The 72089-nt window shown below is 46.2% G+C and overlaps 1 protein-coding gene across 1 annotated transcript; it reads left to right on the top strand.

Moving 5' to 3' along the window:
• The first annotated feature begins 25645 nt into the window (after positions 1 to 25645).
• On the top strand, positions 25646 to 57928 carry LOC135033049 (protein kinase C delta type-like). The gene is made up of 9 exons (XM_063954146.1): positions 25646 to 26225; positions 29845 to 29945; positions 32602 to 32772; positions 34043 to 34134; positions 35018 to 35080; positions 37300 to 37438; positions 53211 to 53366; positions 55625 to 55753; positions 56726 to 57928. The coding sequence occupies exons 1-9, from the start codon at positions 25706 to 25708 to the stop codon at positions 56855 to 56857; spliced, it is 1503 nt and encodes a 500-aa protein (XP_063810216.1). The 5' UTR covers positions 25646 to 25705; the 3' UTR covers positions 56858 to 57928.
• The last annotated feature ends 14161 nt before the right edge of the window (positions 57929 to 72089 follow it).

Below are 72089 nucleotides of genomic sequence, written 5' to 3'. Positions count from 1 at the left end.
TAATGACTCATGTGTAAGAATGAAAAATATTAATAATTGGGTAGGCCATATTTCTCCCTGAGAGCATTAAAAGAAAGAATTTTGTCCCCTGGATCAAAGACTTGAGCAATGGCTTTTATACCTTTTAGTCGAAGGCGCTGAAAAACAGGATTTTCAATGGATGGAATGAACGTGGGGTTTCCCCAGAAAGTTAAGCAGTCAGATCTCCGGGGGTTCCAGTTTAGTTTACCATTTACTGACCACCATGCCTCATATGTATCCCTAAGGAATATATTGTTATAAATATGTTTAGGAATATGGGATTTTGGGGTATGCAATAATGTGTCTGGGGAGAAGGGAGCTAATAAAGCACAATCTATTGAAAGTCTGAGTAAGTGTCTTGTTCCATAAGCCAGTCAAGAGAATACCGGAATAGTAAAGCCTGGGAATAGTATGTGAGATTAGGAAGACCTATTCCACCGTTCTGTTTCGGCAGTTGTAATTTCAGTTGTGAAATTCTTGTTTTTTTGGACCTCCAAATAAAGCGGGTACACAATTTCATAATGCGGGCAATATCTTTTACTATTAGCCTAATGGGCAACATTTGCATTATGTACATCAATCTTGGAAAGAGCACTGTTTTTATAACTTCCACTCTACCAAGTAGTGACAAAGGTAAATTATACCATTTACCCAGTGATTTTTCCATAGAAGAAATTGCTGGAAGATAATTATATCTATATAAATTCTCCAATTTGTTGGGAATTTGGATGCCTAGGTATTTAATCTTAGATTCCATTATTTTAATTGTACAGAGATTATCTGTCACAGGTAAACCAGGAGAGGCCCCTTTTAAAATAAGAAGTTCTGATTTATTAATACTGATTTTGTAGCCTGAGAAACAGCCAAATTGAGCAATAATATTAAGGGCAGTCGGAATAGAATGTTCAGGATAGGAAAGGAATAGAGGCGTACCATCGGCGAACAGGGATACGCGTAGGTCTGAGTCCCCTAAAGGAATCCCCTGTTAGAGGGGTGACTGCCATAGAGCTATTGCCAAGGGTTCTAACGATATAGCAAATAAAAGTGGTGATAAGGGGCAACCCTGTCTGGTCCCTCTTAATATTGGGAAACTATCTGACATGAGCCCATTACATATTATCCGTGAGGTTGGGTTGGTATATAAAACTTGAAGGAACAGAATAAATTTATCCAGGAAAGAAAATCGTCGTAATGAATCATACAAGTGTTTCCAGTGCACCATGTCGAAGGCTTTTTCGGCATCTAAAGAAAGTATAGCTCTGGGAACCCTCGACATAGTGCACTGGGAATCGCATACTGCAGCTAGAACACGCTGAATATTTGTTACAGAGTTCCTCCCCATGATGAAACCCATCTAATCCCGGTATACTATTGAAGGTAAAACAAGCTTCAAGCGCTCCGCCAGGATTTTCGTTAAAATTTTATAATTGAGATTCAAAAGTGAAATCGGGTGATAGGACCCGAGATCAGACAGGTCCCTGTGACAGTGGGCATCTTGCACAGAAATAGGAGCTGTGTCTGGTTCACCCAGTAAACTGAGTTTCCGCTCCAGCAGTCTGCAGCAGCAAGACAGCAGCAGCGACGTGGGCCTCGAGTACGGAGGCAGAATTTCGGTACAGAACGGCAGTGCAGGCGCCAACCAGCCGCTGTTTTCACACCTCTCTCCTGTGTCCATTATTGGCTTTGCAGTGATTCCACTGCATATGGTTAGAGCCTGGTGGTGAGGGGCAAGGCCGTTTCTAGCCAATTTGGCTCCCAGTGCGAGATTTAAAAATGCGCCCCCCCATTCACATAGGAAAAAAATGCGCCCCCTCCCCATAGATATAAAGAGGAAAAGCATGCGCGCGCCCGGCAAGGGGGCGTGACCTCGTTAAAATGGGCGTGGCTTTTTAAGATGGGCGTGGCCTCATCTGATCTCATCATCACGGCCACCACAGGATTAAAAAAAAAAAGTCCTCATTTTACACATTACAGCAGGCACGCGACCCCATTTTACACAGCACGGTAGGCAAGTGTCCCCATTTTACACATTGCGGCAGGAAAGTGTCCCCATTTTACACAGTACAGCAGGCAAGTGTCCCCATTTTATACATTGCGGCAGGCACGTGTCCCAATTTTACACAGTACAAAAGGCAAGTGTCCCCATTTTACACATTGCGGCAGGAAAAAGTGTCCCCATTTTACACATTGCGGCAGGCACGTGCCCCCATTTTACACAGTACGGCAGGCAAGTATCCCTATTTGACATATTGCGGCAGGCACGTGCCCCAATTTTACACAGTACAACAGGCAAGTGTCTCCATTTTACACATTGCGGCAGGAAAGTGTCCCCATTTTACACATTGTGGCAGGAAAGTGTCCCCATTTTACACATTGTGGCAGGAAAGTGTCCCCATTTTACACATTGCGGCAGACACGTGCCCCCATTTTACACAGTACAACAGGCAAGTGTCCCCATTTTACAAATTGCGGTAGGCAAGAATCCCCATTTTACACATTGCGGCAGGAAAGTGTCCCCATTTTACACATTGCGGCAGGCATGTGCCCCCATTTTACACAGTACGGCAGGCAAGTGTCCCCATTTTACACATTGCGGCAGGCACGTGCCCCCATTTTACACAGTACGGCAGGCAAGTGTCCCCATTTTACACATTGCGGCAGGCAAGAGTCCCCATTTTACACATTCCGGCAGGCAAGTGTCCCCATTTTACACATTCCGGCAGACAGGTGTCCCAATTTTACACAGTACGGCAGGTGGTGGTGGGGGGGAGGGAGGGAGAGGGGCTGACTTACATTTGAAGCGGTTCTTCCCGCTCTTCAGCCGCCTCTCCCTCGTCTGCGCGGCTCCCCCTTCGGCATCTCCCTCCTCCCAAGTGCCCAGCTTGGGGGGCGGGGTTTCGCGGAATGACGCGATTGCGTCGTGACGTCACGACGCAAACGCGTCATTCCGCGAAACCCCGCCCCCCGAGCTGGGCACTCGGGAGGAGAGGGGAGGGGGGATTCATAATGCTGAAGAAGTGCCGCGGCGGGCGCCCCGTGCGGTTGCACGGCTCGCCCGCCGCAAGAAACGGCACTGGTGAGGGGAGCAGCACCAAAATCAGAGAAGCCAAACTAAAACTAGGTCACGTCAATGTAGTCTATTGGGACACAGCCTCTGGCAGCAGCAATCAGTAACTGCTACACCAAACAATTTTTATTGACATGAATAAACATTTTCTGTTACATCTCAAACAGTGGGCCAGATGTACTAAGCCTTGAAAAGTGATAAATTACCATCCAACCAGCTCCTAACTTTCATTTTTCAAACCCAGCCTGTAACATGGCAGTTCTTAGCTGATTGGCTGATACTTTATCACTGTGAAATGTATCACTTTTCAAGGCTTAGCTCATCTCCGTCACTGTATCCAGCATGTTGTATGTTTTATTTGGGAGATAAGCCTTACTGGAGTAAAAAATACTATGTGACCATCAACACAGTGAGGAATTTCCTTAAAACTGCCCTCAACTATATCTCAGTTTGTTTGGTCATGCAAAAACAGGCAGACCATGGTGACCACTACACCTATACTGATAGCCCTCACTCTCTGTAACTCATACCATCAGTCTGTGATCCACATATACTGTAATATTACTCCGCAAGTTTCTACACATTGGAGGAAAGCGAGATGCGTCATCAGCTTCTAGAGATAGTCACAAACAAATGAACCTTCTTTTTGTGTTTGTATTTATCCAAGTATCCCATTAATTGTGTATTCCAAGTACACCCTACAGTATATAAATGTAGATCAAGCAATACCTTATATTTGTAAAGATAAAAGAAAACCTTCATATTTTAAATTCAAGATTTATTCTTTAACAGTACATTAATTTGTTATGTAGCATTAGTAAAGAATACCCTTACATCTGTATAATGTATCCCTGCTATGTATGTATCATAGGACAATATTTTATAGAATTCATAAAATTAAAAAACAAAAACATTTTGTTGTCAGCCAACTTAAAAAAGATCACAATAGTACAGATAAGCATATTGGGCCTAATTCAGACTTGATCTTAAATGTGCGGAAAAAAATGCACATCTACGGTCATATTCTTTGACATTCTTTTGACATGCATAATGATCTCCTTTAAAGCTGAGAAATAACCCAAAATATACTTTTATAAATCTGATTTGTGTCCTTCGATTTCATTTTATTTTGAATGCCAATTATTTGGCATTCGCGCTGCGCTCTCCTCCCCTCATACACGACAGCTGCAAGCAAGGTGGTCAGGCTGTCAATTTCTTACCAGTACGCAGTACCATCCTGTATCACCATACTTGCAGCACTGGCTGTCACATAAAAATAAGACAACTGTGGCTGAGCATCAGGGGGGCGCTGGAGACAGGACCCTAGGGCAGGAGAGGCGCAGGCTGCGCTCTCCTCCCCTCACACAGAAGCAGCTGCGGCGGCAGCAGGAGAGGCCGGCGGCGCTGAGCAGCACTACAGGGGGCATGTGTATCTGGCACTGTGGGGGTACGTGTATCTGGCACTATGGAGGCATGTGTACCTTGCGCTGTGGGGGAATATTATGTGTATCTGACAATGTGGGGACATATAATGTGTATCTGGCACTGTGGGGCATATCATGTATATATGGCATTGCTGGGGGCATATAATGTGTACCTGACAATGTGGGGACATATGTGTATCTCACAATGTGGGGTCATATAATGTGTATCTGGGACTGTAGGGGCACATATAATGTGTATTTGGCACTGTGGGGGCATGTAATGTGTATCTTACACTGTGGGGGCATATCATGTGTATCTGGCAATGCTGGGGGCATATAATGTGAATCTGGCACTACACTACTGGGGCATATGTGTATCTGGCACTGCTGGGGCATATTATGTGTAACTGGGAGGAAAAAAGAGGAGGAACCTGTATCATTGACACACTAGGAAAAAAGTTGATTGTCATAAAATATAACCTTTATTGCTATATATTAAAAAAGGATATATATTGGTATATTATCCCAGACTACAGTAAAACATAGAGTTTAAAATCACAACACTAACAAATATGTGAATCCAAAAGGAATGAAAAAATGTGAATAAAGAGTTAAAAACGTGTCCACGTGTGCTTACTAGTGTATAGCACTCTCTGGTTGCTATACTTGTCTGAGTGTTACCGGCATTTGGTCACTCATATTATTATTATTATTATTATCAAAACACTATCTCCGTTTATAGTGAATTGGTCCCACTATCCGGATTATCTGTCTTGGAAGTATATCATATCACGTGTACACCTACCACTCAACAGTTGTTACCTCATGGGAAAGCATCCATAATATAGAGGCTGTGAGTATAGGTGTTACGTTCTTGGTGCTCTGAACAAAGAGGTGTAGTGTAGCAACTCCAAAGCACCAGAACGTGACGCTGAAATAATGGCCAGGTGTGATGGTAACCCCTAGCAACCTACCTCCGTTTCACCCGCGTGGTCAGTTCACGCCTGCGAGACTGTGGTTTCTTGGGCCTACGGCAGCCGCGTTTGAAGGGCGGATTAGGTCTGCCCAACTCCGATGCCCCCAGGTCTTAATGTGAGACAAGGCGTGAACCGAGACGGGATGATAACAAGGGGACCTCAAACTAAACAAAACAGAGAGCTAGGGGCTACTAAGAAACCTAAAACTATATATATGTGCGGCACGCCGCCAAAGAAGAACAACAAAGGTTCCACTGTCCACACCCTACACGGCACCGTCGTGTACCGGGGAGGACAGTGAGAGCGGAAACCTCCGCAAAAACACCAGTAACAAATAAACACAAGGACTCAGCAACCTAGGCCGCAAGACGCGGCAGAAGCCGCTACTCACAAAACCGGGAGAGAACCCCAACGAGCGAGAACCCCGAGATGACTGTTACAGGTACACTCGACTAGAGAACTGGAAAGATTCCCACGACCGGCTTCTGAACTCCTGGACTCAGGACCACAGGGAGCAGGATCGACCAGATAACAGCACGCTGGACAATGAACTCTGCAGGGCAGGAACAGCATACAGGAAGCTATCACCGGCGAGGCTGCAATGTGCTGGTTCCAATAAAAAAAGGCCCTGATGGCCAATAACAGGAGAGCCAGCAAGACCAGCCCCCAGACCCTAATTGATAGTTGTCGTGCAGCTGCCCTGCTGCATGAACAACTAATCAGGTGCAATCAGTATCCGGCAACAGGGAACGCGGTCCGCCAGTGGCGTTCCCGTTGCCATGGGCCCGGCGGCTGTGGACGCCCGGCGTCCTAGCGTTGCCAGGGACCCGGCGGCTACAGCACGCACGGCGTCCTGGCGTTGCTAGGCGCCGGGCGGGCAAAGAGGGAGCTGCGGCGGCTGTGACCATCGCTCGGCAACAGTTGGAGCGGCGCCACGGACTGCAGCGCCTAACAGTACCCCCCCCTTGAGGAGGGGTTAAAGAACCCCTAAAGCCGGGTTTCTGAGGAAATTCCTGAAAGAATAATCTCTTAAGTTTAGGGACATGTAAATCCTTATCCAGGACCCAAGACCTTTCTTCCAGGCCATAGCCTTTCCAGTCAATCAAAAAATAAAGCAGGCCCCGAGAAACCTTGGAATCTAAAACCTTCTCCACCAGGAACTCTTGTTGCCCCTGAACATCCACCGGAGGTCTACCCTGGGAAGTCTTCCGAGGGAATCTCCTGGAAAAAATATATTGCATTTGGTCCCAATCTAGCCGAGGGTTGTTGGAGCTTGATGTTACGGGTTGACAACCACACCTTATCTCCCACCTTAAAAGTGCACGGGCGTTGGAACCTATTCGAAAAAAAATTCTCTCGGAAGGCAGCCTTCTTCAGGGCAAGGTGCACCTTTTTCCAAATCATTCTGAGACGGGAAGTTAAGGTCAACGAAGAGACTGGAAAATGAGGATAAAAGGAATTGGCTCTAGGATGAAAGCCCAGGACCGAAAAGAAAGGAGACTCCTTGGTGGAAGAATGGCAAGAGTTATTATAGGCAAACTCGGCCAAAGGAAGAAATTCAGACCAATCATTCTGAAGTTTGGCCGAATACAGCCGTAAATACTGTTTTAATGACTGATTAAACCGTTCAGTTTAACCGTTAGACTGTGGATGGTATCCAGATGTTAAAGAGAGTTTCATATTTAATGAGGCACAAAAACATTTCCAGAAACGGGCAATGAATTGTGGTCCCCAGTCAGAGACAATATCCACGGGTAAACCATGGAGCCTGAAGACATGGCGGAGAAACAAAACTGCCAAAACTTGAGTGGAGGGTAATCGGGGAAGAGCAATGAAGTGGGCCATCTTACTAAAATGGTCTACTACCACCCAAATGACCCGGAATTCAGCTGAAAGAGGAAGGTCGACCACAAAATCCATGGAAATATGTGACCATGGCCTGAGAGGGATGGCTAGAGGCATGAGTTGCCCGACCGACAACGATATCTTGGGATATCTTGTGCTGAGCACAAACCTGACAAGAAAGAACAAATTCCCTTACGTCCTTAGAAAGATTAAACCACCACACTGAGCGAGAGATTAACTCCAAGGTTTTAGTAATACCCGGATGACCAGAAACCTTATTATCATGAAATTCAGCTAGAACAGTGCCTCTCAGAAATTCAGGGACGAAGAGACGATCCGCAGGAGTGACACTGGGAGCCTGCTGCTGAAGCTGGACTAGCTGTGTAAATAAATCCTGTGTGAAGCCAGCCCGGATGACGAACGATGAGACAATGGGGGTTGTAGCCGGGTGGTTGTTGTGAACCGGAAGAAAACAACGTGACAGGGCATCAGCCTTCGTATTCTTGGAACCGGGCCTGAAGGTGATGATAAACCTGAATCGAGTAAAAAACAGCGCCCAACGTGCCTGTCGAGCATTTAGCCGTTTAGCTGACTCAATATACTGCAGGTTCTTGTGGTCAGTGAACACAGTAATGGTATGCCTTGCTCCTTCCAGCCAGTGCCTCCACTCCTCGAAGGCCCATTTAACTGCCAGCAATTCTCGATTACCAACATCATAGTTGGATTCTGCGGAGGAGAATTTTCTGGACATGAAGGCACATGGGTGTAATTCCAGAGACTCCGGGTCTTCCTGAGAAAGGATGGCTCCCACTCCCAACTTCTGAGGCATCTACCTCGACAATAAAGGGGAGATCTGGGTTAGGGTGTCTGAGTACTGGAGCTGAGACAAAGGCCTGTTTTATGGCCAGAAAGGCAGACTTGGCTTGAGGCGACCAATTGGAAGGGTCCGCTCCTTTTTTAGTCAATGCCACAATAGGAGCAACTAAATCCGAGAAGGTATGAATAAAACGCCTATAATAATTTGCAAACCCTAAGAAGCGCTGGATTGCCTTTAAGTTTGTGGGTTGTGTCCAATTTAGGATTGCCTGGAGTTTCTTTGGTTCCATGAAAAACCCCTTTGGAGAAATAATATACCCCAAGAAGGACACTTCTGTGATGTGGAAATCACATTTCTCCAGTTTGGCGTACAAATGATTCTCCCGTAACCTCTGAAGGACCAGTCGCACATGGATAATATGTTGTTCAGAGGACTCTGAGTAAATCAAAATGTTGTCTAAATAAATGACTACGAACTTTCCTAGAAAGTCGCGACGGACATCGTTAATGAGATCCTGAAATACAGCAGGAGCATTAGACAGACCAAATGGCATTACCAGGTATTCATAATGTCCCGACTGTGTGCTTAAAGCCGTCTTCCACTCATCCCCAGATCTTATTTGGATGAGGTTGTAAGCCCCTCTAAGATCGATTTTGGAGAAAATTACAACAGTACGGAGCTGATCAAACAGTACCGAAATCAGTGGCAAGGGGTAGGTGTTTTTTACAGAAATCTTATTCAACGCCCGATAATCAATACATGGTCTGAGCGACCCATCTTTTTTCTCAACAAAAAAGAATCCTGCACTCAATGGAGATTTCGATTGCCTAATAAAGCCCTTCTTCAGGCTCTCCTGTACATAATCATCCATTGCGGTAGTTTCCGGGCCAGACAGGGCATATAGTCTCCCTTTGGGCAGAGAGGCACCGGGAACTAGGTCAATGGCGCAGTCATAGGACCAATGAGGAGGCAGAATATCCGCATTACCCTTGGAAAACACATTGGCAAAGTCCTGATATTCCAAAGGAATAAGTTCTGGGGTGACAGCCGCGACCCGGACTGGACGGGAAATACATTCCTTAACACAAAAGGAATCCCATTGGGAAATCTCCCCAGACCGCCAATCTATGATGGGATTATGAAAGGCAAGCCAGGGGTGACCTAATACGACGGGAATAGCCGGACAATGGGTAAGATAGAACTCAATTTTCTCAGAATGTAGGGCCCCCACTGTCAGTTGTACTGGAGGTGTGCGGTGAGTAGTTACCCCATTTGAAAGTGGACCACCATCCAAGCCGTGCATGGTGATACGTTTATCCAAAGGTATCTGCGGAATGCCCAAAGCCTGAGCCCAAACAAGATCCATAAAATTTCATGCAGCTCCGCTGTCAACGAAGGCCGACACCGACGAACTGAGACTACCAAAGGAAATTTTTGCAGGAATTAAAAAGGAATCGTTAGAGGAGATTAATTGCAGACCCAAGTGAACCCCCTCACAATTCACTTGGTCAGAGCGTTTCCCTGCTTATTTGGGCAATTACGCGCAACATGTCCCTTGCCACTACAATATAAGCAGAGTCCAGAATTTAGCCTTCTGGCTCTTTCCTCTGGGGACAGCCGGGAGAGACCCATTTTCATGGGCTCCTCACCGTCCTCAGGGAAAGCATACACACATGGACTAGGCCTGAAATTAGCTCCTCTTTCAGCCCTCCGCTCTCGGAGACGACGATCAATTTTAATAGCAAGCCCCATGAGTTTATCTAAAGTCTCTGGAGCGGGGTACTGAAGGAGACTGTCTTTGATAACTTCAGACAAACTGAGGCGAAACTGACTGCGCAGGGCCGGGTCGTTCCAGCCACAGTCATTTGACCAACGACGAAATTCGGTACAATATGCCTCTGCGGGATTTTTTCCCTGTTTAAGTGCACGCAGCTGGCTCTCAGCCGATGCTTCTCTATCAGGGTCATCATACAAAAGGCCTAAGGACTTAAAAAAGGCATCTACTGATAGCAAGGCTGCGTCATCGGCTTTTAACCCAAAAGCCCAGGTTTGCGGATCGCCTTGGAGCAAAGACATCACAATCCCGACCCGTTGAGACTCAGTACCAGAGGATCGGGGCCTTAAACGAAAATAAAGTTTACAAGCTTCTTTAAAATTAATAAAATCCTTTCGGTTACCCGAAAAGCGGTCAGGAAGATGCATCTTTGGTTCAGGAATCATACCCGGGGAGGCTCGTAGGATTGGCCAAAAGCTGGCTAGGATTTGGTCCTAATACTGCTGGATTCATGAGGCCGAATTTCAAGGACACCCAGATACAAATAACTCTTTTTTTTTTTTTTGTGTGTGGCCGGTGATAAAGTTACGTTCTTGGTGCTCTGAACAAAGAGGTGTAGTGTAGCAACTCCAAAGCACCAGAACGTGACGCTGAAATAATGGCCAGGTGTGATGGTAACCCCTAGCAACCTTCCTCCGTTGTTTCACCCTCGTGGTCAGTTCACGCCTGCGAGACTGTGGTTTCTTGGGCCTACGGCAGCCACGTTTGAAGGGCGGATTAGGTCTGCCCAACTCCGATGCCCCAGGTCTTAATGTGAGACAAGGCGTGAACCGAGACGGGATGATAACAAGGGGACCTCGAACTAAACAAAACAGAGAGCTAGGGGCTACTAAGAAACCTAAAACTATATATATGTGCGGCACGCCGCCAAAGAAGAAGAACAACAAAGGTTCCACTGTCCACACCCTACATGGCACCGTCGTGTACCGGAAAGGACAGTGAGAGCGGAAACCTCCGCAAAAACACCAGTAACAAATAAACACAAGGACTCAGCAACCTAGGCCGCAAGACGCGGCAGAAGCCGCTACTCACAAAACCGGGAGAGAACCCCAACGAGCGAGAACCCCGAGATGACTGTTACAGGTACACTCGACCAGAGAACTAGAAAGAGTCCCACGACCGGATTCTGAACTCCTGGACTCAGGACCACAGGGAGCAGGATCGACCAGATAACAGCACGCTGGACAATGAACTCTGCAGGGCAGGAACAGCATACAGGAAGCTATCACCGGCGAGGCTGCAATGTGCTGGTTCCAATAAAAAAGGACCTGCTGGCCAATAACAGGAGAGCCAGCAAGACCAGCCCCCAGACCCTAATTGATAGTTGTCGTGCAGCTGCCCTGCTGCACGAACAACTAATCAGGTGCAATCAGTATCCGGCAACGGGGAACGCGGTCCGCCAGTGGCGTCCCTGTTGCCATGGACCCGGTTGCTAGGCACCGGGCAGGCGAAGATGGAGGTGCAGCGGCCGTGACCGTCGCCCGGCAACAGTCGGAGCGGCGCCACGGACCGCCACGACTAACAATAGGTAGGTGTGAATATATTCCCTAATCTCTCGTTGAAGGTCACTTCTGTTGTAAATTTCTTCAATTACTATCACTGTATATTGGATCACGTATGTACCAACCACTCGGCAGATGTTACCTCATAGGAAAGCATCAATAATATAGAGGCTGTGAGTGTAGGTAGGTGTGAATATATTAATTGATCTCCCGTTGCAGGTTACTTCAGTTATAAATGTCTTCAGTTACTATTACCGCATATCCCCTGTATATATAGTCCCAGATCAGATTCAACTGGGATACCTCCAAATGTCAGAACGTCTCGCACTCACTATCTATACCATTGAAGGAGTTAATCTGGGTAATTTGGCCAGACGTGTGGGTAGAGTTGCTTTAAGGGTTATAGCAATCCCAATTTTAGTATAGAGCAACCTACATACCTATTAATCCTTTTTGGTCTTATTTTATCAGACTGGAAGCGTAGGGTGGTGTTGCTTTTTTAGGGGTATAGCAACCCCAGTTCTACTAAAAAGCAATCAACGAATAGAGATACCTTAGTTCTTGTATATCAAAACATCTCAAACTCACTGTCTGTGCCATTAAAGGAATAATCCTTATTAATGTAGCTAGAAGTGTAGATAGAGTAGCTATTTAGGGGTATAGCAATCCCAGTTTTCATGTCAAACGGCCCACATACATAATAATACTTATAAGTCTTAGTTTGTCTGACTGAAAGTATGAGGGAAGTTGCTTATTTTAGGGGTATAGCAACCCCAATTATGATATTAAGCAACCGGCATACAGGGAGACCTTTATTCTTTTGCTCATCCCACCTATATTCTGAGACTAAAGATGAAGTTGGGATACAAATATCCAGATATAATCATCAGTGGGATATACGGAAATAAATTTATATGGCACGATCTACAGTCAGGTGATTAAATAGGTGAAATGTAGATGAAGAAAGATTAGGCAAAAGTGTAAGGCCTGGAAATCCTAACTAACAAAGGCCCCGTTACTGATAATGACATGGATTAGTATACTGTATACAGACACCAGGGCGCAGCGGCAACAGAATCTCTATCCTCAAAGGTGTAATAGAAATTACTTCCTGAAAGGCAACTGTGCGCCGTGATTGGAGAGCGGCGTCATATGATACCTAATGATTGCCGCTCACTGGCCGGTGGTTGCACGTGACTCATTGGGACACGGCTGAATGGTGATAGGCCGGCGGTCCCATGTGACTGAAGAAGGGACGCTGATTGGATCATACAGTTGTAATTTATTTACGATCTCGGGAGGCGCTCTCTTGCTCCCTGACGAAGCTGCCACAAGTGCAGTGAAACACGCGTGTAGAGCACAGCGTGTCCACGTGTGTCTAGTGTTGAATGTTATTAAACAAATGTATTAAAATTGCATGTAGATAGCTGTGCTGCAGAAAGCCAAATGTGCATACCTGATGATAGGATACTCATATCAGCCCTTACCTGCCATTCTCAATTACATGATATAATCTGATGTCTGTTATATAGGCTAACATTAATAGTGATAATTAGAGCCTTGTTATAGCTTCAGACTCTGCTTCTGCTGTCACAGACATGTGTTTAAATACAATTGTAGTAAACTCTGTGAATACTTACATGAGTAGCTAGCTGGGACATAATCCATGCTAGGAAACACAGCATTATAACGTGTATTATTCTTGGAATAGGCACAATTCAAATACACAACCCTGCTCTATAATAATATTATAACGTGTATTACTTTTGGAATAGTCACAATTCTAATACACAACCCTGCTTTATAATTTATGTCGATATTAACTGTGACAATCATGTAACTCCCGCACACTTGGTTAATAAAAAGGATATATTCCTAATAAAGGGTATAAATTAAATCCCTAGGGGAAGTGTATATGATCTACCCTATGACTTGAGAAACTATATTATTTGGTGGGTAATTATGCTGTACAGCACAGTAATTATGCTGGACTACATCCAATATTTTACTGTGAAGCTATCATTACCAGGTAATACAGTGCATAGGTCAAATACTTGACACTGAATGGTTATATAGAAATATCATTAAGAGTAATATCAATGTCATGAATAATTGACTGACGGCTATAGTTGCATCTACTGAATTGGTGCCTACTGTAATCACAGATACTGTATAAACCTATCTCTGTATATCCCACTGCTACTTATATCTGAATATCCGTATCTCAACTCTATCTCCAGCTTTAGAATATAGGTGGGAGGAGCATAAAATAAAGATCTCTCTGTATGTCGGGTGATTCATACTAATTACAGATATAAATTTATTTCCGTATATCCCACTGATGATTATATCTGGATATTTGTATCCCAACTTCATCTTTAGTCTCAGAATATAGGTGGGATGAGCAAAAGAATAAAGGTCTCCCTGTATGCCGGTTGCTTAATATCATAATTGGGGTTGCTATACCCCTAAAATAAGCAACTTCCCTCATACTTTCAGTCAGACAAACTAAGACTTATAAGTATTATTATGTATGTGGGCCGTTTGACATGAAAACTGGGATTGCTATACCCCTAAATAGCTACTCTATCTACACTTCTAGCTACATTAATAAGGATTATTCCTTTAATGGCACAGACAGTGAGTTTGAGATGTTTTGATACACAAGAACTAAGGTATCTCTATTCGTTGATTGCTTAGTAGAACTGGGGTTGCTATACCCCTAAAAAAGCAACACCACCCTACGCTTCCAGTCTGATAAAATAAGACCAATAAGGATTAATGGGTATGTAGGTTGCTCTATACTAAAATTGGGATTGCTATAACCCTTAAAGCAACTCTACCCACACGTCTGGCCAAATTACCCAGAGAGGAGAGGAGAGGAGCAGCGGTACGGGGGAAGGAGGAGGAGGGAGGTGGAGGAGGGAGCCGCAGCAGCGCTTTGTTACTGGTGGAGGCGCTGCTGCTGCTGCCCCTCTGCTTCACTATAGGCTGTCTTCCGAGAACAGCCTATAGTGAAGCAGGGGGGCAGCAGCAGCAGCACCTCCTCCACCTCCCTCCTCCTCCTTCTCTCCTGCCCGGGAATCGTGAGTGACCAGAAGCTGCACCAAGGAGCCTGAGCCAGCGGAGAGGGTAAGTAAGTATAATTCTTCTTTCTTTCTTTCTTTCTTTCTTTCTTTCTTTCTTTCTTTCTTTCTTTCTTTCTTTCTTGGGACTGTCTGCCGCAATGTGTAAAAAGGGGGAATCTGCCTGCCGCAATGTGTAAAAATGGGGAATCTGCTTGCCGCAATGTGTGAAAAGGGGGAATCTGCCTGCCGCAATGTGTAAAAAGGGGGAATCTGCCTGCCGTAATGTGTAAAAAGGGGGACGCTGTCTGCCGTAATGTGTAACAAGGGCACGCTGTCTGCCGTAATGTGTAAAAAGGGCACGCTGTCTGCCGTTATGTGTAAAAAGTGTACGCTGTCTGCCGCTATGTTTAACAAGGGCACGCTATCTGCCGTTATGTGTAAAAAGTGTACGCTGTCTGCCGCTATGTGTAACAAGGGCACGCTGTCTGCCGCTATGTGTAACAAGGGCATGCTGTCTGCCGTTATGTGTAAAAAGGGGACGCTGTCTGCCGTAATGTGTAAAAAGTGCACGCTGTCTGCCGTAATGTGTAAAAAGGGGACGCTGTCTGCCGTAATGTGTAAAAAGAGGAATCTGTCCGCTGTAAGGTGTAAAAGGGTCTCTACCTGGTGTAGTGGTGCTACTGTGTGGCGTAATTTGAATAATGGAGACTACTGTGCACCGTTTTATGAATTGGTATTATTTTGTGGCCACACCCCTTCCCCACGAAGCCATGCCACTATGTATTTTTGCGCGTGCCTACGGCGCGCACTGCCCCTTTTTTGCATGCAGGGGTGGGGCTCCGATGCCGTTTCTTGCACACAGTGCTAAAATGTCTAGTTACGGCACTGTTGCTAGGTATCCATTTCTCTGGCCCTGAGCAGGTCCCCCCTCTCCAGATCCTCTCCAGGGGTGAGGAGGTGGACTTGGATGGGATGGGGGGGGGGGCCCAAAGCATTTTGTCGCACCTGGGCCCACCGCTCGCTAGTTCCGCCACTGCATATATATATATATATATATATATATAAAGGTAGGTTTGGATGGTCGTGCAATCAATGCTCAGTGTCCTTATATGAATATAGTCCGTGATTTCCAAATGATGCGAATGCTGGCACCTCTAGTCAAACAATGTTACCACCATTGTTCATCCATAGACAATTGCACTGAAAGAAACGAGGGCGCACTCAGTGAGATAAAAATGTCAGATCGTTTTACTACACATAACATATGCTCACATACATCTTAGTTTAAAAGCACCAGTGTGAAGAAGAATCGCTGCCGTCTCCGGATCACAGCCTGCGGCTCGTCCTGCACAATTCTGGCTACAATCGTGGCCAATTTAGGACGTGTTTGATCTGCTGTTTGCGAGCACTAAGTCCGAGAGCTGAGACGCTGACTTATTGGAGATTGTAGCCAGAATTGTGCAGGACGAGCCGCAGGCTGTGATCCGGAGACGGCAGCGATTCTTCTTCACACTGGTGCTTTTAAACTAAGATGTATGTGAGCATATGTTATGTGTAGTAAAACGATCTGACATTTTTATCTCACTGAGTGCGCCCTCGTTTCTTTCAGTGCAATATATATATATATATATATATAGATAGATAGATATACTCGCAATGGAATTTGCTGTTAATAACTGTTAATATATGTCCTGTAACTGCCTGCAACAGAGCTGTACCCAGAAGAGCGAGGGCACACTCGTGCTGCACAGTCACTGTGTGACTACAGCTCGCTGCCATATTTGGACAAGATGGCTCACATCCCAGCCGTGCATTAAATTATATATATTTGGGCCTCTCTGATCCTTAGGTCCCCTTTGTCATCCCCCCCATCGCCGGCCCTAAGCACAGTGGGGATATAATGTGTCTCTGGCACTGTGGGGGCACATATAACATGTATCTGGCACTGTGGGGGGCATATAATGTGTATCTTGCACTGCACTATTGGTGCATAAAGGTATCTGGCACTGCTGGGGGCATATTATGTGTATCTGGCACTGTGGGGATATAATGTGTATCTGGCACTGTGGGGGCACATATAATGTGTATCTGGCTTTGGGGGGGGCATATAATGTGTACCTGGCACTGCACTATTTGGGGCATATATGTATCTGGCACTGCTTTGGGAATACAATGTGTATCTGGCACCACACTACTGGGGGCATATGTGTATCTGGCACTGCTGGGACATATTATCTGTATCTGACAATGTGGGGCATATTATGTATATCTGGCACTGTGGGGGCATATAATGTGTATCTGGCACTATGGGGGCACATATAATGTGTATCTGGTGCTGTGGGGGGGTATATAATGTGTATCTGGCACTGTGAGGACATATAAATGTGTATCTGGCATTGTGGGGACATATAATGTGTATCTGGCACTGCTAGAGGCATATAATGTGTATCTGGAACTGCACTACTGGGGGCATATGCATACCTGGCACTGCTGGGGGCATATAATGTGTATATGACAATGTGGGGGCATATTATGTGTACCTTACAATGTGGGGGCATATTATGTGTATCTGGCACTGCTGAGGGCATATTATGTGTATCTGGCACTGTGGGGGCATATAATGTGTATCTGGCACTGTGGGAACATATCATGTGTATCTTGCATTGTGGGGGCATATAATGTGTATCTGGCACTGATGGGGCATATAATGTATATCTGGCACTGCACTGTGGAGGGGGGCATATAATGTGTATATGGCACTGCTGGGGGCATATAATGTGCACTACTGTGTACCTGGCACTGCACTACTGTGTACCTGGCACTGCAATATATGTGTATCTGGCACTGCTGGGGGTATATAATGTGTATCTGACAAATTGGGGAGATATAATGTATCTCGCACTGCACTGTGGGGGGCATATAATTGTATCTGGCACTGCAATGCTGGGAGCATATGTGTATCTGGAACTGCTGGGGGCATATGTGTATCTAGCACTGCACTACTGCGGGCATATGTGTATCTGGCACTACTAGGGTCCTTATGTGTATCTGACACTATACTGGAGACATTATTTGTAAGGAACACTACTGTGGGCGTTATATGTAAGGCTGCTAATTGAGTGTATAGGGGGTGTGAAAATATATTTATAGTTTGATAATGTACAATTGCTAGGCTGTGCCCACTTTTCCATGGGGGGAGGGGCGCTTCAAAATTTTCTCGCTCAGGGCACTGGTAGGCCTGGAGCCAGCCCTGGGCTTAGACGTGATCAGTAAAGCTGCAAAATGACATTAAAAAATGTAAATATATCAAAATAGGAATCCTATTATGATTTTTTATAGATAATAGATGGGATAGCATAATTTACTCTATACAATAGTGCCTTCTTTCTAGAATATTCAATAAAAATTTGGTATAGATTGTATTATGTAGTTTCAGTATTTTAATAGATATTAAGTAATTAGTATTTTATTGTGGATATTTACATCTATGAATGTTTACATAGATATATTATTACACTCTTGGCACTTTATATACATGCATGTATGTGGTGATAACATATTTCACTTTTGTTACAGATGACGGGTTGCTGGGACAACTGGGGGAGTGAGCTTATGGAGCCGGAGTCGGGGAAATCCTGGAAGTCCCGCATGCACTGCCGGAGGACTACACTTGGGGGAGAATGTAATAGGGTGTGAGAATTAGATAGTGAGAGTAGCAATCATTTACATGGCCAAACCAGGTTGATTATGCCATATAAATGATTGGCAATTTAAAGAAACAGGAGAACTCTCACAAAATCTCTCCGTTCCTGATTCTCCCACCCTATTACATTCCCCACCACCCGGTGTTGTTATATAAGGTAGGATTTTATTATTTACTATTTGTGTGTTGTCTGAAGATGGGTAATAAAATCCAAAATGTTGTAAATGGCGTGATGTGAAAATTATCTTTTTATATTGGAGCTTAGACTGTTGAGCCCCGCACTTGGGAGGTGCATTGGTGTTTTGGTAGAGTGAACCCCAGTAGCTGATCACATTATCTATCTATCTATCTATCTATCTATCTATCTATCTATCTATCTATCTATCGATCAAGCAATCCTGTATATTTTATATATAACGTAGCTAGTAATTAACTAATTTAGTTCAAAACAAAACATGGCACTACAGGACTAAATGCTGAAATTTTTAAATCCAATTAATCACATTATATTATCCATAGCCAATAGGCATAAATCAGTCATGCTAGAAAACATGTCAACACATGTCAATGGTACATATCAAGGCAAAACTGCTAGCACATGCAAAACGTCTATGCAGCATTTCGGGACCACAGTGGGACCCTTCCTCGGGACAAGCAGGTGCCCAGTATACACCGTAAGAGAGACATGACTCTCCTATGATGTGTATACTGGCCACCTGCATGACCATTGACATGTGTTGACATGTTTTCTAGCATAACGGATTTATGCTAGCTGCCCATGCCATGCTGCGGGCTCATTCTCACTCTATGCGTGGACACCCACAAGTGGGAATAGCCCTTGGCCCCCTGTCGGCATTCTGGTAGCCGGGATCCTAGCGTCGGTATTCTGACCACCGGGATCATAACTACATCCCATATATAGATATATTACTATTTAGTAAAACATGCGGCAGGAGTTTGAAATATTTCAAAACTATTATTGTGCTATTTATATGAAACGTAAAGGTCTGTCATAGCAAAGTTGTACTACTGGTTATGTGATGTTAGACCCAGCTGGAGAGGTATGAGATTGCTTGGCAGGACCTGCTACATTAAGGCAATTAATGGGTCCTGCTGCTGCATCTCTCCCCTCAAGTCCTAGTGGATAATACAGAAAATGTAAAGGGCCCTATACACTGGCAGATAACACTGCACGATAAGAATGAGAACTCGTTCATATCGTGCAGTGTGTAGGCACCAACGATGAACGATGCGCGTCCCTGCGCTCGTTCATCGTTGGTGCCCCCTCGCTTATGCATGCAGGCCAATATGGATGAGATTGGCCATATTAGCATGCATTGCTATGGCACCAGGTGATGAGGGAGTGAAGAAACTCCACTCCCCCTTCACGTCCCCCCGCTGCCGGGGTCTCCTGCCTGCCGCATCGGCGGTCGGAAGCTTAGTGGTGGGTCACCCAGTCTGTAAGGCCCTTAAGTGTAGGAGAATATGTAAAAGGGCCAAAGGTACAAACCCTGCCAGTGCATTTCTTAGGAATATATATATAGATGTATAGTAACATTTAGCTTTACTCTATCTATCTATATTTATATATATATATATATATATATATATATATACTCCACAAACACTCTCCTCCTGCGCTAATTGGTTTCAAAATAGGCGATTAGGTATAGCTATCTCTAGGATGGGCTGCCTGGTTCCTCTGAGTTCCTTGTTAGGGGGAACTGAGCAAAGAAAATAGAGTATAGAAATAGAGGAAAAATGGCGCCCCAGGGGTTTAAAAATACCCTTATACAAACAGGGCTGGACTGGCCCACAGGGGTACAGGGGAAACCACCGGTGGGCCCCACTGCCAGGAGGTCCACCTCCTCCTCTAGGGATCAGGTTCCAGACTATGCACTTGAATTGTACATTATACATATTATCTACAGTGCATTGCAGTTATTAATCTGGTACATTATCATGCATGCACTAGCAGTATTTACTATATATATTTATCATGGGCCCATACCATGGTTAGACAAGCCTCTGTGGCAGCTGGCCACACCCCTAAGCATGGGCCTCTACCACTGCATTCTCCCGGTGGGCCCTCCATGCCCCAGTCCGACACTGTATACAAAGACTATTGCTTAACAGGATTTGCAATCAATATTTATACAGGTTTTTAAAACACATAACGGACTGTTCTTTTCATAAAAATTCATTAAAACAATTATACAAAAACATGAAGTATATCCATCATTATTACATGTACATTATGATGTAGTTTCTCCTACAGAAATCCATCAATGGGATATAGAGGAAAGAAGGCAACCTTTCTGTTGTATCCTTATTCTTCCTCATTAAATATTCGGAGATAACATCAACAAGAAATACAGTAACCCATACTCTAGTCAACCTATATGCCCCTAATACAAACCCACATGTATATATTCAAGAACTTGGGCACATCCTTCAGGGCAGAACAAACCATTCCCTCATCGTAGGGGGTGATTTTAATATGGTAGAAGACCCCTCCTTAGATAAATTGCCTCCAATGCAAAGACCTTCTAACTTCTATGCCCATCTCTACCAATCCTTTAAATTAGACTTAAGCTTGTCAGACCCATGGCGTCTCTTGAACCCTACAGACAAAACTCATACATATCTATCAATGGTCCATGGCTCCCTTTCCCGTATAGACAGGATCCTTATCTCAGATAGTTTACTCAATAATATAGCCCACACAGATATTCATGATATAATGGTGTCGGATCATGCTCCGGTCTCCATCTCCCTGACTCATCCTCTCCTGCACCCCCGTAGCCGTATATGGAGATTCCCCCATTACTTAGCACAGTCAGACGATTTTAAGGCCTACTTGATTGGTCATTGGACTAACTATGTCGATGACAACCTTGAACACTGGGATGACCCTATCCTTTTCTGGAGTGCTTCTAAGGCGGTTATGAGGGGCCACATAATCAATTACGTCTCACAGAAAAACAGACACTCTAGAAAAGAATATGAAGCACTTAAGGCTGAAATGCAAACCTCCTTTGTTCAATACACAAATGCACCTTCAGACGATACTAAACACTCATACAGACAGGCACGTCAACTACTGGAGACTTATCTCGCCACCAAGGCAAAACAATCAATTGACTTTACACGAAATAAATATTACCGCTGGGGTAACAGAGCAGGGAAACTTTTAGCAACAATGTCCAAGCCATTTAGGAAACGCCAGGTTATTACTACTTTGAAACATCCCGTGACGGGAACTTTATTAACGAAGTCTTCAGATATAATAACACAATTCCGCCATTATTTTGTAAATGCATTCCGTTCAACCCCAATTAATTTGGCTGACCAGACAACTATCCTCTCAGACTCAGTGCTGCCAAAATTGACGTCTGATCAGAGAGAAGCACTAACTGGCCCAATAACTATAGATGAAATCAATAAAACAATAACTACCCTTCCTCACGGAAAGTCTCCGGGACCTGATGGTCTGTCGGGCGATTATTACCGAATCTTACAAGCACACATTGCCCCGACCTTGTTAGAACTATTTAAGTCTATTCATGAAAAGGGAACTCCCTACTCATCTTTCAATGATGCTTTCATGACCCTGCTCCCTAAGCCAGACAAGGATCTGAGTCTATTGACGTCTTACAGACCTATAAGTCTGTTAAATGTTGATTACAAATTGGTGGCCAAAATCATGGCAACGCGTCTCCAGACTATACTACCATCAATCCTTTCGGACCATCAATTGGGATTTATACAGGGACGCCATGCAGTTAGGGCCATTAGAACAGCCATAGCGGCTGTTGTGGCGGCTCAGCGCCCGACATCCACTCAAAATATAGTAGTCAGCCTAGACATTCATAGGGCCTTTGACTCTATTCTCTGGCCGCATCTTTATACTATATTAGAAAAAAGGGGCTTTGATGATAGCTTTGTAAATTTCATAAAATATATCTACCACGATCCAAATACTTCCCTACTGGTTAACGGCCTTTTAAGCCCAAACTTTACACTAGAAAGAGGCACCCGTCAAGGTTGCCCTCTATCACCCCTCCTCTTCAATATAGCACTAGATCCCTTATTACGCACTCTACAACAATGGCATACCTTTCAGGGTATTAGAGTTGGGTGCAGGGAAATAAAGATATCCGCATTCGCAGATGATATTTTGCTATACGTTTCCAACCCGGAACACTCCCTAGATCAAATACTACACACAATTAATTTATATGGTTCCATATCCGGTCTGCAACTTAATATGGACAAATCAGTGGCTATGCTCCTTGGGGGCACACTAACTCAACCTCGTTGGGCCTCCCATTTGTCTTTGCAATGGGCCAGAACATCTATCCCTTACTTGGGAATAATTCTGCCCAGAAATCCGGTCAATCTATACCAATTTAACATTAAAAAGGTAATACATACTCTTATGGAAGATACGAGACGTTGGGAACGTCTGCCACTCTCTTACCTGGGGCGAGCAGATCTCTTAAAAATGGTAGCAATACCTAGAATATTATACCCACTACAAAACCTTCCAATACTTTTGACCAAAGCAGATATGGTTCACTTGAACGCCTTGATTAGGAAGTTCATATGGAAGGGAGGACGCGCACGCATAGCCCTACGGAAGTTATATCAACCAAAAACGAATGGCGGCATCAACTTCCCTGATGTCACTGGGTATAATCACTCAGCTATCTTGCGACATTTAAGAGACTGGTTACAGGGGACATCGATTTAATACTGATGTTCTCTTGGAACAAGAGTTTTTGAGGGGCATTGCATTAATAGGCTTACTACATCAACATGATCAGGAAGTGGAGGAACATATTAAATTAAATCCTTTGCTTTGGACAACGCGGAAGCTCTGGCACATCCTGCGTCACAAAGCTGGACTCAATGGTTTCTATTCTTTACACTTGCCCCTGGTCAAGAATCCTCAATTCCTAGACGGCATGGCTGCTCATCCCTTCACCCTATGGAGACACGCAGGAGTGGAGAATATCGGGTCTCTAGTGTCGGGGGAGAAACGCCCTCTCACTTTCACAGAATTATCCACTAAATATGCCATGGTTAGGCCATATCCTCTGGCCTTCCTACAGACACGCTTTTATGTAAGCCACGTCCTACAGCATTTCTCAGACAAAGACTGGGATAACCCCCTAGACGCCCTCTTGAAAAATGCAGTCCCGCAACGTAGAGCTATCTCGATCCACTATACCTTTCTTAGAGATATTATGGATCATACCAAAGTGTCGGGAGGAGTGTCGGGGTGGCTGTCCCACTTCCCCGAACTTACAATCTTAGATTTGGAAAAGACCCTCCTATATTCCCGCAGAACTCTTCCATCTAGTATGTATACTGAGCTATTCTTAAACATATTCCATAATGCATATCTTTCCCCGCTACGCCGATTTCATATAGGTACCTCCACGACTCATAACTGTCCGAGGTGTCATCAGGAGATGGCAGACAATTACCATTGCTTATGGGCTTGCCCTATTGTAAAATATTTCTGGCATTTAATACGCAGATATGCTGAATTGAAACTGACAAATTATGTCCCATTTACCACGGAGTGGGCAATTTTCGGAATGGTTAACCCTATGCATCGAATAACCCCGGGTAGTAAGAAATTACTACTAGCCATAAGCGCAGCGGGTAAAAAAACCATATTACAAAGTTGGCTAGATAATTCACCCCCTCAGTTACCATTGTTTTTTAATAAACTGTACTTTCTGTTTCGAATGGACTGGGTAGAAACACTCCTGCACAAGGAAAAAGAAGTGGAGCGTTTCTTTTCACTCTGGGAGTCATACATAGACACGCTTCCACTTACCACTAGAAATCAGATTCATTATAGTTTTAAAGACACCACTTGGTATCTTACCAGGCTGATAACCCATGACCCTCCGATAACCTTGGCGTAGGGAATCACCTACTCGTTCATATGGGCTATTATTGAGATTCAGGACTCGCAGTCTTATTAGTGTTTCTGTGTTCAGAATTTAATTTTGAGACATAGCTGTTGACGATTACAAATTTCCTCGACATCTAAAAATGTACACCTTGAACATTTACTGTTATATTCAGATTGACTTATTAACATCATAGATTTTACTATAATGAGAATCTGTGTTAATGTACTAATTCAGCTTAAACCGCATGTTGTTACTAGAAGTATCAAAGCAACATTGTAACTATTGTGGAATGCTTGTATCATCTTTGTTACCTCAATAAAAATATTTAAAAAAAAAAAAAAAGAAATACAGTAACCCAACGCGTTTTGTCTAGGAACTAGACTTCATCAGGGGTGCGTCTTAGATAATAATGTCTATCCAAGAGAGTGATAGGCCTAGATCATTGGCCGAATAGGTTCATACGTGGGCTTCCAAACATCAATGAGGCGTGAAATAAGGGCATAAATTCAGCCTCGTGAATCTGGTAACTCAGATTACGAAGAGCTCAAAAAGGAAGCATTCGTATGAAAAAAGAGGAATCAGCAACTTCATGCACACATGGAGGACCTCAGAAGTCACAATACAGGTGAAAAATGCAGAAATCTGTACAGAGTCCTTATGGTATCCCATGGATATGATACCTTCCAAATAGTGATCAGCAGTGAGCCAGTGATCATGCAATATATATATATATATATATATATATATATATATATATAAACTCTTCCTCTCCCTCCTGCTCTCTGCCCTTCTTCTGTACCATGTCTAATATTTACCCTCCTCCATTTCTGGTCATCTTTATGTGCTTGGTGCGCAAAGTGATAGACAAGGCACAGGTATGCATGCACGATGACATCATTAAAATGAGAGTCCAATTTTATATATATATATATATATATATATATATTTATATATATTTATATATCCATTATTTACTAACATATATATATATATATATATATATATATATATACAGCTAAACCCGGTGCCCTCACATAAATAGTCACATATTAAGCAGGGATGTGCGGTACTCACTGCTGTGTAGGAGATAAAAACTTATAGATCCACTATGGTTATCAATTTTTCAATATTACTGTAGATTTTGTATGGTATTGAAGAAAATCTACATTAAGATTGAAATGTTGATAACCATGGCGGTTCTGTGAGTTTACTTTTTCCTATACAGCCATGAGCGCCACACCATCCCTGCTTAATATATAATAATTCTGTGTTTTTCAGCTTTCTTACACTATAACACTATATATAAATGGTTTTAACTTTTGGTGAAAAGTTTGGAAAAAAGTTTAATAACCAGCATTACTGATAACTTCCTATTAAATGATATGGGGGCCTCAGCAATACAAGACAGCCAGTACAGGGGGCATGCAGCTGGTCTCATGGCCACTGCCATCCCAGTATTCTGTGAGGCAGAATGACAGTTGGTGTGAACTGACCGAGCTGAGCAGCCAGCGATGGAGCACAGTAAAGGAAAGTGGCGACCCCAACCCCAAAAAGCGATGCGAGAAGAGAAGAAAAGCATAAAGAAGAGGCGTGGAGTGAAGAGGAGCGCACAGGAGAGGTGCAAAGAGAAGAGGAGTGGAGAGAAGAGCAGAGACAGGAAGATTGGAGGAGCAAATAGCAGAGATGCTGTACCATCCAGCAGTCCCCAAAATCCCAACGGGGAAGATGTCATCGAGTTCCAGCTCATTACAATCAACGAGCTTGGAGAATATGAGAACCCCCCGATTGGAGCAGGGAACAGGCCGAGTCTCACTGCAGAGAGTCATCTGTACAAAAGGGAGAAACCATCTTCCCATGAGGCTGTGACTGGCAAGAAAAAGAGGAAACGTCAGAGAAAAGAAGGAACAGAACAGAAGAGGGTGAAACACCAAGATGATGAGCATAGAAAGCAGAAAAGGAGACATCTGGATGTGGCCATGGTCCAAGAGAAGGTCAAGGGCAGTGATTTCACTCCTCCATTGGACAAACCAGGTAAGGCGGCATTAATGGTTTTCACAGAAAACTCTTTCTTAATATGGAGAACTTGCCCCACTGCTACTAACTATAGATCAAACTGTAACTGATTGTTAATTTATTTCAGTGTTTCTTTCACATAGAGGGGCAGATGTACTAAGCTTTGAAGGGGATAAAGTACCAACAAATCAGCTCCTGGTTGTCATTTTTCAAAAACAGGCTGTAACATGGCAGTTAGGATCTGATTGGCTGGTACTTTTATCTTTCTCCATGTAACACTCCCCAAGGCTTAGTACATAAGACCCACAGTGTGGTATTGTGGCATCCAGAAATTATATGAGAGATTGAAGTGCATTGTTTGGATTCAATCTGCCAGATAAATGGGCATTAGAGGCCTGTAAGCTTGGAGTGAGCTCCACTACAGTCAGCTATTAAATGTGCTACATAATAGTGCCAAATTCTCATATAGGGCATATTTCATCACATCTAAAATAACAAATTTACTTCTATTGCGGTACTTTCTCAGTGTACCAGTGATGGGGGCTGTTACACTATTGGCTACTTAGCTGCTAGAGGCTCTGCCTGGGATTACCTGTGATCTGCCTTTTATATTAAACGCAGATAATGATCCCTGCTGCTTCCCTGGGGCACGAAAATGACAGTTGGTCGGTTGTTCTGCCTAGCCCCGCCCCCTCCCCCCAGCTGTTACCTGGAACCTGCTTGTGGCCAAGTTATACCAAGCACTACTTAGGGGGGGTATCCATCGTGTCTAATGTTATCACACCTATCGCCCCCAAAATCCACTTACCACACCCTGTGCGCTCCCAAAAACGGAATCCACCCAATAATTCAAGCCGGCAAAAACAGAGATAAGTATAGGAGAAAACCGTGAAATCTGCCTGTACCCTGCAAAAAGCCAAACTAACATAGGAAAACATTATAGAAGTCTGTTAGTTTGGTGTCATTAAATTAAGTCTAATGGCTGTTATATGCATTTGTTTTTTAAAAATGTGAAAAAATGTTAGAAAGCAAGTTGCGTGTGTGTGTATATATATATATATATATAGTGTGTGTGTGTGTGTGTGTGTGTGTGTGTGTGTGTGTGTGTGTGTGTGTGTGTGTGTGTGTGTGTGTGTGTGTGTGTGTGTATAACATGCAGGTCCCCGTGCACCTCACTACTGATTGCTCATCATCATTTTATCACTGAGTTGAAGTCCTAAAAGAATCATTTATAGCATGGGTCTTCAACCTGTGGCCCTCCAGCTGCTGTGAAACTACACATCCCAGCATGCCACAGTTTTGCTATTAAGGTATGCTAAAACTGAGGCAGGGCATGCTGGGATGTGTAGTTCCACAGCAGCTGGAGGGCCGCAGGTTGAAGACCCATGATTTATAGTATATAGTGAAATATAACTTGTATCTCTCAGGTAGATGAAGCAGGCTTTTCCTGTTATACATTGAATGAAAAAACCAGACAGGATATATAACTGCAGAGGATATAATAGTCACCTGTAATAATTAATATATGTCTACACCAAAAAAAAATAATCAGTGAATAATAGTAAGAGACTGTGCTGAGTGACTGAGCTCTGTGTTATAAACACCATAGAGCCCTGTATGCAGAGCTGGATTAAGACTTCGGGGGGGCTGGGGTACTTAAGGCAGGGGGGCCCTCAGGTCTAAAATGAAAAACATAATATTACTAACAGTGGGGAATTCAGTGACAGTTTTTTTACAACTTTATATGCACACACACTGTGTGTGTGTATATATATTATATATATATATATATATATATATATATACGCACATACACGCACACACACAATCCTAGGAAATAAACTGTGGAACTCAGGAGACATTTCTTTTGAAGATAGCATTTCAGAGCTTTGACAAGGGAAGAATGTTGTAGAAATAAAGTGCAGACCCCATGTCCTGGGGGTACTCCAAAGGTGCCACTGGGGTGCTATTATGAGAACTTGGAGATACTTGGGGTCAGGGACAGAATGTCCAGGCCAGGCTGATAAAGTGAGGTGCATGGGGTACAAGTGAGAGCAAGTACATGGGGTACAAGTGACAGCAAGTTCCAGGTTTGTGGTGCCACAAGTCCCAGGATCATATGAAAAGGGAGGCAGCACCAGCATTGAGACTGAGGTTTCCCCTGTCACCCACCCACCAACCCCCCCTTCCCCCCAGGGTCAGGTAAGTACTTACAATGACACAGGTCTCTCAGTGGGCGCTCCGCATCTGTTTTCCCAGTCCCAGCGGCAGAGGCGGGAAGAGAAAGTCCGCAGTCAGGTGGGAGGGAGGACAGTCTGACGCTATGCCAGAAGAGTCACAGGTAAGGATAGCCCCAGTCTGAGGCTGCTTGCAGGTGGAGCGGAGGACGCAGGAGCTGGCAGAACGAAGGGTTCCGTAGGGAGCGGGTGCCTGTTTCCCGCTGTGTCAGATGCTGCTTCCGGGGTCCGCGGGCGGAGGGGGCGTGGCCAATGCAATCGACCTAGCCAATCATGTCGGGCATCATCAGGGCTGTGTGGATGATGCCCGCTGAGCCTGAGAGCGATCTGAACGTACCATTGGACAGCTGAGCTGTCTCTCGGCAGCCCAGCAGAGCTCTGTGACGCCAGCAGCTGTGGGGAGCTCAGCGCTGCGGATCGGATCTGTAACAGAGATCCGATCTGTGGCTGGCGGTGGGGGGCCCTATCAAATTGGGGGGGCCCGGGGTACTTACCCCCGGAGCCCCCCCCCCCTTAATCCGGCTCTGCCTGTATGTATACTACACCCTAATAGTTGTCAGGAATTGGGAGCGTGTTACACGGTTCCGGTATGAATGGTCGACCATGTTAAGGTCAACAGTCCTTAGGTCGACCACTATTGGTCAACATGGACAAATGGTCGACACATGTAAATGGTCGACGCATGACAGGTCAACACATGAAAAGGTCGACATGGATTTTTGAACTGTTTTTGGTGTCATTTTTTCCGTAACATGACCAGGAACCCCAATTAGTGTACCGCATCCCCTTGCATGGCTGCGGGCAAGGTGCCTTGCTCCACTGCCTCTGCATTCGGCACAGGTTACTATTCCCAACCGTAGTCCACGTGGATGGTAAAGTATGGAAAATTTAAAAATCTATTTTTTTTTAAAAAGCCATGCCGACCTTTTCATGTGTTGACCTATCATGTGTCGACCAATTTCATGTGTCAATCATGTGTTCATGTCGAACAATAGTGGTCGACCTAATGGCAGTCGACCTAATGACTGTCGACCATCCAAACGGATACCGTGTTACACATCACAGTGACAATATGTTGCTGTAAGTGACTGAATTGGGGAGTTTTGTTGTTAATGATGTAAAGGTGTCTGTAGCTGCACTAAAACTAAAATACAAATTGTATTTAATAAAATAAAAGAACTAATAACACATGTAAATGTGTGGAAATTATATGTGTGGCACTTTTAGAAAACAAAAATAACTTGGATTTGGTTTAAATATCCTTTACTATGGGCCTTAAAATACAAGATCCCATAGGCCCCGATGCAGCAGCTGAATACTGATTTGTATAATATCCACTGTCTGACTAATCATTTATATAAAGAGTAAATGTATAACCTATTCCTTTATTACCCCAATAGGAGGCAGCGGAGTCTCCTCAGCCGGCCCCGGCTGCAGAACCCCATTATCCATCGGGCGGTTCATTTACCACCAAGAGCTCGGCCGGGGCAGCTACGGAAGAGTAAGATTTGTGTTTTCTGCCTGATTTCTCATGTCACCATTATGATAACTGTATATACACACAGCTATATATAATAACAAGCCCGCCATAGTGACATTGGTTAAACAATAGTCATTTATATAGGTCTGTGTCCAAATCCCATTTGTGTCTGTGTGTAAATGCAGCCTATCTCTCCTGATGTGAATAGTGTTACATGTAAAAAAGGGGTTTAGTGTGATTTACCGACGGACACAATACTGACGGTCATAATCCCGACAGCCATTGACTGACAGTCAAATACCGACACAGTCAAAATACCGACATCCATTATGCCGACATGATGAACATGCCAACATAGTCAGAATATCGACATTTGAAATACCGACATGCCACAATACAGACATTAGTTTTTCTGGGGGGGTTTGTGTCCATGTCGACATAGGTCGACATAGACACCATCTAAGTGTTCTGTGCTCGGCACACTATTATATTCCCCCTCCAGGTCCACTGGGATGGTAGAGTATGAATAAGTCTGTTTTGGGGCAAAAAGTCCTTAAAAAAGCATGTCAGCATTTTGACATGTCGGCATTGCAAATGTCGGTATTCTGACTATGTCAGCATTTTGAACATGTCGGCATAATGAATGTCGGTATTTTGACCATGTTGGTATTTTGACTGTCGTTCAATGGCTGTCGGAATTATGACCGTCAGTATTGTGTCTGTCTGTAAATCAACTGCTGCCTATGGAAAAGGTGGTGTGTGTGAGTGGGGGGGGGGGGGGTATTTTCTGCAGGGAGGATTTGAGCAGATTTGGGGGGTCTGTACTGATATCTCTGCTGATATACCTGTAGGATATACGTTCAGTCACACAATATTATAGGATAATGCAATGTGGAAAATGTTAAATGTTTATATTAATGATGGGGTAGTAGGTTGGACACTGAAGTGACATTGGTGTCTCCCACATGCCTGTCAGTTCTGTATAAGCAGCCACACTGCCTAGTTACAGAGACAGCTACTGGGTAAGGGAAGCGGGCAGCACCTTGATAGTCACTGCACAATACAGTTGGCACATTTACATTTAATTGAATACTCTGGAGAAAAATAATACTTTTTACTATAGCAGAAAAATAAATCCTGTATGTGCATGCTGTGGTAACAATATTCCTGTGCACATAATAAGAAAGTGGGCATCATATACAGCTCCTAGTTACCCACATACTGTCCCAGCTCCAAACATATGGCATTGGGGGACATTCAGACCTGATCGCACACTAGGGGGTAAATTTACTATGATGGGAGTTCTATTTAAGATGGGATGTTGCCCATAGCAACCAATCAAATTCTACTTCTCATTTATTTAGCACCTTCTAGAAGATAATTCCTGGAATCTGATTGGTTGCTATGAGCAACATTCCATCTTAAATAGAACTCCCATCTTAGTAAATTTACCCCTAGGTTTTTCCGCTGCGCTGCGATCAGGTCAGAACTGTGCATGCATATACAACACAATGCGCAGACGCATCGTATAAGTACAAAGCGGATCGTTGCCCAGCGATGGATTGTACAAAGAATCCATTCGCACAGCCGATCGCAAGTAGATTGACAGGAAGAGGGCGTTTGTGGGTGGCAACTGACCGTTTTCTGGGAGTGGTTGGAAAATGCAGGCGTGTCCAAGCGTGTGCAGGGCGGGTGTCTGACGTCAATTCCAGCCCCGGACAGGCTGAAGTGATCGCAGCGGCTGAGTAAGTTCTGGGCTACTCAGACACTGCACAAAACTTTTTTGTACCGCCCGGCTGCACATGTGATCGCACACTTGCAAAGTGAAAATACACTCCCCCATAGGCGGCGACTATCTGCTCGCAGCAGTGCAAAAAGCCCCTAGTGAGCGATCAGGTCTGAATTAGGCCCACTGTCTGGTTACCGTGTTTACCAAATGCCACACTATAGCATACAACTCAACACTGGAGGGGACTGGAACAGGACAGGGGCATTATGTCATATATAGGGTATGTCTGTATCATGGATGGGTGCATGGAAAGCACAAGGCTGCCCTTTATCCCCATCTGGTCTCCTTCATAATGACCTGTCACTATCCTCAGCACCAGTGCCAGGTGTGTGCAGCGCCCATTCACCTCTACTACACAGAACAGCAGTGACCAGACCTCCCCAATTACTCCACAACATGGACAATGCAATGTAATCAAGACTCAAGGGCCCCATACATTAGAATGATATGTCTGAGGCTGAAGTTGGAGGAGATTTCCCTTGAACTCTCCCGGGAGTGGTCCCATATGATTCCAAATTATTTGGTACATTTTGCATGCGATATATCGTATGCGATCCAAGCCATGCCTGCGGGAACCGGCATATCACGAGTGCAGCACTAGCGATCTAGGGGAGCCAATCCGACCCTCACGGGAATGCGCATTGCATCAGATCAGAAACACCTCCAAAATGCCCGATTTCACCCGGTATATCGGCCCGAATGCCCGAAATTGGCTGAAATCAGGCATTATCGTTCTAGTGTATGGGGCCCTTAACATATCTTACTTTATTCATTCCAGGCATTTGTGCTTCCATTCTCTTATCTCCTGACACAGAATGTTCTCATTAGTTACTGTATGACCCATACCTCTTTCCTCCTGCTTCTGTAACGTCTCTCTGTACCGTACAGGTGTTACTGGCATCTGACACTGTCACCAGAAGGCAGCTTGCAGTGAAGGTCATTAAGAAAAGAGTTGTGGTGGAAGAAAATATGATAAGATCTGTGCTGGTGGAGAGAGAGGCACTGCAGGCTGTCAGGACGCCCTTTGTCGTCCGAGGGCTTTTTGCCTTCCAGACTGAGGTAAGTTCATGTATATTTCTACTAACCCTCTTGGTCTTGGTGGGGAATTCAGACTGGATCGCTGCAGCGGCAGCCATCGTAGTCTTAATTTCATTGTGGAGTGCGCACACGCAGGGGGCGCACAGCGTATCCGCACCCCGGGAGCCCAGTGAGATGCTAAAAGCATCTCTGGGCTGCGATCACCTCTGCCCGATTGACAGGCAGAGACGGTCACAGGGCGGGAGGGGCGTGCCAATGGCATTAGAACGCCGTTGGCTGGGCGCGGTCCGGACAATGCAGGTGTGTCCAGGCCGTTACGGGGGAAGCTCGCATCGGCTACGTGAGATCACATGCAGCCGCTGCAACCTGGGACTTTTTTTCTTCCTGGGAATCCTCACGTACTGGAGCAGATGCTATTTCTGGGCATCTTTCCATCTATAATAATAATAATAATACGAAGATGACTTTTATGTAGAAAACAATTTTATGTAGTACTTTTATTATAGTATCATAACTCTACTCTATTACACACTGCATCTGTAATTCAGCAAATTTGATTAACATGACTAAAAAAATCTCACCCTGTATTTTGCGATTGGATTTGATGCAGACAATGCACAACCCACAGGAAATTCAGATATTCTGTCTCTATCCATCTCATCACATAATTTACTCATTAGCCCATTTATTAATTATACCCTATAATTTTAATTTATCGCCGCAAGAAATTGAAGACTGGCGGCATGTATTAAAAATCACTTGCAGCTATAGGGGCTCTGATAGATGCCTGTTCTAGTGATGTGTAATAGTATAGAGATCACTAATACGATCTCTTTACTTTCATGTTGTAGGGACGGACACGCTGCTCTGTATGTGCGGTCTGCTGACTGCACATGTGTGAGTGGGGAGTGTCAGGGAGGGATCCTATAGATCCCTCTCCTAGTACCTTTTGTGGAATATAGCCCATAGGCTACAACGGCTTACCTACTGGGGCCAAGATGGTGTTACCTACCGGGGCCAAGATGGTGTTACCTACCGGGGCCAAGATGGTGTTACCTACTGGGGCCAAGATGGTGTTACCTACTGGGGCCAAGATGGTGTTAGTTACCGGGGCCAAACGATGTCATGCTTTACATTCTGGGACTTGGTAAATTTGGCATTGAAGCAATTGCCACAGAAATCTATGGAGGCGGCTTTTGCAATTGAAAACTGGGAATCACAGTGTGTTATGTGCTGCCTGTAGATGCCAATGATTAGGAACATTAATGTATCATAATATGTCTTCTTACAGGAGCTCCTCTTCCTGGGAATGGAGTATGCCAATGGAGGAGACCTTTATGACCTATTGGAAAGAACTGGTGCCTTGGACCTAAACACGGCAACGTAAGAGCTGAAAGGAGACTGAGTGGATGAGTGTCTGGCCACAGAATACATTCAGGGTTACAGGGATTGGAGGATGGAGTCATTGTATTAGTATAATATATGTAATATGTAAGAGTCAGACACGTAATGATGGATTCTGGATCAGCATTGGCTGAATGACATTCATATGGTGGCCCATACACATCACATTTGTGTCATGGTCATGCATGAAAGCCTCCACTGGTATTGGTGTGTGCCCTAATATCCTCATGTCAGCATTACATCTCTGCACTGACTGGTACAAAGGCCTATTCTGCCTTCTATTGTCAGACACAGCCAGGTGACATCTGAATGTGGGATATCCCATAAGACAGGGGCCCATGTATCAAACAATATTTGCGGCTGTGTCCGTGAAAACACTCATTGTCTGGGGCTAGCCATAAATATTATGTATCCCAGCAATGTAAGAAGGAGGGATCGCAGCAGGTATCTCCCCGAAAGTGGCCGCTGTGTGATCTTAGCTGACCGCTGTGCGATCTTAGCTGACCGCGCATGCGCAGGAGCCCCGGCAGCCATCACAGAACATGGCAGGGATGAGATCCTTTCAGAGCCCTTGTCCCTGCAGGTGCTGATTGATACATCAGCTCGTTGTGATCGCATATTGCAATGTGATCCTGGGAGGTAAGATCCCGCTCAGATCACATTGAATATACGATCTATGATAAATGGCCCCCAGTGTGCTATACCGTCCTGAGCAGTAGGAGAGAGGTGTTATCAGTGTGTTATGTATTTATGTAGTGAGTTGTACATCCCAGTGTCACATGGTACAGGTGTAATTCTGTGTGTAGCCTCTTTCTGAGCCTGTTACCTATGGTTACAGCGGTTTCCTTTCTTTCTCTGCCAGTTTCTATGCAGCGGAGATTGTGTGTGGACTGGAACATCTGCATTCCAAGGGCTACATCCATCGGTAAGTACATCTGTCTTCTCATTGTAGTAGATCATTATTTCCTGTCTCAGTTCTGACGTTATTATATATCTTTGTACACTTGTGTCTTATTTACAATGATGAGTGCAGGAGACTGACCATACACAGATAGGGCCTGATGCTGGGTTGTATGGAAATCACCCTGAGCTGCATGCATGGAAGACGTGTATATTCCCCATATGCAGAGCTGTAGGCGTCTTGCTGTGCGCCCGCCTCCTATATGTATGATTGGTTTACTTCTAGTCACTGCTATCAGTGCACACTTGTACCTACCCTATACCAGGAGTAATAGATACGCCTGGTCACAGCCATATTTACTCTTACACCTAGAATAGCCGCAGTGATACACCCTCACTGAGCTTGGTCTATATGAGACATACCTCCCAACATCGTCAATGTTCAAGTAGGGACACTGCTGCTCGCCAAAGGCACACGCCCATGAAAAGTGGCAGTGGCCTCGTGATAAAGGAGTGTGGCTTTGTGGAAATGCCCACGATCACGAGCCACAAGCCCTTTTCCATCACTATGGGGGCATACCCAGTGCTCTGCGAGCACATGTGCACAGCATCTATTCACTGCTGTGGAACATCAGCTTAATGAGGGACAGGAGCCTACCAACTGCCCCTCCCACCATGGTACACTGCAGCCCACGGGTGGGACTGTCCCATGAAAATCAGGATAGTTGGGAGGTATATATGAGAGTCGCCAGCTACAGCCCACTTGCCCTTTTTCAGTCTAGGTGTAGATGCGATAGGAATGCATAGACTTTTGCAACTTCATTTGCATACTGCATATTCAGCTTTGTTTCAGCTCCATAACCTGTATTTATTCCTCTTAAATTTTACATTTGTTTCCAATAAACCTATGTGCCTAGTGAAATGGTTCTCAAACTGCATGCCATGGCACCCTGGGGTGCCTCAGTACACTTGCATGGGTGCCTTGGATTGGTGTTTCAGGACCAATTCAAATTATTTATGGTCAATGTAATAGACAAAACCAGCGCTGGTGGCTTCAAATCATATGATATGTGGACAAACCGAAGTAGATCTTGTCCCTCACCACATAACAGAACCTGAGGATGACATATAAACAAAATTTACTTCATTTAATATTTCTTTCTAAACTTTTGGCCTAGGGGTGTCGTGAAAAAAAACCCGGATGCTCTAGGGCGCCATGCTTCAAAAAAAGTTTGGGAACCACTGGCCTAGTGTAACTTTTTCCACAGTGCTGTTGTTTTTCTTGTATTATTCTCTTCTGCAACTGCATAAAATAACAAATAGGGAGTGTGTACATAATGTGCCATTTCTCCCCTGGTGGTATTACATCAGTGTATCAGTGTGGCCCGGTGCTGTTTAGTGCTTATATATATACAGTACTTCAAAAAGAACAGCACTCAGGGACAATAATTAGTATGAACAGTGTATTCACCAAACTGATGTTTCAAGGTTTAACGCCTTTTCCTCAGGTTCACAAATATAATTAACTATAGTAATGAATCCTATTGAAACGTTGGTAGTGTTATTGCAGTTGTTCTAGATGCTGTCTTCTGGTTTTTTTTGCATATTCTCTCTCTTTCTATACACATTTCAGTGATGTTAGCTGATTTTATTAGGGGGTCACCATACCACTGCACCCTGCACCCTCCTGCTCATGCCACTTACCTATCAGCGCTGGCCAGGGACAGACTGGCCCACAGGGGTACAGGTGAAATCCATGGTAGCTGGCACAACTACCCCACGGCTGAGGGGCACATTCCCTCCTCTAATGTCAGATTCCAGTCAAATTATACAATGTTACTAAATCATGGTGACTATGTCCCGGCTATCTCACAGCCACAGATCCCACTTTTGCTCCAGAACTGGGGTCTTACTTAAAACAAATGACTTCAATAGATTATAGACATCGACACCCACCTGAAACTTCCCTGCCCGGCCAGTCTGACACTGCATCCTTCACATACTCTCTGATTCATTGCCGTACAGGCACAGTGTCAGAAGTCTCCATCTTTGGTGGGACACCAGAGGATAGACCACCATAAATGTACTGTTTTACTAACGTATTGTTATTGGATTGTGTGAAATTGATTATGGGAAAACCCTTTGAAGTGTTTAATTACATATTGAAAGATGTAATTGTAAGTTATGTCATGTGCTGGTCCATCTCAGCAGCTTGTTTTACTCAGAGAATCTTCCTTTTTACAGAGACATCAAACCAGAGAATATTCTCATCGATGGAGACGGCCATGTTAAGATTGCAGATTTGGGCCTTGCATTAAACAACATGCATGAAGGAGACGTCGCCACTGAATATGCAGGAACAACAGGCTATATTGACCCCGAGGTGAGTTATAAAGGATATTAGTGGCTTTCTCATATATAGGACTAAATGTAATAGCCTCCCGAGTTGACTGAGGGGGTTATTCAGATTTGTTAGCAAATAAAAAAAAACACACTAATAGGCAAAACCATGTTGCACTGCAGGTGGGGCAGATGTAACATGTGCAGAGAGAGTTAGATTTGGGTGGGTTATATTGTTTCTGTGCAGGGTAAATACTGGCTGCTTTATTGTTACACTGCAATCTCGATTTCAGTTTGAACACACCCCACCCAAATCTAACTCTCTCTGCACATGTTACATCTGCCCCACGTGCAGTGCAGCATGGGTTTGCCCATTAGTGGGGGTAATTCCAAGTTGATCGCAGCAGGAAATTTTTTAGCAGTTGGGCAAAACCATGTGCACTGCAGGGGAGGCAGATATAACATGTGCAGAGAGAGTTAGATTTGGGTGTGGTGAGTTCAATCTGCAATCTAAATTGTATTGTAAAAATAAAGCAGCCAGTATTTACACTGCACAGAAACAAAATAACCCACCCAAATCTAACTCTCTCTGCACATGTTATATCTGCTCCCCCTGCAGTGCACATGGTTTTGCCCAACTGCTAAAAAATTTCCTGCTGCGATCAACTTGGAATTACCCCCAGTGTGCTTTTTGGTTTGCTAACAAACCTAAATAAGGCCCTGTGTGCGAGTCTGCCCAATTTTGAAACCAACAATCATTTTAAAGGCAAAACAAGTTTGGTTTTACCATGTAAATGATTGATGCATTAAAAAAAAGGGCAGAATCGCACAAGGGGGGTAATTCAGAGTTGATCGCTGCAGCAAATTTTTTAGCAGTTGGGCAAAACCATGTGCACTGCAGGGGGACCAGATATAACATTTGCAGAGAGAGATAGATTTGGGTGGGTTATTTTGTTTCTGTGCAAGGTAAATACTGGCTGCTTTATTTTTACACTGCAATTTGGATTTCAGATTGAATATACCACACCCAAATCTAACTCTCTCTGCACATGTTATATCTGCCCCCCCCTGCAGTGCACATGGTTTTGCCCAACTGCAAACAGATTTGCTGCTGTCAACTCTGAATTACCCCCATAGTCCAGCAACTCAGAGGCTATTACATTTAGCCAATAATATATTTATCCTAAATAGCAAGTACGCTTGTACAGATAATTATATCTTCCTCAGGGTGACCTAAGCACAAGTAGAAGACCACGTTGTAGTGCAGCATATCTCAGCTATTTAGCTTGCTATTATATACAATAATAAAGCACAAAATGATGCTGCAGTCAGGGGAGGTGTAAGAGAGGAGGGATCCCATGTGCAGACTCTGTGGTATTACGGTACAGTAGCCTCTGGCAATGTGGATCTCTGGGAACATATTGCCCGTGCCCTGTTCCCAGAGACTTTTCTACTGCACATGCGCATATCTCAGGAAAAATGATGCAGTGGGGATTTGTGCTGCGATGCAGCAACGATGCTGGACATCAGAGAGTGCATGATAAACATGGGTGCAGGGTATGAATATGCCAATGGTTGCTGTCTATTTCTTTATTTTTTAATCTATAGATAGACATAGAGAAAGAGAGGCAGAGAGTGTTAGATATCCTAAAACTTTTTGGTTTTCAAGAGACCAGGAAATGATGTTATAACATTTGAGGGCTTATTGGTCAGACCCTTTAGTCCCCGTAGTCACGCGGAAACAGGGCTAAATGCCACAAATGTAAGTAAAAAGGCTATTAAGTCTCTGTGATATCTCCAGCATTCCTATAGGTAATAGCGCACACTGCAGTCCCCCTACAATGTGCGGGAATTTTACGGTTGTGCTATTTATCAAGCTCAGAAAAATAAGAATTTACTCACCGGTAATTCTATTTCTCGTAGTCCGTAGTGGATGCTGGGAACTCCGTAAGGACCATGGGGAATAGCGGGCTCCGAAGGAGGCTGGGCACTCTAGAAAGATTTATGACTACCTGGTGTGCACTGGCTCCTCCCACTATGACCCTCCTCCAAGCCTCAGTTAGGACACTGTGCCCGGACGAGCTGACATAATAAGGAAGGATTTTGAATCCCGGGTAAGACTCATACCAGCCACACCCATCACACCGTACAACTCGTGATACTATATCCAGTTTTACAGCATGAAAACAACAGAGCCTCTCAACAGATGGCTCAACAATAACCCTTTAGTTAACAATAACTATTTACAAGTATTGCAGACAATCCGCACTTGGGATGGGCGCCCAGCATCCACTACGGACTACGAGAAATAGAATTACCGGTGAGTAAATTCTTATTTTCTCTGACGTCCTAGTGGATGCTGGGAACTCCGTAAGGACCATGGGGATTATACCAAAGCTCCCAAACGGGCGGGAGAGTGCGGGTGACTCTGCAGCACCGAATGAGAGAACTCCAGGTCCTCCTCAGCCAGGGTATCAAATTTGTAAAATTTTGCAAACGTGTTTGCCCCTGACCAAGTAGCAGCTCGGCAAAGTTGTAAAGCCGAGACCCCTCGGGCAGCCGCCCAAGATGAGCCCACCTTCCTTGTGGAATGGGCATTTACAGATTTTGGCTGTGGCAGGCCTGCCACAGAATGTGCAAGCTGAATTGTACTACAAATCCAGCGAGCAATAGTCTGCTTAGAAGCAGGAGCACCCAGCTTGTTGGGTGCATACAGGATAAACAGCAAGTCAGATTTTCTGACTCCAGCCTCCTGGAAACATATATTTTCAGGGCCCTGACAACGTCTAGCAACTTGGAGTCCTCCAAATCCCTAGTAGCCGCAGGCACCACAATAGGCTGGTTCAGGTGAAACGCTGACACCACCTTAGGGAGAAACTGGGGACGAGTCCTTAATTCTGCCCTATCCATATGGAAAATCAGATAAGGGCTTTTACATGATAAAGCCGCCAATTCTGACACTCGCCTGGCTGAAGCCAAGGCCAATAACATGACCACTTTCCACGTGAGATATTTCAGATCCACGGTTTTTAGTGGCTCAAACCAATGTGATTTTAAGAAACTCAACACCACGTTGAGATCCCAAGGTGCCACAGGAGGCACAAACGGGGGCTGAATATGCAGCACTCCTTTCACAAATGTCTGAACTTCAGGTACTGAAGCTAGTTCTTTTTGAAAGAAAATCGACAGAGCCGAGATCTGTACTTTAATGGAGCCTAGTTTTAGGCCCATATTCACTCCTGCTTGCAGGAAATGCAGAAATCGACCCAGTTGAAATTCCTCTGTTGGGGCCTTTCCGGCCTCGCACCAAGCAACATATTTCCGCCATATGCGGTGATAATGCTTTGCAGTTACATCTTTCCTGGCTTTAATTAGCGTAGGAATGACTTCCTCCGGAATGCCCTTTTCCTTCAGGATCCGGCGTTCAACCGCCATGCCGTCAAACGCAGCCGCGGTAAGTCTTGGAACAGACAGGGCCCCTGCTGCAGCAGGTCCTGTCTGAGTGGCAGAGGCCATGGGTCCTCTGAGATCATCTCTTGAAGTTCCGGGTACCACGCTCGTCTTGGCCAATCTGGAACCACGAGAATTGTGTTTACTCCTCGCTTTCTTATTATTCTCAATACCTTTGGTATGAGAGGCAGAGGAGGGAACACATAAACCGACTGGTACACCCACGGTGTCACTAGAGCGTCCACAGCTATCGCCTGAGGGTCCCTTGACCTGGCGCAATATCTTTTTAACTTTTTGTTGAGGCGGGACGCCATCATGTCCACCTGTGGTTTTTCCCAATGGTTTACCAGCATCTGGAAGACTTCTGGATGAAGTCCCCACTCTCCCGGGTGGAGGTCGTGTCTGCTGAGGAAGTCTGCTTCCCAGTTGTCCACTCCCGGAATGAACACTGCTGACAGTGCTAGTACATGATTTTCCACCCATCGGAGAATTCTTGTGGCTTCTGCCATTGCCATCCTGCTTCTTGTGCCGCCCTGTCGATTTACATGGGCGACTGCCGTGATGTTGTCTGACTGGATCAGCACCGGCTGGTGTAGGAGCAGGGATTTTGCTTGACTTAGGGCATTGTAAATGGCCCTTAGTTCCAGAATATTTATGTGAAGGGAAGTCTCCTGACTCGACCATAGTCCTTGGAAGTTTCTTCCCCGTGTGACTGCCCCCCAGCCTCGAAGGCTGGCATCCGTGGTCACCAGGACCCAGTCCTGTATGCCGAACCTGCGGCCCTCTAGAAGATGGGCACTCTGCAGCCACCACAGTAGAGACACCCTGGTTCTTGGAGACAGGGTTATTAAGCGATGCATCTGAAGATGCGAACCGGACCATTTGTCCAACAGGTCCCACTGAAAGATTCTGGCATGGAACCTGCCGAAGGGAATTGCTTCGTAAGAAGCTACCATCTTTCCCAGGACCCGCGTGCAGTGATGCACCGATACCTGTTTTGGTTTCAGGAGGTCTCTGACTAGAGATGACAACTCCCTGGCTTTCTCCTCCGGGAGAAACACTTTTTTCTGTACTGTATCCAGAATCATACCCAGGAACAGTAGACGTGTCGTCGGAACCAGCTGTGACTTTGGGATATTCAGAATCCAGCCGTGCTGGTGCAGCACTTCCTGAGATAGTGCTACTCCCACCAACAACTGTTCCTTGGACCTCGCCTTTATTAGGAGATCGTCCAAGTACGGGATAATTAAAACTCCCTTTTTTCGAAGGAGTATCATCATTTCCGCCATAACCTTGGTAAATACCCTCGGTGCCGTGGACAGTCCAAACGGCAGCGTCTGGAATTGGTAATGGCAATCCTGTACCACAAATCTGAGGTACTCCTGGTGAGGATGGTAAATGGGGACATGCAAGTAAGCATCCTTGATGTCCAGGGATACCATGTAATCCCCCTCGTCCAGGCTTGCAATAACCGCCCTGAGCGATTCCATCTTGAACTTGAATTTTTTTATGAATGTGTTCAAGGATTTCAAATTTAGAATGGGTCTCACCGAACCGTCCGGTTTCGGCACCACAAATAGTGTGGAATAGTAACCCCGGCCTTGTTGAAGTAGGGGTACCTTGATTATCACCTGCTGGGAATACAGCTTGTGAATTGCCGCTAGCACCGCCTCCCTGTCTGAGGGAGCAATCGGCAAGGCAGATTTTAGGAAGCGGTGGGGTGGAGACGCCTCGAATTCCAGTTTGTACCCTTGAGATACTATTTGAAGGATCCAGGGATCCACCTGTGAGCGAGCCCACCGATCGCTGAAATTCTTGAGGCGGCCCCCCACCGTACCTGGCTCCGTCTGTGGAGCCCCACCGTCATGCGGCGGACTTGGAAGAAGAAGCGGGGGAGGACTTTTGCTCCTGGGAACCTGCTGTTTGTTGCAGCCTTTTTCCCTACCTCTGCCTCTGGACAGAAAAGACCCACCTTTTCCACGCTTGTTTTTCTGGGTCCGAAAGGACTGAACCTGATAAAACGGCGCCTTCTTAGGCTGTGAGGGGACATGGGGTAAAAATGCTGACTTCCCAGACATCGCTGTGGAAACTAGGTCCGAGAGACCATCCCCAAATAATTCCTCACCCTTATAAGACAAAACTTCCATGTGCCTTTTAGAATCTGCATCTCCTGTCCACTGGCGAGTCCATAAGCCTCTCCTAGCAGAAATGGACAATGCACTTACTTTTGATGCCAGCCGGCAGATTTCCCTCTGTGCATCTCTCATATATAAGACTGAGTCTTTGATATGGTCTATGGTTAACAGGATCGTGTCTCTGTCTAGTGTGTCAATATTTTCTGACAGTTTATCTGACCACGCAGCGGCAGCACTGCACATCCATGCTGACGCAATAGCTGGCCTAAGTATAATGCCTGAGTGTGTGTATACAGACTTCAGGATCGCCTCCTGCTTTCTATCAGCAGGTTCCTTGAGGGCGGCCGTATCCGGAGACGGTAGTGCCACCTTTTTAGACAAACGTGTGAGCGCTTTATCCACCCTAGGGGGTGTTTCCCAACGTGACCTATCCTCTGGCGGGAAAGGGAACGCCATTAGTACCTTCTTAGGAATTACCAATTTTTTATCAGGAAAAGCCCACGCTTCTTCACACACTTCATTTAATTCATCTGATGGGGGAAAAACTACGGGTAGTTTTTTCTCCCCAAACATAATACCCTTTTTAGTGGTACCTGTATTTATATCAGAAATGTGTAACACCTCTTTCATTGCCTCAATCATGCAGTGAATGGCCTTAGTGGGCATCAGGTTAGACTCATCGTCGTCGACACTGGTGTCAGTATCAGTGTCGACATCTGCATCTGCGGTCTGAGGTAGCGGGCGTTTCAGAGCCCCTGATGACCTTTGAGACGCCTGGACAGGCACGAGCTGAGAAGTCGGCTGTCCCACATTTGGCATGTCGTCAAATTTCTTATGTAAAGAGTCTATACATGCACTCATTTCTTTCCATAAGCTCATCCACTCAGGTGTCTGCCCCGCAGGGGGTGACATCCCTCCTAAAGGCATCTGCTCCGTCTCCACATCATTATCCTCATCAAACATGTCGACACAGCCGTACCGACACACCGCACACACACAGGGAATGTTTTAACAGAGGACAGGACCCACAAAAGCCCTTTGGGGGGACAGAGTGAGAGTATGCCAGCACACACCAGAGCGCTATATAATGCAGGGACTAACTGAGTTATGTCCCCTATAGCTGCTTTTTCTATATAACTGTATACTGCGCCTTAAATTTAGTGCCCCCCCTCTCTTTTTTACCCTTTTCTGTAGTGTAGACTGCAGGGGAGAGCCAGGGAGCTTCCTTCCAGCGGAGCTGTGAGGGAGAAATGGCGCCAGTGTGCTGAAGGAGATAGCTCCGCCCCTTTTCCGCGGACTATTCTCCCGCTTTTTCCTATATTCTGGCAGGGGTATTTTCCACATATATAGCCTCTGGGGCTATATATTGTGGTATTTTTGCTAGAGATGAGCGCCTGAAATTTTTCGGGTTTTGTGTTTTGGTTTTGGGTTCGGTACCGCGGCCGTGTTTTGGGTTCGAACGCGTTTTGGCAAAACCTCACCGAATTTTTTTTGTCGGATTCGGGTGTGTTTTGGATTCGGGTGTTTTTTTCAAAAAACACTAAAAAACAGCTTAAATCATAGAATTTGGGGGTCATTTTGATCCCAAAGTATTATTAACCTCAAAAACCATAATTTACACTCATTTTCAGTCTATTCTGAATACCTCACACCTCACAATATTATTTTTAGTCCTAAAATTTGCACCGAGGTCGCTGTGTGAGTAAGATAAGCGACCCTAGTGGCCGACACAAACACCGGGCCCATCTAGGAGTGGCACTGCAGTGTCACGCAGGATGTCCCTTCCAAAAAACCCTCCCCAAACAGCACATGACGCAAAGAAAAAAAGAGGCGCAATGAGGTAGCTGTGTGAGTAAGATTAGCGACCTTAGTGGCCGACACAAACACCGGGCCCATCTAGGAGTGGCACTGCAGTGTCACGCAGGATGGCCCTTCCAAAAAACCCTCCCCAAACAGCACATGACGCAAAGAAAAAAAGAGGCGCAATGAGGTAGCTGTGTGAGTAAGATTAGCGACCCTAGTGGCCGACACAAACACCGGGCCCATCTAGGAGTGGCACTGCAGTGTCACGCAGGATGTCCCTTCCAAAAAACCCTCCCCAAACAGCACATGACGCAAAGAAAAAAAGAGGCGCAATGAGGTAGCTGACTGTGTGAGTAAGATTAGCGACCCTAGTGGCCGACACAAACACCGGGCCCATTTAGGAGTGGCACTGCAGTGTCACGCAGGATGTCCCTTCCAAAAAACCCTCCCCAATCAGCACATGATGCAAAGAAAAAGAAAAGAAAAAAGAGGTGCAAGATGGAATTTTCCTTGGGCCCTCCCACCCACCCTTATGTTGTATAAACAAAACAGGACATGCACACTTTAACCAACCCATCATTTCAGTGACAGGGTCTGCCACACGACTGTGACTGATATGACGGGTTGGTTTGGACCCCCCCCAAAAAAGAAGCAATTAATCTCTCCTTGCACAAACTGGCTCTACAGAGGCAAGATGTCCACCTCATCATCACCCTCCGATATATCACCGTGTACATCCCCCTCCTCACAGATTATCAATTCGTCCCCACTGGAATCCACCATCTCAGCTCCCTGTGTACTTTGTGGAGGCAATTGCTGCTGGTCAATGTCTCCGCGGAGGAATTGATTATAATTCATTTTAATGAACATCATCTTCTCCACATTTTCTGGATGTAACCTCGTACGCCGATTGCTGACAAGGTGAGCGGCGGCACTAAACACTCTTTCGGAGTACACACTTGTGGGAGGGCAACTTAGGTAGAATAAAGCCAGTTTGTGCAAGGGCCTCCAAATTGCCTCTTTTTCCTGCCAGTATAAGTACGGACTGTGTGACGTGCCTACTTGGATGCGGTCACTCATATAATCCTCCACCATTCTATCAATGTTGAGAGAATCATATGCAGTGACAGTAGACGACATGTCCGTAATCGTTGTCAGGTCCTTCAGTCCGGACCAGATGTCAGCATCAGCAGTCGCTCCAGACTGCCCTGCATCACCGCCAGCGGGTGGGCTCGGAATTCTGAGCCTTTTCCTCGCACCCCCAGTTGCGGGAGAATGTGAAGGAGGAGATGTTGACAGGTCGCGTTCCGCTTGACTTGACAATTTTGTCACCAGCAGGTCTTTCAACCCCAGCAGACTTGTGTCTGCCGGAAAGAGAGATCCAAGGTAGGCTTTAAATCTAGGATCGAGCACGGTGGCCAAAATGTAGTGCTCTGATTTCAACAGATTGACCACCCGTGAATCCTTGTTAAGCGAATTAAGGGCTCCATCCACAAGTCCCACATGCCTAGCGGAATCGCTCCGTGTTAGCTCCTCCTTCAATGTCTCCAGCTTCTTCTGCAAAAGCCTGATGAGGGGAATGACCTGACTCAGGCTGGCAGTGTCTGAACTGACTTCACGTGTGGCAAGTTCAAAGGGCATCAGAACCTTGCACAACGTTGAAATCATTCTCCACTGCGCTTGAGACAGGTGCATTCCACCTACTATATCGTGCTCAATTGTATAGGCTTGAATGGCCTTTTGCTGCTCCTCCAACCTCTGAAGCATATAGAGGGTTGAATTCCACCTCGTTACCACTTCTTGCTTCAGATGATGGCAGGGCAGGTTCAGTAGTTTTTGGTGGTGCTCCAGTCTTCTGTACGTGGTGCCTGTACGCCGAAAGTGTCCCGCAATTCTTCTGGCCACCGACAGCATCTCTTGCACGCCCCTGTCGTTTTTTAAAAAATTCTGCACCACCAAATTCAAGGTATGTGCAAAACATGGGACGTGCTGGAATTTGCCCATATTTAATGCACACACAATATTGCTGGCGTTGTCCGATGCCACAAATCCACAGGAGAGTCCAATTGGGGTAAGCCATTCCGCGATGATCTTCCTCAGTTGCCGTAAGAGGTTTTCAGCTGTGTGCGTATTCTGGAAAGCGGTGATACAAAGCGTAGCCTGCCTAGGAAAGAGTTGGCGTTTGCGAGATGCTGCTACTGGTGCCGCCGCTGCTGTTCTTGCGGTGGGAGTCCATACATCTACCCAGTGGGCTGTCACAGTCATATAGTCCTGACCCTGCCCTGCTCCACTTGTCCACATGTCCGTGGTTAAGTGGACATTGGGTACAACTGCATTTTTTAGGACACTGGTGAGTCTTTTTCTGACGTCCGTGTACATTCTCGGTATCGCCTGCCTAGAGAAGTGGAACCTAGATGGTATTTGGTAACGGGGGCACACTGCCTCAATAAATTGTCTAGTTCCCTGTGAACTAACGGCGGATACCGGACGCACGTCTAACACCAACATAGTTGTCAAGGCCTCAGTTATCCGCTTTGCAGCAGGATGACTGCTGTGATATTTCATCTTCCTCGCAAAGGACTGTTGGACAGTCAATTGCTTACTGGAAGTAGTACAAGTGGGCTTACGACTTCCCCTCTGGGATGACCATCGACTCCCAGCAGCAACAACAGCAGCGCCAGCAGCAGTAGGCGTTACACGCAAGGATGCATCGGAGGAATCCCAGGCAGGAGAGGACTCGTCAGAATTGCCAGTGACATGGCCTGCAGGACTATTGGCATTCCTGGGGAAGGAGGAAATTGACACTGAGGGAGTTGGTGGGGTAGTTTGCGTGAGCTTGGTTACAAGAGGAAGGGATTTACTGGTCAGTGGACTGCTTCCGCTGTCGCCCAAAGTTTTTGAACTTGTCACTGACTTATTATGAATGCGCTGCAGGTGACGTATAAGGGAGGATGTTCCGAGGTGGTTAACGTCCTTACCCCTACTTATTACAGCTTGACAAAGGCAACACACGGCTTGACACCTGTTGTCCGCTTTTCTGTTGAAATACCTCCACACTGAAGAGCTGATTTTTTTGGTATTTTCACCAGGCATGTCAACGGCCATATTCCTCCCACGGACCACAGGTGTCTCCCCGGGTGCCTGACTTAAACAAACCACCTCACCATCAGAATCCTCCTGGTCAATTTCCTCCCCAGCGCCAGCAACACCCATATCCTCCTCATCCTGGTGTACTTCAACATCTTCATCTTCAATCTGACTATCAGGAACTGGACTGCGGGTGCTCCTTCCAGCACTTGCAGGGGTCGTGCAAATGGTGGAAGGCGCATGCTCTTCACGTCCAGTGTTGGGAAGGTCAGGCATCGCAACCGACACAATTGGACTCTCCTTGTGGATTTGGGATTTCGAAGAACGCACAGTTCTTTGCGGTGCTTTTGCCAGCTTGAGTCTTTTCAGTTTTCTAGCGAGAGGCTGAGTGCTTCCATCCTCATGTGAAGCTGAACCACTAGCCATGAACATAGGCCAGGGCCTCAGCCGTTCCTTGCCACTCCGTGTGGTAAATGGCATATTGGCAAGTTTACGCTTCTCCTCCGACAATTTTATTTTAGGTTTTGGAGTCCTTTTTTTACTGATATTTGGTGTTTTGGATTTGACATGCTCTGTACTATGACATTGGGCATCGGCCTTGGCAGACGACGTTGCTGGCATTTCATCGTCTCGGCCATGACTAGTGGCAGCAGCTTCAGCACGAGGTGGAAGTGGATCTTGATCTTTCCCTAATTTTGGAACCTCAACATTTTTGTTCTCCATATTTTAATAGGCACAACTAAAAGGCACCTCAGGTAAACAATGGAGATGGATACTAGTATACAATTATGGACTGCCTGCCGAGTGCAGACACAGAGGTAGCCACAGCCGTGAACTACCGTACTGTACTGTGTCTGCTGCTAATATAGACTGGTTGATAAAGAGATGTCTATGTAACTATGTATGTATAAAGAAGAAAGAAAAAAAAACACGGTTAGGTGGTATACAATTATGGACGGACTGCCTGCCGAGTGCAGACACAGAGGTAGCCACAGCCGTGAACTACCGTACTGTACTGTGTCTGCTGCTAATAATATAGACTGGTTGATAAAGAGATGTCGTAGTAGTATGTATGTATAAAGAAGAAAGAAAAAAAAACCACGGTTAGGTGGTATACAATTATGGACGGACTGCCTGCCGAGTGCAGACACAGAGGTAGCCACAGCCGTGAACTACCGTACTGTACTGTGTCTGCTGCTAATATAGACTGGTTGATAAAGAGATGTCTATGTAACTATGTATGTATAAAGAAGAAAGAAAAAAAAACCACGGTTAGGTGGTATACAATTATGGACGGACTGCCTGCCGAGTGCAGACACAGAGGTAGCCACAGCCGTGAACTACCGTACTGTACTGTGTCTGCTGCTAATATAGACTGGTTGATAAAGAGATGTCTATGTAACTATGTATGTATAAAGAAGAAAGAAAAAAAAACCACGGTTAGGTGGTATACAATTATGGACGGACTGCCTGCCGAGTGCAGACACAGAGGTAGCCACAGCCGTGAACTACCGTACTGTACTGTGTCTGCTGCTAATATAGACTGGTTGATAAAGAGATGTCTATGTAACTATGTATGTATAAAGAAGAAAGAAAAAAAAACCACGGTTAGGTGGTATACAATTATGGACGGACTGCCTGCCGAGTGCAGACACAGAGGTAGCCACAGCCGTGAACTACCGTACTGTACTGTGTCTGCTGCTAATATAGACTGGTTGATAAAGAGATGTCTATGTAACTATGTATGTATAAAGAAGAAAGAAAAAAAAACCACGGTTAGGTGGTATACAATTATGGACGGACTGCCTGCCGAGTGCAGACACAGAGGTAGCCACAGCCGTGAACTACCGTACTGTACTGTGTCTGCTGCTAATATAGACTGGTTGATAAAGAGATGTTGTAGTAGTATGTATGTATAAAGAAGAAAAAAAAACCACGGTTAGGTGGTATACAATTATGGACGGACTGCCTGCCGAGTGCAGACACAGAGGTAGCCACAGCCGTGAACTACCGTACTGTGTCTGCTGCGACTGGATGATAAATGATATAAAAAATATATATATATCACTACTGCAGCCGGACAGGTATATATTATATATTATATAATGACGGACCTGCTGGACACTGTCTGTCAGCAGAATGAGTTTTATTTTTATAGAATAAAAAAAAAAACAACACACAAGTGAAGTCACACGACGAGTGTTTAACTTTTTCAGGCAATCACAATATAAGTATACTACTAACTATACTGGTGGTCAGTGTGGTCAGGTCACTGGTCAGTCACACTGGCAGTGGCACTCCTGCAGCAAAAGTGTGCACTGTTTAATTTTAATATAATATTATGTACTCCTGGCTCCTGCTATAACCTATAACTGGCACTGCAGTGCTCCCCAGTCTCCCCCACAATTATAAGCTGTGTGAGCTGAGCAGTCAGACAGATATATAATATATATAGATGATGCAGCACACTGGGCTGAGCCTGAGCAGTGCACACAGATATGGTATGTGACTGAGTCACTGTGTGTATCGCTTTTTTCAGGCAGAGAACGGATATATTAAATAAACTGCACTGTCTGGTGGTCACTCACTATATAATATTATGTACTCCTGGCTCCTGCTATAACCTATAACTGGCACTGCAGTGCTCCCCAGTCTCCCCCACAATTATAAGCTGTGTGAGCTGAGCAGTCAGACAGATATATAATATATATAGATGATGCAGCACACTGGGCTGAGCCTGAGCAGTGCACACAGATATGGTATGTGACTGAGTCACTGTGTGTATCGCTTTTTTCAGGCAGAGAACGGATATATTAAATAAACTGCACTGTCTGGTGGTCACTCACTAGTAAACTCTCTGCACTCTCTACACTTCTACAGTACTCCTCCTAGTCCTAAGCTCCAGTAAATCTCTCTCTCTTATAATCTAAATGGAGAGGACGCCAGCCACGTCCTCTCCCTATCAATCTCAATGCACGTGTGAAAATGGCGGCGACGCGCGGCTCCTTATATAGAATCCGAGTCTCGCGAGAATCCGACAGCGTCATGATGACGTTCGGGCGCGCTCGGGTTAACCGAGCAAGGCGGGAGGATCCGAGTCTGCTCGGACCCGTGAAAAAAACCATGAAGTTCGGGCAGGTTCGGATTCAGAGAAACCGAACCCGCTCATCTCTAATTTTTGCCAGCCAAGGTGGTATTATTGCTTCTCAGGGCGCCCCCCCCCAGCGCCCTGCACCCTCAGTGACCGGAGTGTGAAGTGTGTGTGAGGAGCAATGGCGCACAGCTGCAGTGCTGTGCGCTATCTTGGTGAAGACTGATGTCTTCTGCCGCCGATTTTCCGGACCTCTTCTTGCTTCTGGCTCTGTAAGGGGGACGGCGGCGCGGCTCCGGGACCGAACACCAAGGACTGGGCCTGCGGTCGATCCCTCTGGAGCTAATGGTGTCCAGTAGCCTAAGAAGTCCAAGCTGGCTGCAAGCAGGCAGGTTCGCTTCTTCTCCCCTTAGTCCCTCGCTGCAGTGAGCCTGTTGCCAGCAGGTCTCACTGAAAATAAAAAACCTAAAATTATACTTTCTTTCTAGAAGCTCAGGAGAGCCCCTAGTGTGCATCCGACCTCGGCCGGGCACAAGAATCTAACTGAGGTCTGGAGGAGGGTCATAGAGGGAGGAGCCAGTGCACACCAGGTAGTCATAAATCTTTCTAGAGTGCCCAGCCTCCTTCGGAGCCCGCTATTCCCCATGGTCCTTACGGAGTTCCCAGCATCCACTAGGACGTCAGAGAAAGTAAATATTTTCGGAGTTTGACAGCGTTAGTAAACGCCATCTTCATATGGTGTTAGCTTTCTTATCAATTGAACGAGGATTCAGAGGGTGTAGAATGATCCCCTTGGTTGTAAATGTTTGAGTAAAGCTGGTACCACTAAGGGTTACTGCTATCATCCCCACCAACATGTAGGAGGAAGGATCTTCAGGATCTGGGCACACTATTGCACATGCGTGGTCTGCTGACTGTGCCAGGACAAGTGGAGTGTGCCAGTATCGGAGATATCTGCTGCGGCCTCCCATCTTTGCTCACAAACACAGCCCATATAGGTTTCTAATTTGTACTGATCCATAGGTTTATGATTTATAGGTATCCATAGGATCCCTCTCCAGTTACCCTTGATATGGCATGAGATATGGTGCCAAGGAGCTGGGTAAATTCAGCAAAACACCAGTCCCTATAGAAACTTATGGGGCTGCTATTGTGAGTGAAAACTGGAAACCACAGCAGGCACTGTATCTCCAATATCTGCTGTGCTCCCCTGCACATATATTATTAGAATACTTATTACTTACAAGGTAGCTTATGACATCATGTGTTTTGGGGAGATTTCCCTCAAATATTTATTGATAAAGTGATAAAGTGCCTAATTCAGTAAGGATTGCAAAATCTGCTAATTAGCAGAATTTGCAATCCTTTTGCTTGCATGCTAACCGCCACCTCACCCCCTTGATGAAGCAGAAATTGCGATCACGGGGGTCATTCCGAGTTGTTCGCTCGTTATTTTTTTGTCGCAACGGAGTGATTAGTCACTAATGCGCATGAGCAATGTCCGCAGTGCGATTGCGTCAAGTAAATTTGCTATGCAGTTAGGTATTTTACTCACGGCATTACGAGGTTTTTTCTTCGTTCTGGTGATCGTAATGTGATTGACAGGAAGTGGGTGTTTCTGGGCGGAAACAGGCCGTTTTATGGGTGTGTGCGAAAAAACGCTACCGTTTCTGGGAAAAACGCGGGAGTGGCTGGAGAAACGGAGGAGTGTCTGGCCGAACGCTGGGTGTGTTTGTGACGTCAAACCAGGAACGAAACTGACTGAACTGATCACAGATGCCGAGTAAGTGTGGAGCTACTCAGAAACTGCTACGAAGTGTCTATTCGCAATTTTGCTAATCTTTCGTTCGCAATTTTGATAAGCTAAGATTCACTCCCAGTAGGCGGCGGCTTAGCGTGTGCAAAGCAGCTTGCGAGCGAACAACTCGGAATGAGGGCCCACATTGCAATTTCTGCTTTAATGAAGGAATTAGTGATCGCTATTTGCGATCCAACCTGAATTAGCCCCTAAATCAGTAAATAAAATATATTCATTTTTATGTTTATAACATTTACCAGTATAATTATTCTAACCAGTGATGCGTTACTTGTATGTATTATTTCCTTTGATACATGTGAATTCCCCAATGGAAATATTGCTCTTACACCAATGTATTTGAGTTAGTACAGTGTATACAATGTCAGACTTACATTAACATTATTGTGAATAAACCTATAGCATATAGTAAATGATGTCATTTTTTTGGCAGATGGAATATTTCCTCGGGTATAACACCTCGGCAGACTGGTTCTCATTTGGAGTTGTCCTATTCCAAATGCTGACTGGACAATCCCCGGAAGATAGCAGGCTAGTTGGCCTACAGGACTTTTCATTAGATCCTGATGCTGAAAACATCATTGAAAAGGTGAGTGTGAGTAAGTGCAGAGTATGCAGCTCAGGTTGCCAGATCACTCTTTGACTTTGTTGCAGTATAGAAAAGAGAGAGTTGTAGTAAATGGAGTGCATTCACAGGAGGGAAATGTTACCAGTGGAGTACCCCAGGGATCTGTACTTGGACCGGTGCATTTGAATTTCTTTAGTGGTGACATTGCAAATGGCATTAAAAGGAAAATATACCTTTTTTCAGATGACACAAAGGTATGCAACAGGGTAGACACACCAGGAGGGGTAAAACGAATGAGGATTTAGGTAGACTAGAGGAATGGTCAAGAGCATGGCAATTATTGTTTAATGCCAAAAAATGCAAAATCATGCACTTGGGTCTCAAAAGTCCAAAAGCTAAATATAGTACTAATGGCCCTATACTGGAAACGACTGAGGAGGAAAGGGATCTAGGAGTCACTATTTCAGGTGACTTAAAGGCAGGTAAAGCAATGTAACAAAGCAATGAGGAAGGCTAGTCAAATGCTTAGTTGCATAGAGAGAGGAATCAGCAGCAGAAAGAAAGAAGTAATAATGCCACTGTATAGGTCAGTGATGGCTAACCTTGACACTCCAGCTGTTGTTGAACTACACATCTCAGCATGCCCTGCATCAGTTTTAGCATGGCCAAATAACAAAACTGATGCAGGGCATGCTGGGATGTGTAGTTCAACAACAGCTGGAGTGTCAAGGTTAGCCATCACTGGTATAGGTCATTGGTACGGCCTCATCTAGAATACTGTATTCTATTCTGGAGGCCATATCTTCAAAAGGATATTAATACATTAGAGACTGTACAAAGTGGTGCATGGCCTACATCACAGAACTTACCCAGAAAGACTAAAATATCTCAATATGTAAAGTATGGAGCAGAGAAGGGAAAGGGGGGACATGACAGAAACTTTCAAATATATCAAGAGTTTTAACAAAGTCCAGGAAGGAAACATTCTTCAAATGAAGAGAAGTATTAGAACAAGAGGACATGCACTGAGACTGGAGGGGGGTAGATTCAAGGGATATTTGAGGAAAAATTACTTCACAGAAAAAGTAGTGGACAAGTGGAATAGCCTCCCATCAGAGGTGGTAGAGTGTAAGACAGTACAGCAATTTAAGCATGCATGGGATAGACCTATGGATATCCTTACAAAGAAATAAGGATCAATGGTTCTTATTTGCCGTTACATTCTGTGTTTCCCAATATTGATACATTAGGCAGCATTGCATCCACCACAGCAATGGAGGGATCGCAGCAGGTATCAGAGATACCTACAGCGATCCCTCCTTCATACATTCCAGGGATACATAGTATTTGTGGCTAGCTCCCGTAAACGGGTGTTTTTGGTGACATAGCCGCAAATACTGTTTGATAAATGGGCCTCTTAGTCTATAATCTCAATGAAGAAGAAATTACCGTTGGAAAAGCTTCTATATTGGTCTTACAGGTTCCCAAGGAAAGGTTTTATTACTCTTCAGTGTCCTGCATCAGTGTTCAGAGACAATTTCCAATTTCTACATAAGGGACAAGTTACATTTACTGATGGCAGCCCTGGTTACTGCTATGGGGCGTATGCAATTAGTTCTGATTACATTTCAGAGCTAATGAATTTGCCACACTCGTATTCATTTAGGGCCGTTTTCGGCAGTTTTGAAGGCCTTTTCGCCAATGCCTTTTCACCTTCTTTTATTAAGTGAAAAGGAAATGGCGAAAAATGCCTCAAAATTTGCAAAAATGGCCCGAATTTTCGATGGAAAACAAGTGGATTCGCTGATCCACGTGTTTTCTGCTCCTGTCACATTTTTCGCCTAGGCGAAAATATTGCACAGGGCGAATCTCTATTCGCCCTAAAAATAGCTATAAAGCTCAGTTTTTTCACCTAGGCGACAAAAAAGGAGATAATTGCATACGCCCTATTATGTATGGGGGTAACCCCAGCGCAGACACACAGCATGTGTATTTCATATCTGCGCCATGTATTAAATGACTGACCTGAGAACCCAACATACATCATTTAAAACACAGATATCATATACACATTTCTTTTGAAGTCTAAAAAATGATTCAGTGCAAATGACCTTTTACCTATCACACATTTATTCTTGAATATGATGTGGTAAAAGCCTGTCTGTCACTTTTTTGATGCTGCAAGTAAATAATATCTAATGAATGTCTAGATATATATGGGTAACAATTTCATTTGCAGCTCAGCTGTTACATAATTATGGTCTTGTTGCTCTTTTCAGCTCCTGTGTGAAGATCCTGATAAGCGTCTGGGTGTGGATGGTGTAATTAGAGACCATCCCTTCTTCTGGAGTATGGATTGGGAGAGGCTAGAGGCCCGCAAGATACCACCCCCATTCATACCCAGCAAAGTAAGTGCACTGTTATACCCCTTTTACACCGCCTGAGGCGGGTCGCACACGGGAGTCTGACATGGGTGCTTCCTGCGTGTGACCTGCCTCAGGCCCCTTGCCACTGCTGTCCCCAACCTGGCATATTGGTGAGTTGGTGACGTCAGCAGTGATATGGTGGGGGCTGTGCTTAGGGATCACATGATCTCCAAGTGCAGCCTGTTCGCACAGAGTGAATGTGAAATGGGTTACATTGACCTGGCTTCCCGTTCACACAGCACAGTGAGTCACGTTGAACACGTGTTCAACCCTGCTCGCTACCTGAGTTGGAATACCGGGTAGCTCGGCCCGGTTTATTGCAACTGGGCCCTTTCAGACCACACAGCAACACGGGTTATGCACGCTCATGTGCAGTAACCTGTGTTAAAAGCTGGCAGTCTAAGAGTCTTGTACTGTGTGTGTGTGTGTGTCTGTGGTGTGTATGTATAAAGCTGCCATGGCTCATTTCTAATTCTTACTGACTTTTTTGTAGTCGGTATATAGATTGCAGTCAGATGATAATTGGTACAGGCGAATGTGAATTCCCTTGATATGAATACAATATTATTATATACTAGTATTGTCTGACAGGATTGGGCTGGCGGTGGGGATCCCGGCGGTCAGAATAGCGCCCCGGGATCCTGGTCGCAGAATGCTGGGGAAAGGGAGGCGAGGGCAAAAAAGCCCCTTGCGGGCTCGTGGCTTGCTGTGCTCGCCATAAGTTCTGTTCCCACTCTATTGGTGTCGTGGACACCCACAAGTGGGAATGGTCCCTGTTAGTCGGCATACCGACTGTAGGGCTTTTGATCGCTCACGATCCCGGCGCCAGCATGGTGACCGCCAGGATCCCGAATGCCGGTCACATGACTGTATCCCATCTGACATATATACAGTAAGGGCATTCTCTCTCCCTGCTTAGATAAAATACATATCTCTTATTTCCTCTCTCTGCAGCCACCTAAGAAGTCGCTTCCACACCTGGCGTTCTCAGATCTTCTGTCAGCTACACCATCAGCCTGTGAGTCACCAATTAGTTCCGTCCACCAGGAACTCTTCCGGGGATTCTCATTTGAGACCAGGATATAGCTGTCCTGCTGCAGATTACATCGGGGACCCCTTCATGAGCTCTGCTGCACTTGATATGGCATAACATCACCCATCCATTCTCTGAGGCCCTTGTAACCAGTAAATATATCATCTGACGTTTCCTCAATGAAGATAAGATCTTTAAACATCCTTGCCATCCTTGCCATAATAACATCATTATTTAAATGTACACTGCACTGAGCTTCTGAGCCTCTATGTCCCAAGCTCCAGTATCCATCAGAGGATGATAGAGAAGTAAGATCTAAGGAGTGTGATTGGCCGGCTATGGGGAAGGCGGAGGCCGGACTTTTTTTTCTCTATCATCCTCCCACAAAGGAGAGGGATATAATAAGTCATCCAACTATTATAACATCATTTATGTAAATTGACACTCTGCGTGAGCTTGTGAGCCTCTACATCCAAAGCTCCAATATCCCACTCCCCTTATACTGTATATACATGTAATGGCTGCGCTCCCCTGTAAATCTGTCACACGACACTACCATTTCCAGTATTCCACCTACTGGTTCTGAGCTCTCATATCCCTATTGTATTCTAGACCTAGTTACTCCTGTCTTGTCCTCGATCGCAGACTCTAGTGTTTACTTCTTTGGATCTCCCCGTTTTTCCCTGGCATTATAGTACCACCCTCTTTCTCTTGTTTTCTGTCTTTGAGCAGCTCCTCTCTTCTTTGGTTCTTTTGTTCTATCGGCATTGACTCGGGTCACTCAGTCAAAGGTTAAGCTCATACTACCACCAGTGGCGTAAGTCCTGATGGCATCCCAGTACCGGTAGGCACATAAAGCCTTATGGGAAAAGCGGCTATTATAGGCAAGAAGACCTGCTGGTGAGTTCTACGAGTCTTAACCCAGGGTGTACAAGGGTCACTGTCCAGAAGATCTTCAGGGGCAACAACCCTTCTGAGAGAAGATCCTTCAGTTGTAACAAATTTTTGTATACAAATGAATTTTGACTTACTGTATATACCTATATATGTATTACAGCTCTGCCTATTATTACAGAGTAAATATATAAATTGCAGATTTTTATCTCAGAAAAGTTTTTATTAAAGCACTACATGTCATACAATAAAGACATTGTAAATACATTTTCAGTGTACAGTCTCTTCATTGTAGGAAGATAATATACAATATTTTCAAAAAAGAAGACAATATGCAAATATAACCTGTATGGTCGCGGATAGAGTGTATTTCACATAGAATTTCAATATCAAGCAATGAAAAGATCCAATTTAAATCATCACGAAGACAAATTTAAATACCATGAATTGAAGATATCTCAAAATTGCTGTAGTATTATCTTGCGGGCTGCCACACTGACCACTAAAAGAAGTCGTCTACATCCTTTGCTGACTCTTATTGAGGGTGGAATCATGCCAAATATTGCCCATTCTGCTATGAAGGGAACATAGGGGGTCATTCTGAGTTGTTCGCTTGCTAGCAGATTTTAGCAGCATTGCACACGCTAGGCCGCCGCCCTCTGGGAGTGTATCTTAGCTTAGCAGAATAGCAAACGAAAGATTAGCAGAATTACGAATAGAAAATTCTTAGCAGCTTCTGAGTAGCTTGAGACTTACTCCTACACTGCGGTCAGCTCAGCCCGTTTCGTTCCTGGTTTGACGTCACAAACACGCCCTGCGTTCGGCCAGCCACTCCCCCGTTTCTCCAGACACTCCCGCGTTTTATCCTTGCACGCCTGCGTTTTTCCGCACACTCCCAGAAAACGCCAGTTTCCGCCCAGAAACACCCACTTCCTGTCAATCACACTCCGATCACTTCAACGATGAAAATTCTTCATTCAGGCGTGAGTAAATCTACTAAGTTTTGTGCTAAAATACTTAGCGCATGCACACTGCATACCATGCACATGCGCATTTTTGCCTTAATCGCTCCGTTGCGAAAATCGTCAACGAGCGAACAACTCGGAATGACCCCCATAGGTAAGTAATGATGCTTCAGCATATTGTTTAACTTGCAAGCAGAATCTCCTAACGGGTACTGCCAAAGCCACATCTATAGCAGGCATGGGTATGAGATCTTCCCATGAGGAAACTCCTATGTGGTGATAGATAAGCTCTGTGAAAAATGTCTAAAAACATTTCTGTATACAGTGTCGGACTGGGGCATGTAGGGTCCACCGTGGGAATGCAGTGGTAGGGGCCCATGTTTAGGGGTATGGCCAGCATCTAGAGGGGGTGTACCCAGCCACCACATTGGTTTGCTTAACCATTTTGCAAGTGTTGGTCCCCTAGATAAATATATACAGTAAATACTGTGCAAGATAATGTACTAGATTAGTAACAGCACAGTCTGGAACCTGATCGCTAGAGTAGGAGCTGGGGCCCCAGGTAGTAGGGCCCACCGGTGGTTTCCCCTGTACCCCTGTGGGCCAGTCCAACCCTGTCTGTATACTGTATATTGAAGAGGGCAAGATTCTGCATGTTGAAAGAGCTGCAAGAAAATCTTTGATTTCATAATTAGGAAATTTAGACAACCATTGTGCCAGCCCTTTAGTTGAAGCCAAATTATCTAAATTGGCCCGCCCGTTCCCCATACAGGCACGAGGAGGCCACACACACTACTGAGCCTCATTTTGACTTGTTTTAAGGACATTACATCAAAGTTGGATCAGCCTGTAGTGTGTTTTTCCACTTTAATTTTGAGGGTGACTCCAAATCCAGACCTCCATGGGTTAATAAATTTGATTTCCATTGATAATGTTTGTGTGATTTTGTTGTCAGCACATTCAACTATGTAAAGAACAAAGTATTTAATAAGAATATTTCATTCATTCAGATCTAGGATGTGTTATTTTAGTGTTCCCTTTATTTTTTTGAGCAGTGTATATATATATATATATATATATATATATATATATAGCCTTATATTAAAGCCAGTGCCTATATCAGCCGTGTAGCAGCCAGCAGGAGCACACCTCACCTCAGAGGCTCAGTCACCTTAACAGGACAAGGCCGCCTTCACAAGCAGCCTGCGCAGTTGCTGTTACCATGGTGTTGCTTTCTTCAGAGCATGCGGTGTCGCTAGGGTGCAGTCTCTGTGACGTCAAATATCCTGACCGCACTGTGGGGGTCATTCCGAGTTGATCGCTCGCTAGCAGTTTTAGCAGCCGTGCAAACGCATAGACGCCGCCCACGGGGGAGTGTATTTTCGCTTTGCAGGAGTGCAAATGCCTGTGCAGCACACATTTTGTGCAAAACAAGACCAGCCCTGTAGTTACTTATCCTGTGCGATGATAACTGCGATGAGTGACACGGTAATGACGTCAGATACCCGCCCAAAAAACACCCAGCCACGCCTGCGTTTTTCCAAACACTCCCAGAAAACGGTCAGTTGACACCCAGAAACGCCCTCATCCTGTCAATCTCCTTGCGATCGGCTGTGCATTTGGAATCGTTGCTAGAACCAGTGCAAAACCACAAAGGACTCTGTACCCATACGACGCGAGGTGTGCATAGCGGTGCATACGCATGCGCAGATTAGCAATATTTTTCACTGATCGCTACGCAGCGAACAACGGCAGCTAGCGATCAACTTGGAATGACCCCCTGTATGCGGCGCAGAGGAGCCAGGGCTGGGGTTGGTGAAGTAAGCCTTCCATTGCACCATGCGCATACAGTTTAGGCCGCCGGTGCTGAGGTAGGGAGTGAAGTGAAGGAGGGACGGGGAGAAGCCTCAGACAGCCTTCTGCAGGCTGCTGTAGCAGGAAAAAATGTTTTCCTGTCTACAGCACAGAGCAGATGCCTTAGGCCTATTTTCATTAGGGGCCTGGAGCTGCAGCTCCATCCTCGTCATTGTTAATCTGGCCCTGCTGACAGGTGCACAGTACTACTTCTGTAATCAGTATATGACAAGAGGTGCACAGCATCACTGTAATCCTATATTGTCACTAAAAGACAAATAAATGCTATAACCTACACCAGTGCCGTAACTAGGTGTGTGCCAATGGTGCGTTGCCCACAGCACAAATGATCTGCAGGCACACCATCTGGCAGCACACACCCCAGTACATTAATTATCGCCAGTCAGTCATTACTGACAGTCCCGCCGCCGCCACTTATCTCCCGCCTCTGCATGGGAGTGGGAGCGCTGCCGTAGACAGCATGTAGCAGCACACACTTTCCCCCTATCACACCGCCGCCATCCCTGAGTCGCACTGTGTGTGTAAGGGAATGTGATGTGTGCCGCAAACGCCATCTGACAGCAGTGATCCCGCCACTGCATACCCGAGTCCCGCTGGCTGTCTCCTGCTGCCTGTGTAAAGGGGTGCGGAGCGTTGTCGCAGCTATCACGGACCCATTGTCTTGCTTCCTGTGTAAAGGACAACGTAGCGTTGGCGCAGCACGGTTACAGAGCCGAAGAGAGTCTTTGCGTGTGGATGCTGGATCATGCCCACCCCCCCAGGTGACTGATACACACACACACACACACACACACACACACACACACACACACACTTTCTCTCTCTCAAGCAAAAAAGGGGGAATGGCTGCCTAATGTGTAAAGAAAGGTGGACTCTGCTAATGTAATGTGTAAAAAAAAAAAAAAAAAAAAAGGAGGGACTGCCTGCTTAATGTGTAAAAAGGGGGATTCTATTACTGTAATGTATGAAAAAGGGGACTCTACTGCCATAATGTGCAAAAAGGGGGACTCTGCTGATGGAATGTGTAAAAAAAAAAGGTGGACTCTGCTGCCTAATGTGTAAAAAGGGAACTCTAGCAACTGTAATGTGTAAAAAAGGGGGACCCTGTCTGCCTAATGTGTAAAAAAGGGGGACTCTACTGCCATAATGTGTAAAAAAGAGGGACTCTGCTGATGTAATGTGTAAACAAAAGGTGGACTCTGCTGCCTAATGTGTAAAAAAGGGGGACTACTACTGTAATGTGTAAAAAAGGGGGACTCTGCCTGCCTAATGTGTAAAAAAGGGGGACTCTGCTGCCGTAATGTGTAAAAGGGCACTATACCTGCCGTACTGTGTAAAAGGGAGCTCTGCCTAATGTAATGTGTAAAAGGGAGCTCTGTGACCACGCCCCTTCCACATCAAGCCACGCCCCTATATTTTTGGCATGTGCATTGACCCTGTTTTGTATATGGGGGGAGCGCCAATGCTGTTTCTTGCACACAGCGCTAAAATGTCTAGTTACGGCACTGACCTACACAAAGTGACAGTCTTTCCGGGTAGAATGCAGTTATAATGTGGTCTAGAAGGCAAGTGACAGCCCCCAGGGACCCCATGTAGCTTTAGGCATTTTGCCTCATAACAGGCCACATTGTTTGAATTAAGGACCCTATCCAGTAAGCATTGTAAATTCTGCTAAACAGCAGTACTGACAATCCTTTTGCTCGCATGTTTGGGGCCACCCATCGCAGGGCAAGGCCGCTCATCATGTAGCCCACCCGCTGCGATCGTGTTGAAATTGCGATCTCACCACAATTTCATCGTGATCGCTGAAATTGTAGATGGCTGCGATGGCAGGAGGACCACCGCCATCTTTTTGATTGTAGCGACTGCGTGTGACATCTCGTAGCCACCCCGATCACAGTCACACCCCCCGTTTGGAAGCCATCTGCTTGCTGTGAAATATACTGTAATAAAATAAGTTTTCATATAAACTTTCTCTTTGGTTATGTGCCTGCACACCCGTTGTGAGGGGTTTATGATGCCTGAAAATAAGGATGAGAGGAAAAATTTGGTTATAGAAACCCACCGAATGCGCCTAACTACTGCAAATATTGTGAGTGTTCCGCTGAGGGGGCATCCCCGCCAATCTTTGTTATGGTGATTGTGATTGCCTGCTTTTAATTTTAATGTGCCTATTCTCTTCACACCAAGGTGAGTAATCTGTTGAGGGCATTTCCACTGGTGTAACTACCAAGAGGTACAGTTGCTATGGGGCCTGCACTGTCTTCTGATCCCGTCTCCCCCCTGCACCCAGATCCCTTCATGCTGCAGAACACAACTACAGAGAACCACCTCGGGCTCTGCCTCCTCCAGAACCCAGTTCCCTTCATGCTGCAGATTCTCTCTTCCCCATGCGCTACCAGACGTAATCAATTTTTGTTACCAGACATTTTTTCCTTCTTGCTGCTACCCATAATCAGAGCTGGACCCAGGCATAGGCAAACTAGGCAAATGCCTAGGACATTTGGAATGCCTAGGGGCACAAGCAGCTTCTGCTGATTAAAGTGATATGCAGCATGCCTATATTCTGTATTTGACTGCGGCTGTATCTGCAGCCGAAATGCTACGTTACAGCGTGTTACTGGAAATCACTGTAACATAGCACTTCATATGTAGATACAGACACAGTCACACACAGAATATAGGCATGATGCATATCATTTTAATCAGCAGAAGCTGCTTGTGCATCCTAGCCACATAGCAATGCAAATAAGATGCATTTTTAGCAAAAAAAAAGGTGCACAACATTAGCAGAGCTGGCCCGGGGGCTGCCAGCTTACTCACGCCAGGCATCTCCTGCTGCATGGCGTATTGAGGCAAGATGTTTGAGGACACATCTGTATCCAAACAATGGCAAAGATCACAGTGTTAGCAGCCGTGTAACTGCTGTGTGCGGGTGGGCTGATTGTGAAACAGTGTTTGGCATATGTGTAAGGGCATTATGTGTGTCATGTGTAAAGGGGCATTAATAATGTGCGGCATATGTGTAAGGGGTACTATGTGTGTCATGTGTAAAGGGGCATTAATAATGTGTGGCATATGTGTAAGGGGTACTATGTGTGTCATGTGTAAAGGGGCATTAATAATGTGTGGCATATGTGTAAGGGGTACTATGTGTGTCAATATGTGTATAAGGGCATTAATAATGTGTGGCATATGTGTAGGGGGCACTATGTATCAAAATATGTGTATAAGGGTATTAATTATGTGCAGCATATGTGTAAGGGGCATTAATGTGTGGTAATATGTGTATAAAGGCATTACTAATGTGTGGCATTATGTGTATAAGGTGCTCTACTGTGTGGCATAACATAGAAAGGGCACTACTGTGTGGTCTAATGTGAATAAAGAGCGATATGGTGTGGTGTAATGTGAATAAGGGGCAATGCAGTGTGATGTACAGATGGAGCCGCACTCATCGAGTGCGGCTCCATCGCAGGCGTGCAGTCCCAGCGTAATTAGGTGATCCGTCCGCCTAGCCCTGCTGGGAGTGCACAGAGATGCTCTCCCATTCTAGTGAATGGGGTGCATCTCCATCACGGACGTGTAGACGGAGACCCTCTGGCGATAGGCGTGCCCCAAGCACAGATGGAGCCATGATTAGTGTGGCTCCATCTGTAATATGAATAAGGGACACTACTGTGAGGAGTAACGTATATAAGATAAAGTGCTATTACTGTGTGATGCAACGTGAATAAGGGACACTGGGCCTCATTCAGACCCGTTCACATGCTGCATTTTTTTGCGGCTGTGAGAACGGGTCTGGACTGCTCATGCATGTGACCCGCAATGTGCAGGTGCATCGCTGCCCGGCAATGGGGGTCGCCGGAGAGCGACGGCATCTACAACGGAAGCGATCGCAGGGGCGATCGCAAGAAGATTGGCAGGTAGAAGGCGTTCCTGGGCGTCATCTCACCGTTTTCTGGGAGTGAAGAAACTCAGGCGTGTCCGCCCGGCCATTTCCTGGGAGGGTTCCTGATTTCAGCTTCTTCAAGGATCATCGCAGCGGGTAAGTCCTGGACTGTGCAAAAACTGCACAAACTTTTGTTTGTGCAGCTCTCTGCATAGCCGAATGCAGCCCTGCAAAGCGCTTACCTCATCCCCTGTAGGTGGCAATTACCTGGTCGCAGCAGTGCAAAAAATAGCCTGCGTGCGACCAGGTCTGAATTAGGCCAACTATTGCATGATATAATGTGAATAAAGTTGCACTACTGTGTGGTCATTTGAATTGGGGGTATTATTGTGTGGCCATGCCCCTTCCCAGCAAGATAACGCCTCTTTTTGGGCTGTGCACCGAAAGTGTGCACTGTTCCTGTTTAAAATATAAGGGGTAGGAGCACCAAAATGAGGACTGCTATGGGTTAGGGGTGATGGTGCTGGGAAAGGGGTGCAGGGTCAGAGGCAGAACTAGCGGCAGTGGTAGGGTGCACCAGCCAAAATCTTGCCTAGGGAATTATATAGGTTAGGGCCGGCTCTGCCCATAATGCCATACCACCCTCCAGTGCCGTTTCTAGCGGCGGGCGAGCCGTGCAACCGCACGGGGCGCCCGCCGCGGCACTTTAAAAGTGTTATTATTTCCCCTCTCCTCCCTCTCCCCGAGCGCTCCTGCTCGGGGGGCGGAGTTTCGCGAAATGGCGCGTTTGCGTCGTGACGTCATGACGCAAACGCGTCATTCCACGAAGCCCCGCCCCCCGAGCAGGAGCGCTCGGGGAGAGGGAGGAGAGAAGCCTGGAAGGAGGCGGCGGCGGCCGGCGCGAGGGACGTCCGGCGGCGGGATCCGAAGAGCGGAACATGTAAGTATATCTCTCTCTCTCCCCCTTCCTTCCCCCCCACCACTTGACACCTGCCTGCCACACTGGGGATACCTGCCTGCCACACTGGGGATACCTGCCTGCTGCACTGTGTAAAATGGGGACACCAGCCTGCCACGCTGTGTAAAATGGGGGCCTGCCACGCTGTGTAAAATGGGGGCCTGCCTGCCGCACTGTGTAAAATGGGGACACCTGCCTCACTGTGTAAAATGGGGACACCTGCCTGCCGCACTGTGTAAAATGGGGGCACCTGCCTGCCGCACTGTGTAAAATGGGAACACCTGCCTGCCGCACTGTGTAAAATGGGCGCCTGCCTGCCGCACTATGTAAAATGGGGACACCTGCCTCACTGTGTAAAATGGGGACACCTGCCTCACTGTGTAAAATGGGGACACCTGCCTCACTGTGTAAAATGGGGACACCTGCCTCACTGTGTAAAATGGGGACACCTGCCTCACTGTGTAAAATGGGGACACCTGCCTGCCGCACTGTGTAAAATGGGGACACCTGCCTGCCGCACTGTGTAAAATGGGGACACCTGCCTGCCGCACTGTGTAAAATGGGGATACCTGCCTGCGCACTGTGTAAAATGGGGATATCTGCCTTCCGCACTGTGTAAAATGGGGATACCTGCCTGCCACACTTTGTAAAATGGGGATACCTGCCTGCCGCGCTGTGTAAAATGGGGATATCTGCCTGCCGCACTGTGTAAAATGGGGATACCTGCCTGCGTACTGTGTAAAATGGGGATATCTGCCTGCTGCGCTCTGTAAAATGGGGACACCTGCCTGCCGCACTGTGTAAAATGGGGACACTTGGCTGCTGTAATGTGTAAAATGGGGACTTTTTTTATTTCCCCCCCCCTGTGGTGGGCGTGATGATATCAGATGAGGCCACGCCTTGTCGGGAGCGCGCGCGCCTCTGGCGCGCGCATACTTTTTCTTTTTATAGCTATATGGGGGGGGGGGGGCGCAATTTTTTTTATAGCAATGGGGGGGGGGGGGGCGCATTTTTAAATCTCGCACTGGGAGCCAAATTGTCTAGAAACGGCCCTGCCACCCTCCATGTTGTAATCCTCCTCCCACCCGCATAGGGTATCCGTTTGGATGGTCGACCATGTTAAGGTTGACAGTCATTAGGTCGACCACTGTTGGTTGACATTGACATGGTCGACATGGTTACATGGTTGACACATGAAAATGGTCAACACGACATGTCGACACATGAAAAGGTTGACATAACTTCTTTTTTTTAAATTTAGATTTTTAAATTTTTCAGACTTAACCATCCACGTGGACTATTATTAGGAATAGTAACATAGCCCGCAGCATGGCGAGCAAAGCGAGCCATGCAAGGAGATGTGGTACACTTATTGGGGTTCCTGGTCATGTTACGGAAAAAATGACACCAAAAACAGTTCAAAAATCCATGTCGACCTATTCATGTGTCAACCATTTTCATGTGTCGACCATTAGTCCATGTCTACCATGTCAATGTTGACCAATAGTGGTCGACCTAATGACTGTTGACCTTAACATGGTCGATCATTCATACTGGAACCCCTGCATAGTGCCTCTTACTTCTCCCCCATACTGATAGTTTCCCACAGACTTACATAATCCCCCCATATTGTCAGACACCCCACCATCCTGCCATACACCCCCCCCCCCATACTGCCATACTTCCCCCAATAGGCGTGCGCACAGGGGGTGCCTGGTGCGCACAGGCACCCCCTAATGTCCGGCACCCCCCACACGCTACGCCTGCAGCTCAGTGATCGCTGCTCGTTCCTGTGCCCCCCTCCCGCCACCCAGTCAGAACGGACTAATATTTACCTTTCCCCCAACCCGTCCGCGCTCTCTCTCCCCCTCCCGTCCACGCTCTCTCTCCCCCCTCCCATCCACACTCTCTCTCCCCCCTCCCATACACGCTCTCTCCTCCATTTAGTCCGCGCTCTCTCCCCCCTCCCATTTGCGCTCTCTCTCCCCCCTCCGCGCTCTCTCTCCTCCCTCCCATCCACGCTCTCTTCCCCCTCCCGTCCGTGCTCTCTCCCCCTCCCGTCCGCACTCTTTCTCCCCTCTCCCGTACGCACTCTCTCTTCCCCTTCAGTCCACGCTCTCTCCCCCCTCCCATTTGCGCTCTCCCTCCCCCTCTGCGCTCTCTCTCCTCCGTCCCAGCCATGCTCTCTTTCCCCCCTCCCGCCCGTGCTCTCTCCCCCCTCCCGTCCACGCTCTCTCTACCCCCTCCCATCCGCACTCTCTCTCCCCCATCCTGTAACGCGCTCTCTCTCCTCCCTGCAGTCCGCGCTCACTCCCCCCTCCACGCTCTCTCTCCTCCCTCCCATCCACGCTCTCTCTCCCCTCTCCCATCCACGTTCTCTTTCCCCTCTCCCGGCCACGCTCTCTCCACCTTAGTCCGCGCTCTCTCTCCCCGTCCCGTACGTGCTCTCTCCCCTCCCATACGTGTTCTCTCTCCCCGTCCCATCCACGCTCTCACCCCCCTCCCGTATGCACTCTCTCTCCCCCCTCCGTGCTCTCTCTCCTCCCTCCCATCCACGCTCGCTGTCTCCCCTCCCATCCACGCTCTCTCTCCCCCCTTCCGTCCATGCTCTCTACCCCCTTCGGTACTCGCTCTTTCTCCTCCCTTCAGTTCCCGCTCTCTTCCCCCCCTCCACGCTCTCTCCTCCCTCCCATCCACGATCTCTCCCCCCCTCCCATCTGCGCTCTCCTCCCTCCCATCCATGCTTTCTCTGCCCCCTCCAGACTGCACTCTCTCCTCTTGTGCCGGTGTGCAGCTACAGCATCAGGCCAGCATTCCTCTCGGGAGGGCTCGGAGTCGGAGCCGAGTGAGACCGTAAATCACCTTATGTAACGTGTGTTTAATATATGTTACATTTCTATTTTTTATTACTATAGATTATTTATATCCCTCGTAATTTGTTTTACTTATATTATAACGGTGAGCACTGGGGGTATTATGGGTATCTGGCACTGCTAAGGGCATACTCTTTGGCATAATGTGAATTTGGCTCATACTGTGTGGTGTAATGTGAATATCAGCTCATACTGTGTGACGTAATGTGAATATCAGCTCATACTGTGGCGTAATGTGAATATCAGCTCATACTGTGTGGTGTAATGTTAATATCAGCTCATACTGTGTGGCATAATGTGAATGTGGCTCACACTGTGTGGCGTAATGTGAATATCAGCTCATTCTGTGTGGCGTAATGTGAATATCAGCTCATGCTGTGTGGCATAATGTGAATTTCGGCTCATACTGTGTGGCGTAATGTGAATTTGGCTCATACTTTGTGGCGTAATGTAAATTTCAGCTCATACTGTGTGGTGTAGTGTGAATTTCGGCTCATACTGTGTGGGGTAATGTGAATTTTGGCTCATACCGTGTGGCATAATGTGATTTTCGTCTAATACTGTGTGGCGTAATGTGAATTTCAGCTCATGCTGTGTGGTATAATGTGAATTTCGGCTCAAATTGTGTGGGGTAATGTGAATTTTGGCTCATACCGTGTGGCGTAATGTGAATTTCGGCTCATACTGTGTGGCGTAATGTGAATTTCGGCTCATACTGTGTGGCTCAATGTGAATTTGACTCATACGGTGTGGCGTAATGTGAATTTCAGCTCATACGATGTGGCTTAATGTGAATTTCGGCTCATGCTGTGTGGCGTAATGTGAATTTCAGCTCATACGGTGTGGCTTAATGTGAATTTCGGCTCATACCGTGTGGCATAATGTGAATGTGGCTCATACTGCGTATTATAATGTGAATGTGGCTCATACCGTGTGGCGTATTGTGAATTTCGTCTCATACCATGTGACATAATGTGAATTTCGTCTCATACAGTTTGGCATAATGTGAATGTGGCACATACTGTGTGGCATAATGTGAATGTGGCACATACTGTGTGGCATAATGTGAATGTGGCTCATACCGTGTGGCGTATTGTGAATTTCGTCTTATACCGTGTGGTGTAATGTGAATTCCGTCTCACACTGTATGGCATAATAGGAATAAGGGGCACTACTGTCAGTAGCTGGTGATTATAGGGGACTTGTGTGACAATTGCTGCTGTCCTGCGTAGGAGAAGGCTGTCGTCATAGAAAGAGGCAGATGTGGCTCTAGTGGCACATGTGTAAATTATAAACCTTACTTGTGTTATATTAAAACTGAAATGTTTGGCTCCCTAAATCTGCCATATTTTTCAGAGTGGTCCACTCAAAATCAGGGTGTAGGTGCTGGGGGATGCAAGGGGTTAGGTGTGTGTGGTGTGTTAGGGGAATGTATATGCACCTAGGCCCACCACTCTCTAGTTCCACCACTGGGTCAGGGATAGGTTGGAGAAGTGTAAGCAGCAATAGGGAGCAGCGGCAGCTAGGACTCAGGGATATGCTGTAGCAGACAGTCAGTACTGGCTGGCGGTCGCATCATCATGTTTCATTTTATTTCTCTGGGGCATATTATATCTACATTATTAATAGGAACTAGGGAGAAATTAGATTAAGCCATGTGATTTTACTACAAGAATGTAAAATAGTTCTATGCATGTCCCTGTGTGGTGTTAGACACACCCAAAAGGCGGTGCTAGACACCTCTCCAGTGGTGCACCCCCTAATACAATTAGCTGCGCACGCCTATGATTACCCCACAAACTGCTTCCTTTTCCTTCCCCACCACACACAGTTAGTGGCTATGGGACTTATTCAGACCTGATCGCTGCTGTGCATTTTCGCACAGCAGCAATCAGGTCTGAACTGCACATGTGCCGCAGTGCACAGGTGCATGATAGACAGTCGACGGCTATCTTAGCCCTGCGATTGCCTCTGCCTAATTGACAGGCAGAGGCGGTCGCTGGGTGGGAGGGGGCGGGCCGCTGGTGTTTGGCCGCCGTTTAGGGGGTGCAGTTCGGGCAACACAGGCATGCCCAAACCAGTGGGGGGGGGGGGGGGCTGCGGCAGCTACGTGACATCACATGCAGCCGCTGCAACCTGGAAAGCGACGAAAAAGTTTTTTGCAGTTTCTGAGTAGTTCTGGACTTACTCAGCCCTTGCGATCACGTCAGCCTGTCCGTTCCCGGAATTGATGTCAGACACCCGCCCTGCGTTTTTCCAAACACTCCCTGAAAACGGTCAGTTGACACCCATAAACGTTTTCTTCCTGTCAATCTCCTTGCGATCGGCTGTGCAAATGGATTCTTCGTTAAATCCATTGCCCAGCAACGATACACTTTGTAACCGAACAACGCACCTGCGCATTGCGGTGCATACGCATGCGCAGTAGTAACCTGTTTGCTGCACTGAGAAAAACGGCAGCGAGCGAACAACTCGGAATGACCCCCAATGTTTTATGTGATTCCCCTCTACTAGTTTTGTAATGCGCTGCAGCCCTGGGTTGGTTATTATAGAATACTAGGTGATTCATCGCACCCTACGGGCACTCTTCACACTGTCGAAAGGGGCTACGCCCCCTTAACCCTTGCACTATTTGTATTATATGGAGTATTACCTCCAATTATAATTGTGTGAGTGGTTAAATATTGCCGGACAAAGGGCGTGCGATGATTAAGGGGTCATAGCCCCTTGTAACGGCGTGATCAGCGCACGCAGGGCCTGATGAATCACCTAGTAGGTGCTGTGGTTGGGGGAGTGGTGGGTGCGGGGGAGACACGGATGGTAGAGGGGGTCCGGCAGTGCCACGTTGCCCCCGGGTGGGGGATGTGCGGGGGTGGTGGTGCCGTGGGTGGGGGAGGGGTGGGTGCAGGGGTGCAGGGGTGCTGCGGGTGGCTTAGGAAATCTGGAGCCACCGCGGGTGGTGGAGGGGGGGAGTGGGGGTGCCGCTGATGGGGCCCAGAGGTACTGCGGGTGGGGGAGGGGCGGGTAATGCTTCTCCTTCTGGAAGCAGCTAAGCTGCTGTCCTCCTTTTGGCAGTGGCTCTCCCGGAGACTCGCACAGCAGCCGGTGTCCCAAAGCGCCGCATTACAGGGACGAAGATGCACTCAATAAACTACAGCTCCCAGCAGGCCTTAGCGCCGGAATGCTTTGACGCTACGGGCTACTGGGAGCTGTAGTTTATTTTGTGCGTCTACTTCCCTGTAATGCGGCGCGTTGGGACACCTGCGCTAACAATAGTGACTAGCTGGCAGAACTGACTGACTCGCTGAATCAATGTAAAAGGTGAGAGTGTTGTGCAGTGTCAGTGACACTGCACACCCACTGCACTGCACAGCACTGTCACCTTTTACATTGATTCAGCATCCAGACATTACCCTCCGTGATATCACCCACTCTATCCGTTACATTAGCCATCTCGGGGCTTCGAGGTCAGCAGCCCAGGTGCTGTGTTGCGGAGTCAGGGCCTCTGGGGATCTGGGCAGGGCTGTGGCGGAGAGGCACTTCTGTGACATCATGCGCAGAGGAGGCTCCGGGGCTCAGAGAGTATACGGTGCAGGGAGGGCTATGAAAGCCTTCTGCTGTGCTGCTTTCATACACATCTATGCCGGTGGTCGCAGCAGCTTCTGTTCCACCTGTGCCACGGCTAGGGAGTGGGTGTTGTTGATGCCGGAGGGACAAGCGTTCTGGCAGCAGGACATAGGATGCTGCAGTAAAAGGATTTTCTCATACGTCCTAGAGGATGCTGGGGTCCATTTCATGACCATGGGGTATAGATGGTTCCGCAGGAGC

Source organism: Pseudophryne corroboree, chromosome 2 (assembly GCF_028390025.1).
Source record: "Pseudophryne corroboree isolate aPseCor3 chromosome 2, aPseCor3.hap2, whole genome shotgun sequence".
NCBI classification, from domain to species: Eukaryota; Metazoa; Chordata; class Amphibia; order Anura; family Myobatrachidae; genus Pseudophryne; species Pseudophryne corroboree.
Note: the sequence above shows the minus strand (reverse complement) of the source record. Positions and strands in the feature narration are given on the sequence as shown.

Coding starts and splice junctions, on each gene's coding strand:
- LOC135033049 (XM_063954146.1), top strand. CDS start 25,706: ATGGAGCACAGTAAAGGAAAGTGGCGACCCCAACCCCAAAAAGCGATG. Junction 34,135..35,017: donor TTGGACCTAAACACGGCAAC/GTAAGAGCTGAA, acceptor TTTCTCTGCCAG/TTTCTATGCAGCGGAGATTG. Junction 37,439..53,210: donor CAGGCTATATTGACCCCGAG/GTGAGTTATAAA, acceptor TTTTTTTGGCAG/ATGGAATATTTCCTCGGGTA.